The sequence below is a fragment of the Pongo pygmaeus genome, chromosome 11, assembly GCF_028885625.2.
Source record: "Pongo pygmaeus isolate AG05252 chromosome 11, NHGRI_mPonPyg2-v2.0_pri, whole genome shotgun sequence".
In the NCBI taxonomy this organism is placed as follows: domain Eukaryota; kingdom Metazoa; phylum Chordata; class Mammalia; order Primates; family Hominidae; genus Pongo; species Pongo pygmaeus.
Genome location: NC_072384.2, coordinates 82,974,375 through 83,046,463, shown reverse-complemented (window position 1 = coordinate 83,046,463; position 72,089 = coordinate 82,974,375). Strand labels below are relative to the sequence as shown.

Genomic DNA, 72,089 nt, shown 5'->3' with positions numbered 1-72,089 from the left:
CAAATGAATGAATGATCCCAAATTTCCTGAAGTTGGTTAATTAAAGACAATTCAAGGTAATACTGAAACCATGTATAGTTATTGATAAACATGACTTCTCCCGTAGTACCAGGAAAAAGTAAGCAAATGTTATGTATTCATGATGTCCCTAGTTCTCCATCTTGATGCCTTGTTGTACAGTCTGTGCTACTGTCAAGAATTTATCCTTCCTTCAACTCTCTCCAGCGTTCAAGAAACTTCTAACACTCACCAGAGGTGATACCATTCTGTCATCCATGCTTTTCCCTCAAGAAGTTCATTTTTGCCAGTGAGTTCAGTTTAAAAAAAAAAAAAAGCCCTGAGCCTCTAACAGGATACTTTGTGGTGATCTTTGACAACCCAAATCCCCCAGAACAATCCAGGATCAGTATGGGCTCTCCAGGTTTAGTTTTGTATGCAGTTCCCTCCCAGTGCATGTTACAAATACACATGCATGCATACACACACACATACACATACATACACACACATCACATAGAAACACACCTTTCAAAGGAAAATATTAATTTTTAAAGACAGTATGGCCTAATCCTATAACAAGGAGCAAAAGGAGTTTTCTTCATTTGAAAGCTCCTTCTCACCATTGGGTTACTGACTTGCATTATTATACAGAATTGTATTTATCCCTTTCGCTCTCCTCTACCCCTCTTTGGCATATGTCCCCTGGCCTGCCAAGGGCCTCACTGAAAGTGATAGTCTCTAAATATCTGTCTGTTCTTAACCAAGAGACTAAAATACTACCTTGATATTACTACTCGTAAAAGCTCTTATAAGAATCCCTTATATTCTCCAGGATGAGGCTATCTCTTGGGGAAAAACCTTGTGTCTTCAGTTTTACATATGCGTGTATGCCTGTTAATGAACACGGACACATACACACACACACACACACACACACACAGATGCACATATTAACATATCACTATGAAATTGATTTTGAAAAAATAAAATGGGTCAAAGATTTTGTCAGAGGTTTGAAGAGTATGTTGAATTATTTGGGGCACAGATTTTTCATGGGAGTCCATCAATCTTGGTTTGAAATTTGAAGATGGAGAATGTCACATTTTGTACAAGAAGAGGAAATATTTCACTATGATTGCTACAGTAAAAGTGTGAAAATTGTAAAAAGTTAACCTTGTCAGATATATAGAATGACAATATAGAAGTTTATTTCTATATTTTATTAATATGTTAGAAAATGGTAAAAAAAATAACTTTGAAGAAAGCAGTGTTACCTTTGATCTATAAAAACAGGAGAAAAAATAATAAATTACAAATGTATTGCTCTAGTTCAGAACCATCATTCTATAAACTTTTTAATCCATAAATGTCTATATTTCTATTGCAATTTTAATTACAAAAGTCTAAACTTTTTTAATTGTATTAAAGTTATAATTAAAAGTTGATTTTTTAAAATAATAAAATGGATAAACCTCTAGTTAGACTAATCAAGAAAAAAGAAAAGACACAAATTTTCAATATCAGAAATGAAAAAGGGAATATTACTGGAGATTCTACAAACATTAAAATAATAAAGCAATATTATAAACAACTTACACTAATTAATTCAACAACTTAGCTTCAATAACAACAAAATCACTGAAAGATACAAACTACCAGAGCCACTAGAGAAGAGATGTATAACCTGAATAACCTTATATCAGTTAAAGCAATTGAATTTGTAGTTAAAACCCTTTCCTCAAATAGGACTCCTTTCTACAAAACAGTTAAGGGATAAGTAATACTAATTCCACGCTAACTCATTTAAAAATAAAAAAGAGAATACTTCCTAATTCATTTTGAGAAGAAACCAATAGCTTGTTAGCAAAACTAGACCAAGAAGTCAGTTCTCCCCAAATTGACTGCAGATTCAGTGCAATAACAATCAGAATCTTAGCACATTGAACAAAAAAGAAACTATAGACCAATATCTCTCATGAAAATAGACACAAAATCCTTAATAAAATATTAAGAGAATGGATACAACAATATATAAAAAGAATAATAAGCTATGACCAAGTGATGTTTATCCCGGATATGGTTTAACTTTTTTAATCAATAAATATAATTCATCATAATTAGTGAGTAAAGAAGAAAAACCATAAAATCATCTTGATAGATGCAGAAAATGCAATCAACAAAATTCAATATCCACTGATAAAAAAAAAACTCTCAGCAAATTAGGAAAAGAAGGGAATTTTGTCAACCTGATAAAGAGTGTCCATTTAAAAAAAAACTGATTGACATTATTCTTAATGATAGAAAGCTGTATCCTTTCCTCTTGAGACTGGAAATAAGAATGTCCACTGTCACCATTTATATTCAGCACTGTACTAGAGGAACTAGCCCAGGCAATAAGAGAACTAAAAGAAATAAAAGACATACAGATTGAAAAGGAAGAACTACATCAGCTTTATTTGCAGATGGCATGATTATCTATGTAGGAAGAAATCTACAAAAAAACTCATAACTAATAAGATGTGTATTACAAGATCAATATACAAATATCAATTACACTCTAGCAGTAAACAACTGGAAATCTATCAATTGATGAATGAACAAATAATTTATTATATACATATAATAGAATATTTTCAACAATAAAAAGGAAAGGGGCTGGGTATGGTGGCTCACGCCTGTAATCTCAACATTTTGGGAGACCAAGGTGAGTCAATAGCTTGAGTCCGGGAGTTCAAGACCAGCCTGTGCAATATGGCGAAACCCTGTCTCTAGAAAAAATACAAAAATGACTGGGGTGTGACACCTGTAGTCCCAGCTTCTTGGGAGGCTGACATAGGAGGATGGCTTGAGCCCAGGAGGCAGAGGCTATAGTGAGCCAAGATTGTGCCACTGCACTCCAGCTTAGGCAACAGAGTAAGACTCTGTCTCAAAAAAAAAGAAAGAAAGAACTGCTAATGCAGCACGACAACGTGGATGAAACTCAAAGGATTATACTAAGTGAATAAAGCCAGTCAAAAAAGCCTACACACTGTATGACTTCATTTCTATGAAATCCTAGAAAAAAACAAAGCTTTAATAATAGAAAGCATATCAGTGGTTGTCAGGAACAAGGAAGTAAATAAAAACAGATTGACTGCAAAGAGGCACTAGAGAAATTTTGGGGATGCTGAAATAGTCTACATCATGATTGTAGTGATTGAAACTTAAGTATATAAATTTATCAAAATTCATCAAACTACACTTAAAATGCTTACTTTTACTTTTTGTAATTATACCTTAATAAAGCAGATAAAATTATATTTAATGTCACAGTCATATTTTTATTAATATTTTCCTTATATTGGTATTTATCTTTCGTTTCTAAAATAGAAAGCTATTTTTTTATTTTCTGACACCATCCCATTCTTCTGAAAATATCATTCCAAAACTTTCTTCTAGAAACTGTCCTTTACCTTCAACAGGGACTCACATTCTATCTTGTGGTTTCTAGAAGAACTACTATGCCAGCATTAATTGACCCAGGAGTTGGCAGCTGACCCAACTGGGTCAGTGAGTTCCTTTCCAAGAGATCACCTTGACTCTTTGTAGTACCTGAAGCTTTTATATGTTAAGTTTGGAAGCCATCAGTAGCCCTACCAGACAGAACAGTGAAAGGAATCCAGTTTGCTGACAGAAAAATACTGATGCAGATAAACTGAGTGGTACAGAGAAAAGTGATGAAAAGTTCTAACATTTTAAAACATATTTTCTCAAAAATTTGTTGTATAATAGTCCTTCTCTGATCACTCATTCCTCTGACTGTACCTTAGAATCTCCTCCTCACAAGAAGTATCTATTTACTTTATACCGATTGGGGTTTTTGCAACATGCAACCAAGAGAGTCCTAACTCATACATCATTCAAGTTAGTATGTTTGTATTATGATCCTGCTTAAATACCATGCACATGAAATAAAACCTTCATTAACTGCCAATGAAGGTTTTATTTCACTGGCTATTCCACGTGTATATGAGTATAGATACATAAAAATAAAATGATAGGCTTTTGATATGTATTTTTAAATGTCAATTTCTACCAACTAATCTTTGAAATGTGTCACAGTTGACATGAACAGAATAGGACATATTATTTATTAAAATATCTTTACAAAATGGAATTGCTGCTCCTGGTCCACTTCTGCTCATGGCTTTTTCTCAATACTCAAATCAAAAGCAAGTTTTAACAAGAACAAATTAAAGGGCACTTTCCTGTCAGGAATCAAGACAAAGAAAATTATGAAAAGCACAGGTTCAGGATTGGTATGAAATATAGACATAGATATAGATATTTATTTAACGTCTGTTAGCTTCACATCATCTTTAACAAATACTGAAATATTTAACTTTTTAAAAAACAAAGAGAATCTGAAGTTAGGTTGCCTGGATGTAATTTCTAGTTATCCCACTTCCTACCTGGGTGTCCTTGAGCAATTGCATAATCTCTTTTTTCCTCAGATTCCTCATCTATAAAGTGGGAATAATAGTAGTACCTGGTATGTCAAAGACTTATTTGTACTCCCATGTTCATTGCAGCTTTGTTCATAATAGCCAAGACATGGGAATTACATTAGTCTGCTTTCATATTGCTATAAAGAGCTACCTGAGACTGAATAATTTATAAAGGAAAGGAGTTTAATTGACTCACAGTTCAGCATGGCTGGAGAGACCTCAGGAAACTTAAAATCATGGCAGAAGGCAAAGAGGAAGCAAGGCACCTTCTTCACAAGGCAGCAGGAAGGATGAGTGCTGAGCAAAGGGGAGAAAAGCCCTTTATGAAACCAACAGATCTCATGAGAACCCACTATCACAAGAACAGCATGGGGGAAACCACCCCTATGATTCAATTACCTCCAGCTGGTTTCTCTCTTGACACATGGGGATTATAGGGATTATAATTCAAGAGGAGACTTGGGTGGAGACACAAAGCCTGACCATATCAGGAATCAAACCTAAGTGTCCATCAACGAATGAATGGATAAAGAAAATGTCATATATATGCATACACAATGGAACACTATTCAGCCTTAAAAAAGAAGGAAATCCTGCCTGTAATCCCAGCACTTTGGGAGGCTAAGGCAGGTGGATAATGAGGTCAAGAGACGGAGACCATCCTGGCCAATATGGTGAAACCCTATCTCTACTAAAAATACAAAAATTAGCCAGGCGTGGTGGCATGCACCTGTAGTGCCAGCTACTCAGGAGGCTGAGGAAGGAAAATCGCTTGAACCCTGGAGGCAGAGGTTGCAGTGAGCCAAGATCACGCCACTGTACTCCTCCCTGGAGACAGAGCAAGACTCCATCTCAAAAAAAAAAAAAAAAGAAGGAAATCCTCTCATTTGTAATAACATGGATGAACCAGAGGACATTATGTTAAGTGAAATGAGCCAAGCACAGAAAGACAAGTACCATATGATGTCAATTATATGTGGAATCTAAAAAGTCAAACTCATAGAAGCAGAGAGTAGAATGATGGTTACCAGAGGCTAGGGAGTGGGAACATGTTGATCAAAGGATAGAAAGTTTCAATTAAACAAAAGAAGTTAGTTCAAGAGATCTATTGTACAACATGGTGACTACATTTAATAACAATGTATTGTACTCTTGAAAATTGCTAAAAGGGTAGATTTTAAGTGTTCTTACCACAAAGAAAAGTATGTGAAGTAATGTATATGTTAATTACCTCAATTTAGCCATTCCACAATGTATAAATATTTTAAAACAACATATTATACAAAATAAATATATAAAATGTTTGTTAGTCAAAACTATGTATTTATATTTGAAAAACTATATATGACAGTGCTTAGAAAAAATTTGAGAACATTGCCTGGCATGCCATAGTGTTATATAAGAACGCTTTTATTTTCATTATTTTACTATATTATTTTCATTATTTTAATATATTATATAATATGTAGCAAGACCCTATGTAACAGAGTAATCAATTCATTTATTGCTATAATTTTTTTGTTTTGTAACGAAGTTTTTAATGATTTAAACGCTTCTTAGAGTCATACCCTTAAACATAGCTTATGTGATTAGTTCCTTTTTTTTTTTTTTTTTTGAGTCAATATAGTTTTTTGCACAGGCAAAAGCTGGAAGGATTCCCAGAATTGGAACAAGACAAGGATGCCTATTCTTACCATTCCTATTCAACATAGTACAGGAAGTCCTAGCAAGAGCAATCCATCAAGAGAAAGAAATAAAAGGCATAGAACTAGGAGAGGAAGTCAAATCCTCTCTGTTCACTGAGGATATGATCCTGTACCTAGAAATCCCTAAAGACTCTGCCAAAAGTCTCCTAGAACTGATAAAATGGCTTCAGTAAAGTTTTAGGACATAAGATCAGCATGCAAATCACTAGCATTTCTGTACACCGATAATATTCAAGCTGAGGGCCAAATCAAGAATACGACCCCATTTACAATAGCCATAAAAAAATAAAATATCTAGGAATACACCTAACCAAGAAGGTGACATATCTTTATGAGGAGAACTAAAAAACAGTGCTGAAAGAAATCATAGATGACATAAATGGGAAAACATTCCATGCTGATGGATTGGAAGAATTAATATCATTAAAATGTCCATACTACCCAAAGCAATCTAGAGATTAAACATTACTCCTATCAAGCTACCAACATTATTTTCCACAGAATTAGAAAAACCATTCTAAAATTCATATTGAACCAAAAAGAGGCTTGAATCTGAAGCAAATAAAAAAACAACAAAGCCAGGCCAGGCGTGGTGGCTCTCTCCTGTAATCCCAACACTATGTGAGGCCAAGGTGGTTGGATCACTTGAGGCCAGGAGTTCTAGACAAGCATGGCCAACATGGGAAAACCCTGTCTCTACTAAAAAATACAAACACTTAGCTGGGCGTGGTGGTGCACACCTGTAGTACCAGCTACTGGGAGGCTGAGGCACAAGAATTGATTCAACCAGGGAGGCAAATGTTGCATTGAGCCAAGATGGCACCGCTGTACTCCAGCCTGGGTAACAGAGTGAGACTCTGTATCCAAAAAAAAAAAAAAAAAAAAGAACAAATCCAGAGGAATCACATTACCCAACTTCAAACTACATACTACAAAGCTACAGTAACCAAAAAAGCATGATACTAGTACAAAAACAGACACATAGAACAATGGAACAGAAGAGAAAACCCAGGAATAAAGCTGCACACCTACAACCAACTAATCTTTGACGAAGTCAACAAAACAAGCAGCAGGGAAAGGACTCCCTATTCAAAATGGTGCTAGGATAACTGGCTAACCATATACAGAGATTGAAACTAGACCTCTACCTAAAATCATATATAAAAATTAACTCAAGATGGATTAAAGACTTAAATGTAAAACTTCAAATTATAAAAATCCTAGAAGAAATTGTAGAAAATACCCTTCTGGACATTGGCATTGGTAAAGAATTTATGACTAAGTGCTCAAAAGTAATTGCAAGAAAACAAAAATTGAAAGATGGGACTTAATTAAAGAGCTGCTACACAGCAAAAGAAACTATCAACAGAGTAAAGAGAGCCTACAGAATAGGAGAAAATATTCTCAAACTATGCATCCAACAAAGGTCTAATATCTAGAATCTCTAAGGAACTTAAATCAACAAGCAAAAAACAACCCTATTAAAAAGAGGGCAAAGAACATGAACAGACACTTCTCAAAAGAAGACATATGAGAAGCCAATAAACATATGCAAAAGTGTTCAACATCACTAATCAGAGAGACGCAAATCAAAACCACAATGAGATACCATTTCACACCAGTCAAAATGGCTACTATTAAAAAGTCAAAAAATAACAAATGTTGGTGAGGTTGCAAAGAAATGAGAATGCTTATACACTGTTGGTAGGAATGTAAATTAGTCCAGCCACTGTGGAAAGCAGTTTGGAGGTTTCTCAAATAGGTAAAAATAGAACTACCATTTGATGAAGCAATCCCATTACGGGGGATATGGTTTAGCTCTGTGTCCCTACCTAAATCTCACCTTGAATTGTAATCCCTATATTCCCCACATGTCAAGAGCCAGACCAGGTGCAGGTAATTAGATCATGAGGGCGGTTTCCCCCGTACTGTTCTTGCGATAGTGAGTGAGTCTCACGAGATATGATGGTTTTATAAGTGTCTGGCATTTCCCCCGCTTGCACTCATTCTCTCTCCTGACACCCTGTGAAGAGGTGCCTTCTGCCATGATTGTAAGTTTCCTGAGGTCTCCCTAGCCATACAGAACTGTGAGTCGATTAACTCTTTTCTTTATAAATTACCCAGTCTTGGGTATTTCTTCATAGCAGCATGAGAATGGACTAACACACTAGGTATCTACCCAAAGGAAAATAAATCATTCTACCAAAAAGATACATGCATTTATATGTTCATCGCAGCATTATTCACAATAGCAAAGACATGGAATCAGCCTAGTGCCCATCAATGGTAGACTGGATAAAGAAAATGCAGCACATGCACACTATGGAATAGTGCCATGGGGCAGGCTGGTCTAGACAGCAGGGGGATGTTTTCAGGATTAAAGGTTCCCCCAACCTAGTCCTGAACACAGCAGGTGCTGGAGCACCTGTGTTCCCATGAGGGCAGCGTGGGCCACGCATGACTTCGAAAGACCCTCAAGGCTTGACTAAGTACAACAGTTTCATTCTGAACATGCTGCTCTAAAACACACCCCTGCTGAACCACAGCAGGATCCGATACGTGAGCTTCTGGCCTATTGATGCTCAAGAGCCAGGGCATGCAGGGAAGACTCCAGAACTCCTAACTCTTGCTAACCTTACATCTGGGGTTCTTACGCCCTCAGCTAAAGAACTCGATGAATTTCAACTTTGAAGAGGTTCTTCTAACACTTGGCCATTTCAACCAGGTTTTGCTAAAGTCCTCTGAAATTGGGGAACTGAAAGCCAACTACCTGGATCACAAGTTGCCTGAGAAATCTGCAAGGATCTGCTGTCAGGGCTCATTAAACCCCAAAGTATGGCACCTTGGCATGCGGACTATTCTGACCCAGAGGAGACTGGAAGGCCTCAGAAGCCAGGTCTTTGTCCTTCCCTCCTGGTTCCTGCCCCCTTTTCTCCCCCAAAGTGAGTCACAGAAACCAGAATTCTTTTTCTCCAAGGCAGGTCATAGAAACTAGAACTCCTCTCTCCCAAAGCCAGCCATAAAACCTAGCAAGGTCACTCTCTCCCTTCTCCCTGGAAGACCCTCATTCCCGAGGGGTCCTGCCCCATACCCAGGGGAAGGGGAATTGTTCAGAGTGGCCTTGCTGGGTTTCCCCACTCCATCCATCACTGTTAGGCCAGATCCTTTGTGTCCAATCACATTTCTGCATGGCTGTTCATTCATCGAACCTAAATATAAAAATAAAGGTTTTCCCTGGGTTTAAAAAAAAAGAAAAGAAAGAAAGAAAAGAAAACATAGTGTGTACATACTATGGAATACTACACAATAATAAAAAAGAATTAAATCAATCATGTCCTTTGTGGTAGTGGATGCAGCTGGAGGCCATTATCCTAAGCAAATTAATGCAGAAACAGAAAACCAAATACCGCATGTTCTCACTTATAAGAGGGAGCTAAGTATTGGGTACATATGGACATAAAGATGGAAACAATAGATACTGGAGACTACTAGAGCAAGGAGGGAAGAAGTGGGGTAAGGGATGAAAAACTACCTACTGGATACTATGCTCACTATCTGGATAACGGGTTCAGTTGTTCCCCAAGTCTCAGAACCATGCAATATACCCTTATAACAATCCTGTACATGTATACCCTAAATCAAAAACAAAAGTTGAAAGTTTTTTTTTAAATGAATACAGTTTTTACTGTATTGTTAGCTGAAAACTTTAATAATTTTCATGTGTCTGTTTTAAATGTATCTAGTTTTTGGTGTTTTGGGAATTTTTTTTTTTTTTTAGAGAGTACAGGTGCAGGTTTCACATACATTGTGTCGTGGTGAAGTCTGGGCTTTTAGCATACCCATCTTCTGAATAGCAAACGTTGTACCCAACAGGTAATTTTTTTGAGCCTGACCCTCCTTTTACCCTCCCACCTTCTGTAATCTCCAGTGTCTATTATTTCACTCTGTAGGTCCACATGTACCCATTGTTTAGCTCCCACTTATAAGTGGAAACATGAAGTATTTGACTTCCTGTTTCTGAGATATTTCAGTTGGGATAATGGCCTCTAGTTCCATTAACTAAAATATTTGTATATATGTTCATGTGTTTGACCTTGCTAACTCCTTGGGGGGAAATTTGAGTGTTTTATAATATATTAGAAATTTTTTAACGTCTGAATTTTTTTTGATAGTTTGAGTACCAATAAGCCTTTATTTACTCATTGTATTTTCCCAGGGAAAGGAAAAGGAAAGGGAAGAGTAAGCATGTGTTAAAAAAAATGATTAGAAAATGGGAAAGGAAGTACCCAGTACAGCAAAATCAACCATCAAATAAACACACCCCAGTGATGGGGTCACCAAAGCCCAAAGGGGCTCAGTCTCCTGCAGTTCAGGAATGAGGGAAAGGGATCAGGAAAAGAACAGACAGGTACAGGCTTTCCTACCTTTCCTCCCCATAAATTCAAGATTTTACACAAAGCTTTGGTTTCTAGCAGTAAACATGGAGTTACATTTGTTCATCTCCTATTAAACAATCTTGTGACCACTTTGACATAAGTTTCTAGCACCTGTATAAAAGTTCCTGAGTGACTTGGATATACATTCATATTCTCTTTCTAGGCCTTCCGACCTCAATTTCTACATGGAAGGCCCCCAGCTGCATCCCTCTACTTTAGGATTAAAACTTAAGTAGGTTTGATCCATCCAAAATACAGCAGTGTCTTTTTTTTTTTTTGAGACGGAGTCCCGCTCTGTTGCCAGGCTGGAGTGCAGTGGCACAAACTCAGCCCACTGCAACCTCCGTGCACCTCCCCCCACCGCCTGGCCCAAGGGATTCCCCTGCCCCAGCCCCCAACCTCCCTCCGGAGCAGCTGAGACCACAGGCATGCACCACCACACCTGGCTAATCTTCTGTATTTTAGCAGAGATGGGGTTTCACCATGCTGGCCAGGATGGTCCCGAACTCCCGAACACATGATCCACCCACCTCAGCCTGCGAAAGTGCTGGGACCACAGGTGCGAGCCACCGCGCCCGGGCTACAGCAGTGTCTTAAGTGTTTGGCATGAATACATCAAGAAATGGTCGGCCCAGCATGGTGGCTCACACCTGCAATCCCAGCACCCTGGGAGGCTGAGGTGGGCGGATCACTTGAGGTCAGGAGCTCAAGACCAGCCTGGACAACACAATGAAACCCCATCTCCACTAAAAATACAAAAATTAGCTGGGTGTGGCGGGCGCCTGTAATCCCAGCCACTCAGGAGGCTGAGGCAGGAGAACCACCTGAACCCAAGAGGCGGAGGCTGCAGTGAGCCAAGAACACGCCACTGCACTCCAGCCTGGGCGACAGAGCAAGACAAAGGGAAGGCAAGGGGAAGGGGAAGGAAGGGTAATGGTCTTGACTGAGGAAGTTGGGAACAAGTGATGGAGGGTTTTCTTAGCTTCTTCAGGATTTTTGCATGCATCGTTTAAGAGTTGTGGAGACACTCCAAGCATTAAATGTGTATGTGTGTGGGTGTGTACGTTTTCTTTTGGGGGTGAACAGAAAAGAAGGCAGGATAGAAGACAAGTTTTTAGGACAGAAGATCTGGTCTAATAGGTAATAGGGGAAGGGGAATACGAAACAAAGGATAGTTCAAGATCCCCACTTTAAGAAGAGGGCCCCCCAAACTAATGTTTCAGATCTTTTTGCCTGGTATAGAACCTTCTGTCAAAGATGCTTTGGCTATTTTTCTTTCAATACAAAAAGAAGTTTGTAAACAAAACCCCCAAAGAACACGAAGAAAGACGAATACATTATATTTACACAAACTAGGCCACCTAGCAATCACCAATTTAGTGAAATCCTATAAAGCCCAGACAAATACAATAAATGAGGCAGGGGGGGAGCAGCATTTAGGGGAGACAAGAACCCAGGATCAGACACACACCGCCCAATGCATTCTATTGCATTTGTCCCGTTTCAACACAGTGAGGTAGGTTTGCGGTGATCTCACAGCATATAAACAAAACCCCCTTTTTCTCCTTTAGCTACCGTGACAATATTAACCACTACTGCAACAGGCCAGGACACAGGCCCCAGGCACCACAAAGCCCTTGCTTATGTGTCTCCCTGGAACCCAAGAATTTTGAAAGGTTAAGGATACCTTACTTCATATATCCATCCCTTGACAGCACAGGATTAAGTACAGGGGTATTGGTCTTAAAACTTATCCTTACCAACTCCAGTTTTACGAACACACATACCCTGTCGTGCATGGTAGGCCTAGCCTAATCTGGTGAAGAATGGATCTGGGGTATAAAGCACGTCCTGTGCCCTAGGATTAGTCAACCCTCACCTAATCGTGGCTTCCTCTCTGGGCCTTTCACCTGGCCCAGCCTCTCCTACCCTCTCTGTACCACCATTTCCTGTTTAGACTAATTCCCAATCTTCCAGTAGGAGGCAATCAAGTCATGGGGCAATCCAGTTAAAACCTAGTCTCCCATAAAACATTTTCAAGGCAGAGGGGGTTTCAAGAGGACACTATGGCAGAAAAGCCAGCTGTCATTGGCAGAAATGAGGTAGTTCAATAGGCTGTGCACTCCAAATAATCGCTCTCCACAGTGGCAAAAACAACAAAAGCATAGTTGTAGTCCCTGGTGTGTGATGTTCCCCTTCCCATGTCTGAGTGTTCTCATTGTTCAATTCCCACCTATGAGTGAGAACATACGGTGTTTGGTTTTCTGTCCTTGTGATAGTTTGCTGAGAATGATGGTTTCCAGCTTCATCCATGTCCCTACAAAGGACACGAACTCATCATTTTTTATAGCTGCATAGTATTCCATGGAGTATATATGCCACATTTTCTTAATCCAGTCTATCATTGGTGGACATTTGGGTTGATTCCAAGTCTTTGCTATTGTAAATGCTGCCACAATAAACATACGTGTACATGTGTCTTTATAGCAGCATGATTTATAATCTTTGGGTGTATACCCAGTAATGGGATGGCTGGATCAAATGGTATCTCTAGTTCTAGATCCTTGAGGAATCGCCACACTATCTTCCACAATGGTTGAACTAGTCTACAGTCCCACCAACAGTTTAAAGGTGTTCCTATTTCTCCACATCCTCTCCAGCACCTGTTGTTTCCTGACTTTTTAATGATCACCATTCTAACTGGTATGAGATGGTATCTCATTGTGGTTTTGATTTGCATTTCTCTGATGGCCAGTGATGATGAGCATTTTTTCATGTGTCTGTTGGCTGCATAAATGTCTTATTTTGAGAAGTGTCTGTTCATATCCTTCACCCACTTGTTGATGGGGTTGTTTGATTTTTTCTTCGAAATGTGTTTAAGTTCTTTGTAGATTCTGGATATTAGCCATTTGTCAGATGGGTAGACTGCAAAAATTTTCTCCCATTCTGTAGGTTGCCTGTTCACTCTGATGGTAGTTTCTTTTGCTGCGCAGAAACTCTTCAGTTTAATTAGATCCCATTTGTCAATTTTGGCTTTTGCTGCCATTGCTTTTGGTGTTTTAAACATGAAGTCCTTGGCCCATGCCTATGTCCTGAATGGTATTGCCTGGGTTTTCTTCTAGGGTATTTATGGTTGTAGGTCTAATATTTAAGTCTTTAATCCTGAATTAATTTTTGTATAAGGTGTAAGGAAGGGATCCAGTTTCAGCTTTCTACATATGGCTAGCCAGTTTTCCCAGCACCATTTATTAAATAGGGAATCCTTTCCCCATTTCTTGTTTTTGTCAGGTTTGTTCAAGATCAGATGGTTGTAGATGTGTGGTATTATTTCTGAGGGCTCTGTTCTGCTCCATTGGTCTATATCTCTGTTTTGGTACCAGTACCATGCTGTTTTGGTTACTGTAGCCTGGTAGTATTGTTGGGTGGGGAGAGGGGCGAGGGATAGCATTAGGAGATATACCTAATGTAAATGACAAGTTAACAGGTGCAGCACACCAACATGGCACATGTATACATATGTAACAAACCTGCACGTTGTGCACATGTACCCTAGAACTTAAAGTATAATAATAAGTATTCCTGCTGTGCAGACCTCAAGCTGCTGCCGAATTATCCCCGAGATTGCTCATGCACCTGGGAATACAGTGCAGGAAATGATGGCCTTACACTAAAATATACAAAAATACAAAACCAGAATATTTATATTAAGGAAAAAAAAGTTAAACTGCACAAGATATATCATTTGCACACAGCTAGTGCAGCTGGCATCCTGGAGAAAGTGGGACTCAAGGTGCAGTATCCAAGGGAGCAAATAAATAAAATCACATTGGCCTAGAATGGGGCAGGGGTAAGCATAGGAGCAGCAGGTCTGCAGCTGTTCCCCCAAACATCCTTTTTGCCATCATCACTACCCATTGCTTGGGACAGTTGCCAGCACCCTATCCCAAAAGTGGGTATGAGGATACAAGATGTGAAAAAAAACACTGCCTTACTCCTGATAGATTTCCTTCCACAGAATGCAGCGGCTTGGCTCCATGAATCTGGTCTTAATCATTTCACTCTGGCATGGGAATTATTACATATCCTTCTTTAAAGGAAAACAACTTCCCTATCCAGGCCACTTTCAAAAGCTGGAAATTCTGGGGATGGAGCCTTAGATAAAGCATGCAGATTGTAGGGTGATTCCCACCTCCTGGTTGCCCCCAGAACCCTCACTTGTATTTGGACAGAGCACGGTTGGAGTTCCTTTGACTCACCCTTTCCCCCAACAGAGGGAAGAAATGGTGATGGTGTGAACCCCAGCCTGAGAAACATGTTAGTGCCAACTAGCCCCAATATACCCTATTCCCACTTTCTCCACTCTGCCTGCTCCTCAAAACTTCCTGATAGCAAAAGAATAGCCCCCACCCATTGTGGCTCAATTCTGCGCCTCCGGGAGCAGGGCAGGGCTGTGGATTTCTTCTTCTTCCTCCCGAAAGTAGGTTGGCTTTCCCTGTGCGCTAGGGCCCTGCTGGGCCTTCAGTGGACATGAAGCTACCATATGACTGATGCTCTGGCAGAAGTGGCACAGCTTGCATTCCTTGGCATGATGGTCTAGACCTCCACAGTTGTAGCACCTGTCTTTTGATCTGCGCTTCTGCATGTTCTTCCCCTTTGGCCACCTCTCACTCCCAATACGGAATGCCCCGCCAGGTCCGGTGACACGGATGGATTCCAGACCCTTGGCTGACTTCTTAAAGGTGAACTCCACTGCCTCACCCTCCTTCAAGCTCCGGAAGTCTTCCATGTGCAGCTTACTCTGGTGCACAAAGACGTCCACTGGGGTGTCAAGCGCGACCACGGTGCAGGCGGTCACGTACAGTAAGCCAAACCCCATGAACAAGTTGAACCACTTACAGATGCCCTCACCGTGCAGCAGCTGAGCCTTGTCCGCCGCCCAGGCCGCATCCTCCGGCGCCTCCTCGGCGCAGCCACCTGCAAACTGCTGGGTGGACACGGAGCCTATGGTCGTCGGCTGAGCCCGTGGCCCCGGGCGCCTGGTCAGGCAGCTACTGGTCCCAGAGAACTCCGAAGGCCAACATCTGAATTTACTAGAATCCTGATTGTTAAGTATATACTGTCAGGAACAATTTTTTTATTACAGAGTTCATAGAACAATGCTGAATTTACCAAACTTAGTATTTTGCTGCAACTAGGAGTTCCAAGGGTTAAGAGGAGGCATGGTTGATCTACCTAATCTCAGATTTAAAAGGTAAGAATGTCCTATTTAGGAGACCCTTCCTTATACACCTATCACTCATTAATTTTCCCAAATAATTTTTGATTTATTAAACAGACATTTTCTTACTTTTATACACAATTCCCATAAAATATACACAAAAGTCAAAAAATAAATTTTCTTTTCACAAACGGTTAGGTATAGTATTAATCATAATTCATGTTACACAAAATCTGTGAATTTTGCTTGTTCCCTTTACAACTGAACATACAGACAACTGATTAAGTCCTGTGGACACCAAGTTGTGGTTAGTTTCTATTCTTCATTCCTAATCTTTTTACACCTTTGAGTCAATTGTGTGATATTTATAAGACATGGGCTTTCATCACTTCTATCAGTACCTTTAATTTTCCTCACTTTCACTCTCCTACTCGTACTTTTCCATTCTTGTCCAGAAGTTTCAAAGGGGTTGTTTATAGCCATGGCTTCTTTGGGGACACCAGCTTTAAAGATCACATAAGCTTGGATCTGTCAGGGCCCACCATCCCAACAGATAGAGAATGACTAAAAGTGCAGATAATGTGGGGAGGGTCCATGGAGAGAGTCAAACAATTATGAGAAAAAGACTTCATCCTAGTGTGATCATTTGAACCCCAGAATCAGAAAATTCTATGACCTACTCCTGGAATATTTGGATATATAGTACATAAAAAATCCTTTTTGCTTAAATCTTAACCTTTTTATTTTAAAATAAAACAGATACAGAGAGCCACACAAAATACCACTCTTGAAATCACCAGCCAAGTCAAGAAATAAAAATTTGCCAATTATCTCAGAAGCCCCTTGTATTAGTCTGTTTTCACTCTGCTGATAAAGACACACCCGAGACTGGGCAATTTATAAAGAAAAATAGGTTTAATGGACTCACTGTTCCATGTGGCTGGGGAGGCCTCACAATCATGGCGGAAGGAGAAAAGTTTGTCTTACATGGTGGCAGACGAGAGAGAATGAGAGCCAAGTGAGAGCAGAAAACTCTTATAAAACCATCAGATCTCATGAGACTTATTCACTACCACGAGAACAGTATGGGGGAGACTGCCCCCATGATTCAGTTATCTCCCACTGGGTCCTTCCCACAACATGTGGGAATTATGGGAGCTACAATTCAAGATGAGATTTGGGTGGGGACACAGCCAAACCGCATCACCCCTCTATGTGCCCTGCCTCTAGCTCAAAAAAGTAATCACTATCTTGACTTTTATAGCAATAATTTCCTCATTTCTTTATAGTTTTGCCACCCAAATGTGCATCCCAAGCCACTATAGTTTATTGTTGTCCATTAAATTTTATTATCATTTAAATCCCTTTCATCTATGTGTTCTCCCCACCCTCTTTCTTTACATTTGATCTGTATTCGACCTGTCTGCTTTCCCAGTGAAGTTGGCCAATTACATATTCATGACACAGTTCAGCATGTTCCTCTGTACTCTGTTTTTTCTCTTCTGTTTCCAATTTCCAGCAAATTGGCAGCTAGAGTGAAAGGCTTGATCAGACTCGGGTTCAATGCCTTTAGCAAGAACACAGGTGGTATGGGTCTTTAGTGAAATATAATGTCTAGCGGCCTCTTTCAATTGTGATACAAGCAGCTATTGTGGTTCAGTCTCATGTTGTAAGCAGACAATTTCTCCAAAGAAACCCTGGTTTCAAGACGACATATTTGGCATTAGGAATACACATTACTACTGAGCTGGTCATTGTTTCTAGAACTCATCTCAGTCTTTCTCTCCATATTCAAGAGTTCATGCTGACACTTCAAATTCAAATTCAAAGCTACAGTTTTTATTGTTGTTGTTTTAACTCAATCTTTTCTCAGACTTCTCTTTTCTTGTCTCAGTTGTCTCTATTTTGCTTGACTTGCTCTGACTCTATTCCAAGCTGTTTCATCTTACAGTGGGGCACTGTCCTGGAAGAGAATCCTTGCAAGTCTGTTTCAGTGGTGAATCTAGAAGCTAAACGATTCCAGATCCTTCAGCACACACCATCATTCCCTTGCACTCACCCAATACCAGATTGAACAAAACCCTCTCAGTATTCATTGCTGTTCTCAAATTGGTCTGCTCACTTTATGGTGAACTTCTGTGACTATTTGGTTCTCCTGTTCTCCACTGATTCCTCTGCTCTCTCTCACTGTACAGGTCTTGGGTCAAGTGGTTTGTCTTCATATACTGACTATCTTTGGTTTGTGGGGATAGCCTGTCTCCCGGTTTTGTGGTAAATATTGTCAATAGGTTTTTAGTGTTGCTATCTAGCTGTCTACTTTTATGTAGGCATTTAGAGACACAACGCCTTCACTGCTGCCATATTCCCGGGACCGGGATCACCCAAACTATTTTAAGTAGATTTTTGCATTGTAAGTCAAGAGCGTATTGACTAACACAGCCCCCAATTCTTTTTTTTTTTTTTTTTTTTTTGAGAAGGAGTCTCGCTCTGTCACCCAGGCTGGAGTGCAGTGGCTCAATCTCGGCTCACTGCAAGCTCCGCCTCCCGGGCTCACGCCATTCTCCTGCCTCAGCCTCCCGAGTAGCTGGGACTACAGGCGCCCGCCACCACGCCCGGCTAATTTTTTTAGTAGAGACGGGGTTTCACCGTGTTAGCCAGGATGGTCTCGATCTCCTGACCTCGTGATCCGCCCGCCTCGGCCTCCCAAAGTGCTGGGATTATAGGCGTGAGCCACCGCACCCGGCCTCACAGCGCCCAATCATTTATCTCATTAAAAGCTACCTTACATACACTAACATCAAACCATTAAATTAAAAGAAAATAGCATAATGATAATTTTAAATTCTTATAGTAAATATAGACTCTAAATGAATGGCTAAAAGTGAACAATATACTTTGAAATAAACCTTTTTGTTAGCTATTTTTTTATGGTCTTTAGTCCTTTAGTGGGTGCTCCTAACATTTTAAAGAAAAATGTCCAGCAGCAGATTTGCAAGTTTTCTTTAGCATAAGACCCATGCCCTAGTTCTGTTAATCAATAGATTTAAGAACACAGACTCAAATCATGTTAAATTATTTCCCTAATACAACTGTTTACAGCAGTTATTTCATCTATTGATTAAAGAAATAAACTGAAAACTTACTCTACTGTGATCCCTAGAGTCAATGCTGCAGGTAAAACAACTTTATAAGGAAGTATTCAGGAAGAGAACCTCCTCAGACATGGTTCAAAATCGCTGGCTTTATATTAAGTGATGGTAAGTTTTTAGTACAAAATATGAACTAATTTTGAAAATTATCAGTGTTATTAATGAGGAAATGAGTAACCCACTGGTTCTATTTTATTAAATAGTAATTTAAAGTAACTTCAAATAAATCCAATTATCCTAAAGTCAAGTGCTACTGCCTAGGCTTATCTTTTTTCATCAGGCCAAAAATGGCCACCATTGCTGTTTACAAACAAAAACAGCTTATATTGTGAAAGCTTATAAGCCTCTATCATCTTAAAATCAATAACATTTAAATAATATTGTTGGGTGAAATTGAGAGAAAAGCCCTGCAGTTAACTCATCATCTCTGCTTTAATTTGTGAAGGAAGTTTCATGCTCGTAGGAATTCAATTGCAACAATCATGAGATTATTACTCTCCATTAATATATTCTTCAGAGCTTCTCATAGGCTTTAGTTAAAAGGAGCTACACAGATGTAGGAAATGACAAGATACTGCTTGGTCTCCATCACAACAGAATACTCCAAAGACCTCTCAAACGACACATGTCCCATTACATTATCCCTCGCACCCTTCCACGTTTATTTGTGGTGTTGAGACACTATATAGCTTCTTGTTAACTTTGCCCTTTTTGCTCAGGGCAAAGTCTTACCTTTTTTAAGATCTCTGCAGCAACTGCTGCAATAAACTGCTGCCTGCTGGGCCATCAAATCCAGATGCCTTGTGAAAAAGAAATGTTTTTTTCTTTTTCAGCTCTTCATTCACATTCCATTCTGTGCCATACACAAGACAATTTTTATTTTTAGGCTCGCCCATTATATTAAAAGTAAAGGGCTAATGGTGGAGAGAAAGAACTCAAACAATAGGAACTTTGTAAGAGTGGCTTTTTCTAATTGTTGGTTATAAGAAAATGAAATATAAAAATCCTAACTCTTTTAAGAAAAGTGCAGAAGGAAATGGGGCTTAATAGCAAGAAAATGATGTTTTAAACACTTGACTTATTTTCTCCCATTTTAATGTAGTGAATTATGTCAAAGACCTTGTAGAAAACTTTAAAAAATCATTTTCTGATGTTATTAAATGAAAATTAATTTCTGCCTATGCATTTGGAACTGTGCCTCGCACACAGTAAGGAGTCAGTAAATATTAGCTATTATTATTTAAATTATTATGACTGACAAACTTGGTTGTATTTTTTTGTTTTTGTGCCTCCAATCTCAGAAGCAGCAGCAGTCCAATCAATTTTGTATTCCGTGTCATCTCACCAACTCAGGCCCTTGCATTCTCCCCCTCTTTTCTCTGCTGGCTATCTCCTCTCTGCTGTAATCCTAATTAGTTCTAATTTCAAGCCCTACTCTTTATCTCCATTCTTTCTACCACCCAACTTCTCATCTTCTTTTCAAGACCAAGCTGGATCTAATTTCTCACCACCTATACACTCCATGGACCACCAAAATAAACAGTTGGTCATAGAAAGAGGAGCTAGCAGTGCCTGAGATGCAATTGTGAAGTTGGATCACTTTCCAGCCAGTTGGCAACTAGGACACCCTCTCTAGTGTGAAGTGAGTATTGAAGGCCTCTGGCACACTGCAGCATGGCAATTACCAAGAATTTCACCTGTGGTGACTTGGAATGGATGACAGGTTGAAGGGATGCAATGGTTTCTGTGATATCTTTGGCATTGTGAAGTATGATAGAAATAGTAATGATAAGGACTGGGGGATCTGTTTGGTTGTTGCTAAGTGTTATTGATGCACCGAAGAGAGAAAATAACAAGCTCCATTCAGCCAATTAGCCACGTAAGGCAAAATGTGAAAGTTAGAAGGCTCCCAGGGCAGTGTTTACAGACACCTTCCTCTCTTACGACCACAAAACAGACCATGCTAGAGACAAGGCCTTCATCCTAATTGTAAGAGTAGAGAAGTAAGAGTTGAGATAATCCTGAATTCAGAGCACCAACAAGTCTCCTACATTATCAGGGAAGGAGTGGGACCCCAAGGCTAGGGGTAGAGATATCCAGGTGGATACACTCAAGAACATTGAACTCTCAGACTCTCCAGAACACTCTGGGCTTGCAGAGGCAGCCCCCTCCCCCTTGTTAGACGACGGTAGACCTTACTGCATTGCCTAAAGACTAGGCAGAGGCCTCAACTTAGGCAGATGCTACATAAGACAATATCAGCTCTCCTCAAAAACCATCCATGTTTTTCCTTCTGACCAAGATGAATAGCTAGAGTCACAGATCAGTATGGCTCTGGCTAAAGGAATAAAAGGGATTATTCACTGAAAGTGCTGAAGGATGTGGTTAATATGTAGCAGGAGAATCCAGAAAAGCCATTTGTAAGTGCAGCTTCTGGAGGACCCAACGTGAGGCAAATATAGACATTTTGCGGATCCCCCAAATCAAATGTGGGCATAATAACTAAGCATATGAGAAGAATCATTGAACTTGGAAATGGAATGATTCAAATCTAACCTCGACTTCCACTGTCGGTTTTGTTTCGTTTTTTTCTTTTGAGACAGACTCCGTGTCACCCAGGCTGGAGTGCAGTGACACGATCTCAGCTCACTGCAACCTCCGCCTCCTGGGTTCAAGCTATTCAGGTACCTCAGCCACTGGAGTCGCTGGGGATTACAGGCACGTGCCATCACACCTGGCTAATTTTTTGTATTTTTAGTAGAGACGAGGTTTTGCCATGTTGGCGAGGTTAGTCTCAAACTCCTGGCCTCATGTGATCTGCCCACCTTGACTTCCCAAAGTTCTGGGATTACAGGCATGAGCCACCACGCCTGGCCCCTACTGCCTTTTTTGTTTTGTTAACAAGAAACAATTTGGCAAGTAGTACATAATTAATAAATGTTTGTTGAAAGAAATAAAAAACATACAACATTTTAAATCATAAATATTCCCCAAATCAGTCATTAAGGCAATACCTGCTTTTTATAAATTCATATTTTCATGTTTAATTATATGCAGACTAAATATCCTAATTAATGAAAACTAAGGACAGATGCGTCAGGCTTTTCTGACTGCAAGCTTAGTAGGCAGAAAATCACTCGGGCTACCTCAAGAAAGATGGATTTGTTCTCAGGAAATACATGGAAGCAGAGGAAATCGGAATCACACGGAAACCCTGCTCAGCGTTCAACGGAGCCTCACAGAGGGCGAAATGCAGCGGTAAAATGAAATGCTCTGATACATTTCCAGGCCTGAATTATCTTGCTGCCCCCTCAGCAGCAAGAGGCGGGAGAACATATGCCATGATGACTAAGTCCTCTTTGCCCCTGCTTCTGCTACTCTCCCAACTGACCAACTTCCTCTACATGTATAGCATCTGCTTATTCATAACTTTGTCTCCTACCTCAGGTCCCTCTCGCCGTATCTCTTTTTACTTCTGCTCCCGCAGCCAAATGTCAGCTTTCTATATATAGCTCTCACATCCAAATCTTCAATAAAGTAGAATGTTGTTGGTCAGAAAAACTCTCTCTTTGAGCAGCCTTTTGTACTCGGCACCTTAATGCTGATTGGATAGTTCTGTGACAGATGACCCTTGTCTGATTAGCCACGGGAAAGAAGACAGCTGCTTGATTGGTGGTTGATAACTGATGAGTGCATGGACGCCCCTGGATGCAAAAGGGCCTAAGAAAAGCAGCACCTGGCTGGGAAGCTGACCCCCAGCAATAACCCCAGGCCAGGAAATGAGAAAATGAGTTTTCAGTGTATAGTTGATCATCTCTTCGCGTTTGTTTTAGCTTGTTTGTGTTGCTGTCTGTTCATTAATTTGTTCATTTGTTTTTAAGTGTAGAAGATGAGAGCAGGGGAGCTCCCAGAACAGAGTTTAAGTAAATTGAAGGAAGTTTCTATCTGGAACTAATAAGGATTATGGAGATGAAGATGAATTGTCAGAGCAAAGCAAAATAATTAGGAAAAGACTAGACTAAAACTGGCAGGAGTTTTTGCATCAAACCCTGGTTTTGTCTTCAACTAGTTATATGTTTTGGGGGCACGCTTGGGGGTAGGTACCTATCAGAATAATTGCTAAAGTAGTTTAACAAACAACCCAGGTGCTCACTCACCTCCCATCCCCCCTCACTCCCATTGCCACTGTAACATGGTTGCCATACCAGAATTCTTCCAGAAGATAGGGAGGCTGTTTTTGGAAAAATGCTTCAGAAGTGATTTAGATAAACCCACTACCACTCCACCATCCTGGTTTACAGTCACTGGACTAGTTGATATCTCAGATAATGCTTTGATTCTTTTATAACTTACGAGTTTCAGAAGTAATAAAAAATTAAAAACTCTTTGGAAGATAATCATGAGACTGTACAGGCCGGGGACGGTGACTCATGCCTGTAATCCTAGCACTCTGGGAGGCTGAGGCAGGTGGATCACCTGAAGTCAGGGGTTCGAGACCAGCCTGGCCAACATGGCAAAACCCGTCTCTACTAAAAAGACAAAAATTAGCCAGGCATGGTGGTGGGTGCCTATAATCCCAGCTACTTGAGAGACTGAGGCAAGAGAACCACTTGAACCCAGGGGACAGAGGTTGCAGTGAGCTGAGATTGCACCACTACACTCCAGCCTGGGCGAAAGAGCAAAACTCTTTTTTTAAAAATCTGTAATATAAATTATAAACGTAATTTTATAATAGTAAGAAGTTTAGAAACCATCTGAATGTCTATCATAACAATATAGCTGGATCTCTATGATATATTAAATGAGGGAAAAAATAAATACTATAATACTTATGCAAATATTTATTAAATATGCAAAACAACAATTTAGAGTTCCAACATTTTCTATATATATATGTATCTAAATATATTAACAAAGCCTGGAAGGATCTCTGGGGAGTGGAAAGGAGGAAACAAAGATGGGGAAGTGGCCCGAAGGAACTCTATTCTCTGTAGATCAGAGCTTTATGTTTTTAAAAGGAGAATGTACTCATGCAGTATATGTATAATTTAGTTAATTTGTAAAGGAAACAGATTCAAATACGTTATTTGGAGGCTCCTGCCTGACTGGCACACCTGAGCTTCTTAGAGGATATGTCACACCCACAGCCCCTGCTGAAAATTTTCGTTCTCTATTCCACCCATATTTAGTGAGCACCTGCCATGTACTAGGCTTTGTTCAATCTAGGCAGTGGGGGTGCTGCTGTGAGCAACTGCTCAGTGTTCTTCCCCATATACTTGCTTCTTCTGCTAACTCATCATTCTGCCTCTCCTACTCCATATCTTTGAGTTGCATGTGGCTTTGGTTTGCTATAGAACCAGCTCCCCACTCTAACACTTTGAAGACAGTGTCATATAGTGGCTAGGAGCACAGGCTCTGGAGTCAGACTGACTGGGTTCCAGTACCAGCTCTACTACATCTTTTGTCAACTTGTATAAGCTATTTGACTTTTCAGTCATGCCTCCGTTTCTTTATTTGTAAAATGGAATCACACTGATCCATATCATACAGTTGTGACGATTAATGCATTAAAACATGAAAAAAGCCTAGGACAAGAGCTGACACACAGTAAGCTCTTGACAAATATTAAATGTTATTATCAGTATTTTAAGAGCCAGTCACAAATAACCAATGTCTCAGGTCAGTTTTTTTAGAGAAAATCCATCAGCTCAGTTCATTTGAGGGCTTTACTTCTCCTTCTCATGTTGTTCACATATGGCCACAAGATTATCCCCGACCATAACCTCAAGACCTTATATGATCCAGCTTTGGCTGGTGTGATGGTTAATACTGAGTGCCAACTTGATTGGACTGAAGGATGCAAAGTATTGATCCTGGGTGTGTCTGTGAGAGTGTGGCCAAAGGAGATTCACATTTGAGTCAGTGGGCTGGGAAAGGCAGACCCACCCTCAATCTGGGTGGACACCGTCTAATCAGCTGCCAGCACAGCCAGAATATAAAGCAGAAAAACGTGAAAAGGCTAGACTGGTTTAGCCTCCCAGCCTACATCTTTCTCCCATAGTGGATGCTTCCTGCCCTCGAACATTGGACTCCAAGTTCTTCAGCTTTGGGATTCAGCCTGGCTTCCTTGCTCCTCAGCCTGCATATGGCCTATTGTGGGACCTTGTGATCATGTGAATTAATACTACTTAATAAACTCATAAATGTAATATATATCTCCATCCTATTAGTTCTGTACCTCTAGAGAATCTTGACTAATACAGCTGGCCCCACCTGACCTCCTCAAGTTCACCTGGGGCCATCTGTTAAAAGTAACTTACAAAATAAAAAGAGAAAGAATATGGCATTCTGACATTCATTGTAAAACCTGACTATTGTTCCTGTATTTTGTATTCATGAATTTCTCTCTTTTTTAAATAATCCCTTTTTTCTTGAACCATTTGAGTGGGTTCCTGTTCCTTGCAACCAAAGAGCCTAGAATAGAACAATTCCTTCAAGTAAATGGGTCATACACAAAATATCCTCATACTCATTGCTTATGCACTAGTGTTGTACAAGTGACTTATTATACAGGAATGATGTTCAAGAAAAGTAAAAGCAGAAAGCCAAGTCTTTTTTGTGGTTCAAGAAGAGAAAAGATGCTCTGGGTGGTAACAGCAGAGTGTCATTCAGATGCAAAATCCAAGCACCCTGAGAATCTGTTTTATTACCTTAAGTTCTATTCTGTATTCATTAAATTGAACCCTGAAGGGACTTTGATTTTGCAATATTTCATTAGTTACAATGCTAACCTGAAAGTCAAAACTATATTTTGTTTTAAAGTATTCTATAATTCTAATTTCTCAGAAATTTAAACTGCGTTTCTTTGCAGTCTGATAAAGTGAAATTTTTATCTGTTTTCTAGGATGATAGGAATGATGTGGGCATCCCCTACCTGTTCAAACCCGCACATAACCTGCTCCATGGCAACTCTGCCCATACTGAAGAAATAAAAACACTTATCTCTGGAGTCAGCAATTGGCAGCTGCTTTGCCTCAAGGACAAGGTCTATGTCTTTTTTAACTCAATCAGCTCAGCACCACGCCAGTGCCCTGCACAGACAGATGCTCCATAAATGCTTTTGAATCGACTGAGATGGCCAGAAAATGCAGTGTCTTCTCTCCTCTCTTCACCTGCTGCCTAAAGTGAGCTGAGAATTGGTAGAACATGTTGGGAGAGAGAATGATAAAGGCAGAACTTAGATGCTGAGCCTAGCATTTAGAATAATAATGAAATTTTCTGAGAAGATTCTTCCTAAAATCCACATGTATTCAGATAATCCCACCAGGGAATATTACAGGTGATAAATTCAGCACAATCACATTTTCCCCAGGTTCCCAGGAACATTTTATCCATCTCAGTGTGGTAGCCAGAAATCAAAAGAAGAGAGTGCGGAATTAATACCTGCACATTTTTAAGGATTTAATGAAATATTTATAGACTATTTCAGGCTTCTAATAAAAGTTATTACCCTTTGGTTGGTAAGTGTGACCTCCAGGGGACAATAACATTCTATTACATCTTAAAATTCTATAAAGTTATTAGTTATCTCCTATGGGAAACAATCCTTTATTGACAAGAGATAGGATGGATAGTCTAATAACTGAAATGATTCCATAAATAAATTTCAACTTGAAAGCTCTGTTGGATACAGTTACCAAATCAGAACTGTAACATTTGTTATTACAGGACTCTCAAAATTATAGCTAAGTATTGCTGAATTACATGAGCACATCAGAACCAGCTTTACTCTTGTCTTGCAGGACATGTGATTATGAATTGTGTAACAAAACTGATGAAAAAGAAATGATATGTTTCCTGTCATGACTAATAGTCTCCTCTCATGTCTTCCTTTTAGGTCTATAAAGCTAATAAAATATAAGTCTGAATCATTAACAAAACTCTAAAAAATGAACACTGCTTTTCTAAAAGGAGATAAATTATGTTAAATAGGTTGTTTCCAAATTGATAAAAAGTTTTGAAACATACACTTAAATTTGTAAATATGAATGAGATTGAGACATATTATGTGCGTGTATGTATATAGAATAGTCTAATGCTTTTTCATTTGAGATAGAGTATAAATAAAGTAAATTGCACCATCTGCTGGCTATATTTGGAAACAGACTCTAATTCTAAGCTCCAAGGAAAGGAGGTAAGAATTGAGAATTACCACCAAATATCAGGAAAAAGGCTACATCCAGCAAACAATGAAAAACATCAGTGCACTTCCATTCAAAGCCTTGAGGGTTCACTAGAAAGCCACTCGATATTGTAGAATCAGTTGCCATCTCAGTCCTACCAAGCGTTTCTGCCCTGGTGCTGGCATATCAAAACAGTGAAATTCATGTCAGTATCTACTCCAGACCCAACAACAAATACTAAACTTTAATGTTGGGAAATCCAAAGCCCATTCACACAAACAGAATTTCCAGGTTCACAGCATTTGGAGCTCATATTTTGGTAAAAGAAGTTCACAACTCAGCAAATTTATAAATCTTTTAGCCAGCCAAATTCTGAGTAATGTAGTACATTTGTATACACTTTAATAAAAAGAAGAGAGTCTCCAAATTTGGAACTGGAGGCCTGTTGAGTCCTACCTATGAGCTGAGATTTATAGTTATTTTTTCTTAGTTTTAATCCAGCACTCAAAAAAAATAGATCCATACCACAGCTTTCAGCGACTTCACTTAGTTTATCATTCAAAAGGTAAAATATTGTCCTATATTCTCCTTGCTCACTAGTCCTCTTACTGAACCTGGTATTATTTTCTCTTTCACTGTTAAATTAGGCGAGTGAGGAGCTTTCCTATCTCAAGATGTCTGAAAACCACCCCGTATTAATATTCACTCCCTACTAATTTTTCTAACCTGTTCAATCACTGTTGCATTTGAAACATTTTATCCTTATTCCATCTACTACACTAAATCACATCTTGAAAAATTCAATTACAAGTTCATGTGAATGATTTGAACTTGGGTTTTGTTGTTTATGATGCCACTGGAACGCATCAACTGTGCTGCATTCAATGCAGGGAGAACATTACTCTACACAGTAATAGCTTCTTGTGAGGCTCTGGCTTACTGTAGACCTGGAGCTTATCTGTAAAATCTTTTTCCTTCCTAGTGTATTTTTCATGTTGTGAACCTGAATCATTTTTCTATTCTATTATGAAGTACCAAAGTAACTTGTATCTTGTTGTAAAGAGGAAAATCAACTTATCTTTTGAAGGAGTCCAAGTTTTATATTGAATGTAAACTACTAAATGCAGTTTTCCAACTGGATGTGACAATGTAGGACAAATGTTCTTGTCAATGATTATTTTCAAGGTGATTTAATCTTTCTCAAAAAGCAAGTTATATTTAGCCATTACTTTGGGGGAAAGGTAATTTTTTCAGTTAACATTTCCTCAACCCTGACATTTTCTTGCTTTTATGTATTTGTTATTTGAAATCTCTCCATTATTTCAACAATTCTTTGAATACACAATTCAACCCAACAATTTAATAAATGTTACTAAAGTCTTCTTGGCAGGAGCTTATAATCTAATAGGGAAAAAATACAAAAACAGCTATTACAGCACAATGTGGTAAGAACAATAGTGGAGATATACTGTGTGCAAAGGCCCTTGTCGCATCCTTTAGAGACTGAGAAAGACATCAGGGAAGAAGTGACTTGGGCTGAGCTGGCCCCTGAAGGATGGACAGGAATTTATCACCTGGCAAGGGACAGATGGGGAAGAGATTTCAGGCAAAGAAAAAGCATGTGAAAAACTCAAGATGTGAAATAATGTGTAAAGTTTCCTTTTTTCAATTCCCAGTTCCTGTGACATTTTAGATGAAAAGTTCCACATGGAGAACTGATTTTCTAATAATGTCAAATATAAACTAAGGAAAGTTTAAATTTTTATAAATGAAATACCTTTTAGTAAACATGTCTTCAAATATAAAATCTTTATTACCAAAACATATATATTCAACTGTATTTTATAAATGTTTTCAGAGTTCTATACATGGTCAGTGGCAGGGAAGGAGGGGTTCCTGAAGGAATCATTAGGTGCCATGGGGTCAAGTTTAGTGTGATTACAAAATAACCTGAAAAAGATCAGTATAGGTATATCCTTGTAGAGTTCGCTGGCAAGAAAAAAAAAAACTAGCTTTGCTTTGTACTCAGAATAATCCATAGTCAGGTTGGATAGCAGGGCTATGACCTTGTCAATGACTTTATTTTTTAAAATAAGATAGGTAATTAGTTGTTCCTTTTGCATTTATTAGGATAGACACAATTGGGAATTTCTGCATTTATTTTCATAAGAAGTTTCACCTGATTCTCAGCTTGTGGCACCCTGTGCTATTGAAATTGAGATTTAATGATGAGGAAATGAATAGAAACATGGGCTAAATACTCCTGGAAATAAATGCATGCACTTTAGTGCCACTGAGCGATTGGAAGTTTTGACAAGTTAGGGCTTGAGGGTCACACGTTTACACTGCAGTAGATCTGCATTTCATTTCCACCAATTTTCCCTATGAGTGTGGGGGCAGAGGACAGAAGTATATGTGTTTCAAACATATGGGTATTTTTTAATTAGGAAAATTTCAAATGTACACAGAAAAATTAAGATTATTATCAACATAATCAAGTTTGTTTCATCTATAACTTTCCTCCTCTTGCCCAGATCATTTTTGAACCAGTCCCAAACATGAGATTATTTTCTCTGTAAACATATTAGTATGTATCTCTAAAATATAACTCTTTGAAAACAAGACCACAATACTCTCAAGGGATATTTTTACAGTATTAGAGATTAAACTTTATATAACTTCTATATCTAATTTATGTTATGTAATTACTAAATAACTTCTACAAACATATATTTTGTCTTTTTCATGAATGAAAAGAAACTTACTAGCTAAACGGATCTTCAATAACAAAGCATTTGTAGACTACATATAGAGTATATATTTATAGGAAGAGAAAGCGTAGTATAACATATATATGTGTGTATACATATTCATTATACATATATATACACATATGTGTGTACATACATGTATACTCATTTACTCTTTACTTAAAATAAATCCTAAATGACAAATAGTAACTCTTTAAGAATTTTTCTCAGTGGGACTTAGAATAAATTGGCAGAGTTTATGGGTTACTCATGGAGCAGAAACCAGAACCGCACTCCCAGAGTGCCAGGAGAATTAGCAGAACCTTAGACGAAAGTGAACCTTCTGGGAAGGTTCTGAGAAGATGGAACACAAGAGGCCAAGAGTTTCAGCCCTAGCAAAAATTCCCACTCTGAGCTTAGTACAAAATTTATAGAGCTACTCTCTTTAAGGAATCAAATGGGATTGGACTGAAGAGCAAAGGATTGCCCCCCAAAAGCTATGAATGCATTAACTCAAGTACTGTGGACAAAATTTATACCTGCTGCAGGTATTTCCATATTTATTTGACTAAAGCTGGAATGGCCGTCTACGACAGAAGGAAGCTCCCTACTGTCTGAAGTCTGTCTACTGCAGAAGTAGAAGTGGAAATCTGTCTACTGTACCCTGCAAGCTTACACAGTCTATTAAAAAGGGTTGAGAAACACTAGCCTGACATATAAATTCTCCCCTCCCAAAAGAGTTATGAATATGTGTGGATGATAAATTTATATAACATACCCAATTATAATAAATTGAATTGTACTTTGACCATTTAATTCAATATTAAGTTGATTAATTTTGAGGAGTATTCTCACCTTATAAATTAATATTTAGAACAGATGAAACTGATTGAGTGTTAAAGTAATAGTCCTCTCAGCCCTGCTTTGAGGACACCAGGAAGCTGTATAGAAAGTTTATCAATCTGTGAATTGCTTTTTATATAAATTCAGCTTTGTAACTATAGATTATTCAGTAAGTCTATAGATGAAACCATAATAATGATTAAATTGTCCTATAGATTCAAAATCTGTGCATATGGGAAAAGAAAGTAGGTGACACCATTTAAAATATCCACTTATGAAAAGTAGTTTTTGAAATAACTGTTACAGACAAGTAGGAGTCATATATTGCAGAAGTTAGTTAAATGAATCTTGATAGGATGGGAGTCAGTGACTAAACAGGATAAGTATAGCAAGAGGAGAGGGGAGAGAGCTCTGTGTGCCATTAATCTCCCTAACCAGATGTCTTCATCTCATTGGAAAACAGGTACCGTGGTGTTTTATGTCAAAAAAAAAAAAAAAAGTGCGTGGTTCTTTCTCTATCTTTCTTTATTACGAGCTAAAAAGGGAAAAATTAAAATACCAAAAATGAAATTTTGGAAATCTAACCAAAAAGTCATTGTAGTGTGGTGGAATACATTTTAGATAAAGAATCAAGAGACCTGAGCTCAGCCCTGACACAGATCCTTCCCTTAAAACAGTCAATTTTCCCTGGTGAAAGAATTTCACTCAGCTATCAGTGACTGTATGGAAACCTAGCTCTCTGGCCTGGCCTGCTTGCTCCACTGAGCCTCCTGCTGGGCCTTTCCATCTGCTTTCTCTATCAGCAGGGCTATACCAAATTAGCGAATTTTATATGTATCTGAATCTCCTCCTTGCAAAGAACCAGGTGAGCCATTAAGGGTGCCATCTGTTTGGGTCTTCATTTACTCATTCATCAATATTTACTCAATTGAGCATCTACTATGTGCCAGGAACTCTGTTAGGTGCTGGGAATACAGAAGTAAACAAGACAGACACAGTCTCTGCTTTAATGTGGTTTACAGTTGAACAAGGGAGGCAATTATAATTGTGATATCTGCTACAAAGAAAACTACAAAAATATAACAGGAGTGCCAATTGTAATTATAAGAGCTACAAAGGAAAACAATATAAAGAAAAGACCAGTGCTTTTGAAACTAAAGTTGCAAATCATTAGTGAATCATGAAATCAATTATATTAGTCAAGACCACCATGCTTTTATTTAATGGAATGAATTGAGATAGAAATAAATGAAAAAAGGAAATATGAGAGTGTATCACATGTAATAAGGGAAAGTACTGTTTCAAGAATTTATATATAGATGAATGCTGGAATGGGATTTAAAAACGTATTTATTCCTCTGGGTTGTGGTGGAAAAAGTTTTAAGCCCATGGATTTAGACACAGCATAGGGACTGTAATAGACACAAGTATGAATGTCTACTCAAACCACAGCTACTTCAACAGAGACTACCTCATTCAAGTCTGCATGACCATACTCCATAGTCCTTGAACATGTCGGAGTAGTCAGGGAGGGGCTCCTGAGCTGAGCTCAGCCGCATATTGCTAACAATTAATAAGATTTATCTGTAAGGATTTTAGAATTGAGGCACTGGAAGTCTGAGTCCATCTGACACAAGGATTTAAGCTAAAAGATCATGTATTATCAATGTTGAGATGGCCGTATAGGCTTCTGTGCAAGATGAATATACTCAGGAAACTGTGAGAAAGAAGAATGGAGAAAACACTGAAAAAGAAGGAGCAAGGAAACTCAGTTCTTGACTTCAGTTATAAAAGCACAAATCTTCTTTACTTGCTCTTCTCAGATTCATAAGATCTTAGCATTTTTCCATAAATACCGTCCCCCCTTCAGTTGAGCTTTTTGAATAGGTTAATTTTCATACAACTAAGAATCTCCTCTAGGAAAAAACAATTGGCAAAAAGTTTACGTTACCTTCTTTTTAATGTCGGTAACAATGTGTCCAGAAAGAACAAAGCAAGACAAATAACATTTGTTTAAAGACATCAAGGAAAGAATATTAGTCCTTTAGCCAAGAATGCTCTGCAAATAAGTCCTAAACCATTTACAGTCTAATGTCTAGATTGAGAATTTTTCAGCCTGAAGACTGTACCTTTCCAAAAGAAATGATTTTCTACATTGGCTTCACAGTATTCTCAGCGGTACAGTAATCCATTTTTAGATGGAGCAGAGAATCTGGCTCTCTTCCAGGTCACTCTCTTGTTAATGACACATCAACAATATCTGAACGAACTAAACTGAGAGATTCAGTGTTCACTTACAACAGAGTCTGTCTGTTGCCTTTATTTTGAATGGCATAATAACTCAAATATGGAGATGCCACTGATAGATGACACCCTTGTGTTCATTCACATTGAGCTTTGTTTGCTACTTGAACTTGATTACAACAGACATCCATTGAGGAATATAAAAACATCCACGCTCCCTTTAGTCATTCAGGCACATAATGAGTTTCAATGAACACACAGAGGAATCCAAGAATCTGCATCGCCCAGACAGTGCCCTTGAAATGAAGCCTTACCTTTCATTAGAACAAAATGTTATCCACATTAAGAGGAAAGCTGGAAATGTGTACACAGCAGTTGAGGTTTTAATTAGACTTGTCCTATTTTTCCTGTGCCTATAAAATGTAAATCAAAGACATCAAAATTATTGAGTAAAATACAGAGAATGTTGTTTCTTAAGGGTAAAGGATGAGATGGAGTGGGGTATGAATTAGTCTCAAATTTAAAAAGACAAATTTTTCAAGCTGACTTCAGAAAATAATTTCTTTTCAACCTAAAAGAAGCAAAGGAATGTAAGGACACAAAATAAAGAATAGAAAGCCTGAAATCCCAGCACTTTGGGAAGCCAAAGTGGGCCAATCGCTTGAGCCCAGGAGTTCAAGACCAGCCTGGGCAACAGGGTGAAAACTTGTCTCTGCCAAAAAAAAAAAAAAATATATATATATACATATATATATATATATATATATATACACACACACATATATATATACATATATATATGTATATATACACAAAAATTACATGGTGGCATGCACCTGCAGTCCTAGTTACTGGGGAAGCTGAGGTGGGAGGAGTGCTTGAACCCAGGAGGGATTGGCTGCAGTAAGCTGAGATCATGCCACTGCACTCCAGCATGGGCGGCAGAGCAAGACACTTTCTCAAAAAATAAATAAATAAATAATAGAAAAGTGTAGGAAAGAAAAAGAAATATCAATCTAGAAAAACATATATGTCCAGATGGACTAGCAACTAGTTGCATTAGAGAGACAGCCACAGGCTGTGTAGGCCCTTATGCTAATATGCTAGTATGACCAAGACCAGATGTCTCCTTCAGGTTAGTCCACATTCTCAGACAAAATCTCAACCCATACTAGCCATCCTCCAACCATATGTAAGGATGTAAAAATAAACTAAAACCTCAATGCTGTTATCAAAAAATAATTAAACTTACCCCATCATCAGGGCCCCAAAGCAATATCTTAGTGTATAATAAAAGCCAATTATGGTTAGAGCAAAATAAAGCTTTATAATCTTATTTGTCACTTATTAAGCATCAAGAAGAACCTGAGAAATATCCATAATTGCCTATTATTTTGACGCCCTTTGTTTTTTTCTAATTGATGTATTCTGAAGAAGCAACGGGGAAACCAGGTGCCTAATTACCCTGGTGCAGGACTAACAGTTCAACTAGGCAATGTGGTTCTGCAGAGCCTCAGTTTAAATGGAGGAAAGATCTTATTAGCCCGGAGTCTTTCTCAACCAATTTCCTTTTTCTCTTATTCTCAGGATTTATTCTAAGCCTGGTCTGAATGTTATACTATACTCAGAAAAGAATTAAAGGTCTTTGGATTCCTAGTTGATTATAATGAACTCAGTATCCAGTATCAATCATGTTTGACCAATGCCATTACTCAGACCTACTAAAGGCCATTTAACTAAGTCAGGGAAGGGTCTGTGAAACTCAGGCCTGGGCTTTCTTTTCTAGTAGTAGACCTCTTAAGTTGGGTCCGGAAGTGAAACGAAAGCTGAGAAATATCCAATGTCAATCAGATATCATTTTAATATTTATAAGGAGATTAAAAAGAAAATGGAGATTCTAAGCTTTCATCAGGTTCAAATGCCTTAAAATTTACTTGGAAAAACATTTTATACCTTAGAATTTCATTAAGTTCAGAAGTCTTTAGAGTTGAAATGATATATACAAGTAATCATCCTGATTAGAGTTTGTAGATTTCTCTAACACACCAAAGAATTAAGCAATGTATAAAACTCAAACAACTCAAATCCAGGGTGGTGGACTACGTGATCACCTGTTGGAATTATTGATATGGCAACTACAAATGTAGTTCACTGTGCCCCTCAGAGTCTCCAACAAGAATCTGGACACTGAGCAGACACAAATATCTAGTCATAGATAACCTCAATGCTATGAACTAAATGTTTGTGTCTCCCAAGATTATATGTTGAAATCCTAACCTCCAATGTGATGATATTATAAGGTGAGGCTTCAGGGAGGTGATTAGGTCATGAGACCAGAGCCTTCAAAATACAGTTAGTGCCCTTATAAAAGAGATCCCAGAGAGCACCCTCATCCTTTTCTTCATGTGAAAACACGAACCAGAAAGTGGCCCCTGACCAAACACCTAAATCTGACAGCAACTTGATTTTGACCTTTGCAGACTTCCAGAACTTTGAGAAATAAAATTCTGTCGTTTAAGCCACCTAGTCTATGATAGTTTGTTACTGCAGCCCCAAATTGACTGAGACACTCAGTTAACTGGGGTGATAACCACCTGACTTAAGGAGTTCGCATTTTTCAACTCCAAGAAGATTTAAAAGTATAGAAATGTATTTAAGAAAATCAAAACCATAATATTAATATTTTTATGTTAGAAAGTAGTCTAAATATATTTGCCATTTTCTGTGCTTGTTTAAAAATTTTTGGCCTATTAGCCTCATGATTCTAATTTAAAATGTATAACTGAATGATGACTTAGATTAATAATTTTCAGTCAATGCTTTATATAAAGCATTGAACATATATGTTTACGATATTTTTAAGTTTAATTAGAGAGTTTTTAAAAAACAGTGCTTTGGAAGATTTTATTAAGTCAAAGAATTATTTTTAAAGGAAATAAAGTATATTAAATATATAAAAACACTTGAAAATATTTAAATATGTTTAAATTGAACTAAATATTAATCAAAGTGTCTTTAAATATATGTAACCTTTTCTAGACTTATAAACAAAATAATAAGATATGGAAGCTAAATTTAAGAGGCTAAGAACTAGGTATTACTAATTTTTTAAACTAAAAGTAAACTCTGAACCGTCTTCTCTGAACACAAAAAGTCACACTGAATAACACCAAAAAGCACATATCAACATTTTATTCAGGAGCTGTAAGTATAGACATTGCGAGATGCTTATAACCCCAACAGCTATTTATATCAGAGTTTAAGAGTGAGCCTCTCATACCAAAGAATGGGCAGGATGATTATGCATGCTTGTTTAATATCTCACGTGTAAAACCAATGCTTTCTCTTTATGGGAGTTCAGTCTAATATTCACAAACTGAGGGAAATGAAGCAAACTGAAATTGCATAGAACATACTGACTTCTGGGAACGCTAAGTAACTTAGTAAGGCTGACCATAAAGTACAATGGAGCACAACTTTAAATCTCATAACATATTTGAACACAGAGATCAGAAATCGAGGAACACAGTTTGTTTTTTGTCTTGGGAGAGGTTTTCTTAGAGCTAGAAGCAACTCTAGAGAGACTACCTGTTTCATTTTACCAATAGCAGAACTGCGTATGTCCAGTCTAACAGCCAATTAAATGCAAAGCCCAAATAAGAAGCTATAGCTCTGTTTTATGCTGTTAAAAATTTTTCAGTGACTGGAATAACTTTCCCATGTGACTGGAATAACAGTCCCATAGGACACTTGACAATTCTTGATTGGAAGGCAAATGTAATTACAGTGTCATAATTAACAAATAAAAACAAAGGAACAGCAAAAGGTGCTTGAAAAGATGTTGAGAATAACTAGTTCAGTCCTCAAAGTAGAATGAAAAAGAGCCATCAGATCTGCCGAACATTAGTGAAAGCAACTGGAAATTTAAAGAATTTTTTTTTTTTTTTGAGACGGAGTCTCGCTCTGTCGCCCAGGCTGGAGTGCAGCGGCGCGATCTAGGCTCACTGCAGGCTCCGCCTCCCGGGTTCACACCATTCTCCTGCCTCAGCCTCCCGAGTAGCCGGGACTACAGGCGGCCGCCACCGCACCCGGGTAAGAATATTTTCAAACTGGAATAATATGCATAAAGAAACTAAGTACTTGCCACTTGGTAGAAATGTAAATTAATAGAGCCATTATGGAAAACAGTATACAGGTTCCTCAAAAAATTAAAAATAGAACTACCATATGATCCAGCATGCTCACTATTGGGTATACGTCCTAAGGAGATAAAAATCAGTATGTCAAAGAGATGTTTGCACTCCCATGTTCATTGCAGCATTATTCACAATAGCCAAGATATGTAATCAAACTAACTGTCCATCAGTGAATCAACGGATAAAAGAAACACAATGGAATACTATTCAGCCTTTAAAAGGAAGGAAACCCTGCCATTTGAGACAATATAGATGGACCTAAAGGACATTATATTGAGTGAAATAAACTAGTCAAAAGACAAACAATGCATTATCTTATTTAAATGTGGAATCTGAAAAAGCCTAAGTCATAGAAGCAGAGAATAGTCTAACAGCTAATTAAATGCAAAGCCTAAATAAGAAGCTGTAACGCTGTTATATGTTGCTAAAAATTTTTTTAACAAAAAACCAAGGAATGGGAATGGGGAGTGTGGATTGAAGAGATTTTGGTCAAAGGTTTAAAAATTTCAGTTAGACAGGAGGAATAAGTTCAGGAGATATACTGTACAACATGGTAACAATAGTTAATAATAACGTATGGTATACTTGAAAATGTCAAGAGAATAGATTTTAAATGTTCCCACCACAAAACAAGGATACGTATGTGAAGTAATTAGCTGTTAATTAGCTTCCTTTATCCATTCCACAATGTACACATATATTAAAACATTATGAGCTGGGTGTGGTGGCTCATGCCTATAAACCCAGCACTTTGGGAGGCCAACGCAGGTGGATCACTTGCGCTCAGAGTTCAAGACCAGTCTGTGCAACATGGAGAAACCCTGTCTCTACATAAAAAATTAAAAATTAGCCAGGCATGGTGGTTCATGCCTGTAGCCCTAGCTACTTGGGAGGCTGAGATGGAAGGATCACTTGAGCCCAGAAGGTCGAGGCTGCATTGAACAGTGTTTGCCTCACTGTATTCCAGCCTGGGTGACAAAGTAAGATCTTGTCTCAAAAAAAACCACAAAACATTATGTTGTACACCATAAACATATATATATAATTTCATCAACTAACAATTTAAAAATAAAAATTAATTTTTAAAAAGAAATTAAGTACTTGCTCCTACATGAAAGGAAGTAAGAAAAAAGGTAGAAAAAGTACTGACACCCCTTGCCCATTCCAGGAAATCTGACAAAGTTGTGTTTTCAAACCTTTGTCATTCAAGTTCAACTTCTACAGTGTTTGATGTATCCTAATAACATTTGTCTCATTATTTACTTAATCTTTTTCTTAACATTGAATTTGGCCTTTTTCTATTCAGTAATATTCTTGGGATCACAACTCTGATGTGTTAGTTATATTTTTATTTTTACTAATACACATTAAAATAAATACATTTCTATTAATTTGTCCTATTTTATCCATGCCTCAGCTGAAATCACCATACATGCCTCTAGTGATAATTATACATTACCACACACAGGAAAACACTAGCAAGTAGAAAAATGGTGCCTTTGATCGGGAATTTCCAAATACACAGAAGTTTTCTCTAGCTCCCAGCAAGAAAAATTTTCTGCATTTGGCCTTCCTCTAAAAGAATTATTCATCCTAAAAGTGTAGTTCAACAAGCATGAGCATTTGCTCCATGTCAAGTCCAATACTGTACCCTGGTGGTACCAAAGACTCATCCTTGCCCTCCAGGAACCTAGAATTTAATGCCAAGGGAACAAATGCCACCCCCACCACTGAAAAAATTACTTATCATATCCTAACAAATATTCCTATTATGACCTAACCTTAGCATCTACTTCCTCTTGTGACCATTTAAAGTACCATTTGAACAAAACTAATTCCTGACAAAACAGATTGGGGAGCATAGAATCAAATGTTCCCCAAAAGGAGCCAGGTCAGATCAATCCTGTTTTTTTATTTTTTAGGTTTTTTATTTTTATTAAATAAAATAGAGACAAGGTCTCACTATATTGCCCAGGCTGGTCTCAAACTCCTGGGCTTAAGCAATCCTCCTGCCTCAGCCTCCCAAAGTGCTGGAATTACAGGTGTGAGTCACTGCACCCAGCCTGGATCAATCCTGTTTGACACATTAAATTCTAAAACAGACCATAAAATAATATGTACAATAGGAGCATCATTGTATGAATGTGTGTATATTTATGTGTAAAATAAAAGTTAGAAGGAAGTACACCAAAATCAAAATATTAACAGTAATTATCTCTGCATGTTGGAATTCCAATGGTTTTATTTTCTTATAATTGTCGTATTGTACAAATTTTCTTCGATGGGCTTATAATTTTTTGGATATCAGAAATAAAATCTCTCCATAATTTAATATTTGATTCCCATTTACTTAAGACTTTTTAATCACAGAGATGTGTTTTTTATAAAGGCTACTTTGGAAAAGAAAAATTAGAAAAGCTTTTAAAAAGTTTAACCACTTGTTCTTTGTAAAGGCTTCATCATATGTCTTCATATCTTTGCAGTTCCCTCTGATCCAAATGCATTTCCCCTCACTTCCACATGTGAAATTCATACCTATGAATTTCCATGAAATTCAAAGTTAGAAGCAATTTCTTCTTCTGAAATGCTGTAGCACCTTATGTGTAACATACATATGACAATCACTTCCTAACATTTTGAACATGAAATGCAGAATCACAGAATTTTAGAACTCAAAGAGATCACCAAGATTAACTCATTCAACCTACTTTACAAGTGGGGAAATTGAGGCTCAATTAAATTATATGATATACTCCAATTTTCACAGTGAGTTAAATGTAGCATCAAGACCAGACTCTTGGTTCCATCCAGGAACCTAGGACCCTATTCTTTCTGTTTACACTGAGTTGTACCTTTTTGGAGCCACTGGTTAACTTTTTTTTTCCTAAGTTGAATGGAAACTTTGTCAACTAAGAGTCTTACATTTCTTGTCCCCCGGTGAGTTTACCAAATATTTGATGATTATGTCTGGCACAAAATGAGGCAGCTGTGAATTCACTGGGGTTTCCCTTTGTCTTTCTTCTTGCTCTTGTGTGCCCACTGTTGTGTCTCATGAAAAGGAGAAAAATAGTCCATAAAGTTGATGACATAAATTTGAGTATCAAACATAGATGAGCACTCCATTTTGAGCAATAAGAAAGGTAGTTTTTAAATCTCATATTGTCAGCATTGACTTTTTCTGTAGTTTCCTAGTAAGATACGTAAATCTCTTCTCCACCCATCCATTCCCAATTATTTCATTTAAATGTTAATATACTGGAAATACTTCACTTTATTGATTGCCAAACAATGCTGATTTTCAAATCTAGCAGGCATTTCACTCAAGCATTTTGTAGGAAGTGATCTTACAAATCATTAGGGATCCTCTTAAAGGGATTCCTTCACTTTCATTCAACCCATAATTCCTTACATCATATTTTTACCTCTCTAAGACACCTTGCACACATAAAATCCAGATTTTTTAGCAATATTTAGATGAACATTTCAAGTTAGCTAATGGTGGTGCAAATTTTCAAACAACAGTTCTGTTTCTTTATCATTGTGCAATCATTTAAAGATTGTATTACATTTCCTTTCGTACAGTATGGGAAATGAGAAAATAAAAATACACACACAACTCTAGTATTATTAATGCAATTGAGAGGGAAAATGGCAATCTCTAGGTATACTGAAAATAACATATTTTAGCCTCAGTCAGACACTCTTTAGACTTACAGGAGACCTCCTGTGTTTATAATTGTGAAGGAAAAGAAGGAAATCAAAGAATATGTTCAAAAGATTGCAGATATGTTATCAAATATTTTCTGAAAGGCAATATTTTATAACATTGTTTCAACTATCTGGAAAAAGAAACCTCTTTAGAATACGTAAGTCTTTCTCAGATACCATTCAGGTTCCAGTAAATCGTTTATTATTTCTCTTTGCCTTTTTGTTCTTGGATAAAGGAACTTCCTTCTGCACCAGCTCTGTAGGCTTTCTTCTCTTTCTAAAATATTGGTTCCTTCCCCGTTTTGTTCAGAAGCCAAATGATTAGCTTCAGGCTCATGACTGATTTCCTATTGTTCCATTCACTTTAACCTCTCTCATTGAGCCAACAATCTGGACCCCAGAGGGATTTGTCACGGTTCTCCAATTCTCTTTCTCCCTTGGCAGCAATTTTTTATTTGATTTTCCTTTTTCTTTACTTTCATAAAAAGAAAAATTCTCACTTTAACACTTTCTTTTAAATTATCCTTTGGTTATGAGAGGCAGAAAGGGCCTTAATTTCTTGAAACTCATGCAATGTTGACAGTGAACACTGGTGCTCATTTCTTTTTGTTATGACCCAGAGAAGTGAAAATGATATTCTCAAAAATGGTGTTGCCCTTCAATCTATATTTGAATCTATTCATCATAATGACACACTTTAGTCTGATTCCATCATAGAATAATCTATCTTTTAAATCACCTACAAAGTAAGAACAATCAACAATTAAAGGAAGGCAAAACTGATACCTTCATCTCAAAGAAATATTAGTAGTATGGCTTTCAACTAACAAAGTACATTCAATGATAAGACAAACATAGCCATTGAAATCATGCTGAATAGAGAAATGTATTGTTATTGTTAGTGGTCGCAACAATAAAAATAACAACAGCTACTACTTGTTGAGACCTTTCCATCATCCATACAGTATACACTGGAGATATTTAATCTTCAAGACACTCTAGAGGCATATAGTTTTTATCCTCCTTTTATATATATACACCTCAGGAAACAGCCTCAGAGAGGTTGCTTAATGCTCGGTATCACATAGCAGAGCCCAAATTCAAACTCATGTATAACTGAAAGGCCAGGATACAAGACACAAGTCAGACAAATGAATTTTGTATGGGATTCCATATGATTTGGAATCTGTAAGTTTTCACCAAAGATAAGAAACAAAATCAAATATCTTACTTCACTGAAATCACATCAGTACTTCTGGTGCAGTTTCTGAGCCTGTATTTTATAAGACAAGACAAGTGGAAATATTTACCAATAACTCATTTTTGTGAATTGTGAATACAATTATACACAAAAACTGGTTCAGTTAAGGACAAAACTCTAAGGTATTGTAAGAAACATCTGATCAATAGTTATCAACACTATTAAGAACTTTATTAGGTTTAAAGTTTACTTATAAACTTTATTTATTTATAACTTTATTTATTACTTTTGCCATTAGAAGTAATGGCAAAACCCACAATTACCTTTGCACCAACCTAATATTTTTATATTTGAAAATGTTGATATATATTTGTTTATTCCATAATTCAATCCATATAAACAACTTTTGTTTTATTTAACTCATTCACGTGTATTATCACACTATTTGAAAAATTTTTTTAATATTTATATATAAGAAAGGTATCAAGGGTGGACTAAAAGTAGAAATTTGAAAGCTATTAGTTGTCTGAAGTTCTAATTCTGATTTTCTTTACTTAAATTGGCAGTAAGATGAAACGGATATGAGATTATTGTTTTGGAAGCAATCCCAATGACTACAGGATAGTTTTTATCCATAATTCATTCTTTATTTTACATCACAGAACACAAAGGGTGGGTGGGCATTCACATTATTGCAAAACAACTCTGAAATATAAAATATTCTTCTTAATTTTAATCATGATTTTTAAGTTCCTTCTGCACTGTTTACAATTATTAAATAAGAGACTCCATCTCTGGAGTAAGAGACACATCCCTACAAATTGAGAATATATACCATGGAATACTATGCAGCCATAAAAAAAGAATGAGTTCATGTCGTTTGCAGGGACATGGATGAAGCTGGAAAACTAACACAGGGACAGAAAACCAAACACTGCATGTCCTCACTCATAAGTGGGAGTTGAACGATGAGAACGTATGGGCACAGGGAGGGGAAGAAACATCACACACTGGGGTCTGTTGAGGGTTGGGGGGCAATGGAAGGGATCGCATTGAGAGAAATACCTAATGTAGATGATGGGTTGATGGGTGCAGCAAACCACCATGGCACATGTATACCTATGTAACAAACCTGTACGTTCTGCACATGTATGCCAGAACATAAGTAAAAATAAATTAATTAATTAATTAACCTCTTCATTTAAAAAAAGCATAATTTAAAAACTTTTTTCTTCTTTCCCCTGAGGATCTCCAAGTCAACATAATAGTGCCACTACTACTTTCCTTCTATCTCTTTTCTTACTTATATGCCTATAACATCAGTCCTTTTTTAATAATATGAAAACAAATTTGTGTCTTAAATCTCTTGATTTGGAGAATGATTAAAAACAGCTAAATGTTGAGAAACAGAAGGCTTAGAAGGCAGACAGAGCCTCTTTTACTTGCCAAAACATGATTTCCTGTTGCACAAGCAAATGAGGAGGCTTTAAAAGGTTTAACTGATGTCCTGGGCGCCTCTGAGCTTAACATGACATTTTGATAAGAAAAGTTCATAAATACATAAGGACTATGTTTCCCTGGAAATTCTCAGGGTTTTAAAATCTAACAGATAATGTGTTTTGAGCTTTCATCTAATTCTCCATTCTTGTGAAATGCAGTGACCCTGAACATTGAAGATCTCTCCCTCACCTAGGATTACGAATCTGTCTGGAAACACTAGCCACATATTGCAGCAGATCAGTAACGGGGACACATAAACAGATCTGATGCACCAAACCCACACTGTACATTCAGACTTGTAATCCAAGCCCATGAGACACATGAGAAAGCAAAAGGAGTAAAGTATCAGAAGAGGCCAATGAAACAAAGATGGCACAAGAGCATTGTAAGAAATTTATTGCACTAACAATGAGTTGACAATTCTCCATCTTGAAAAATCCCTGCACATTAATACTATAAGAATCAATCTCATTAGCCTACGAAACAACATTAAAAGAGAGAATTTTTTCCTATATTCATTGGCCACAAATAACACATTTAATCAGCTGAAAGGGATGTATCTCTATAGAGAAAAAAAAATCCTTCAAGCATATCATTCTATTAAACAGTGTCATGCAGAAACAAATCTCAAGATTTTAATAATTTTTTAATGTAAGAGAATCCTTAGGAGAGGAATTTTACAAACCAGTGACCTAAAAATAAGCTGGTGGCATAGGGAGCTATATACAAAAGCACTTCAGGAAGGGGGGGCTGGGTAAGTGGGCATTGCAGTCACTGTAATAGTAAACTATGCTAAGTGCATAGTTGCCAGAGACCTAAAAATGCTATAGGACTTAGCACTGCACAAAAAAAAAATGAATATTTTCAGAGCATCTACTATGTTCTAGGTGCTATAGTTGCATTACATATTTGATCTCTTTTTATCTTAAAAAGCTGTGATATAAGGAGTAGCAGTGTCATCTCTAATGTATAAATGAAAGGCCCAGGATTCAGAAAAGACAAGGCAAGTCACATCTAAGTGTCAAGATTGTTCAAAAGATTTAGAAACAACATATACAATATTTCTTTATAAATATAAACCACATATAGAAATGCAGATATATAGTACTTTAAGATTTTATAGTTAACTTCTGGTTCAATAATGCCATACAAAGCATACATATTCCTCTTCTCCCTTCCAAAATCCCTTTGAAATAACAGTGAAGGGAGACAAAAAAGAATAAATTCATGGCACTGTGAAATCAAGAGAGGATGCCTTCTACAGATATGACATTCAGATATTTTCACAAACTTCTGGTAGATAAAGAATTATATTTATACAGTCAGCCTTACAAAACTAAAACAGTTCAGCTTACATATATGAGAAGGCTGTAATAGAGAATGCCATTCACTCTGTTGGAACAGATGCACATTCAGGAGGGCTGTAGCATTCATCTTCAGCTGGAGCCCCAAGAACTTTTAATGAAAAAACAGTGAAATATTTATTTGGTAAGGACTATTAGTGTAAGTGTTTGGCTGAAGACTTAGAGAAAGCCTGCAAGAACTCCAAAATACTTCAATGAACCTGAAAAGTAAAACAAGAATGGCTTCCTCCAAGAAGTAAAATTCCCTAGAGGTCACTGTTACAGGTGGCTTTTGTCCTCCCTCAAATTCGTATGTTAAGTTTCTAACTCCCCAAACCTCATAATGTTCCTATAGTGTTTGCAGATGAGGTCTCTAAAGTGGTAAGTTAAAATGAAGCCATTTGTGTGGGACCTAATCCAATATAGTTGGCCTCTTTACAAGAAGAGATTAGGAGGCAGATAGGCACACAGGGAAAAACATGTGAAGACAAAGGAAAAAGATGGCCATCTATAAGCCAAGGACAGGGGCCTCGGAAGAAAGCAACCCTGAAAAAACCTTGGTCGTGGACTTCCTGCCCCCAGAGCTATGAGGAAATTATTTTTTGTTGTTTAAGCCACCCAGTCTGTGATATTTTGCAATGACAGCCCTGGCAAACTAATCTCATATCACCCACAGTAAAACCTTACTTGAAAAATTGTGGGAGTTCCAGGATAGTCTACCAATCTCCACTGATGGATCCTAAAGGGAAGTCTATAGTCAATCATGCCATTCAAGACAGACCTTCTGCAAAGATCCTATACCAGCTATTTCCCTGAATCAATATACTTCTCATTTTAAAGATACGATAGTTCAACAAAAACTTAACAGACATCTAAGGAAAACAGGATGAAATAGAAAAATGTGACCCTGGATGGATTAAAAATAATACATCGCAGAGATGCAATCTCAAAAATAAAAATTCTAATTAGTATTTTTGGAGTGCTTCAAGCTATTATGAAACGAAGAGCCAGTCTCAGAACAGAGAGCTATTTCATTTGGAATTTAGAAAATCCTTTCTGAGGCTGAGCGTGGTGGCTCACTCCCACAACCCCAGCACTTTGGGAGTCCAAGGCGGGCAGATTGCTTGAGGTCTGGAGTTCGAGACCAGCTTGGGCAACATGATGAAACCCCACCTCTACAAAAAATACAAAAATTAGCCTGAAATGGTGCTGCATACCTGTAGTCCCAGCTACTCAGGAGGCTGAGGTGAAAGAATCACTTGAGGCAGGGAGACAGAGGTTACAGTGAGCCAAGATTGTGCCACTGCACTCCAGTCTAGGTGACAGAGCAAGACTCTGTCTTATTAAAAAAAAAAAAAAAAATCCTTTCTCAAGACAACAGCCCGCTTTTAAAACTGCAAAATCTTAATTTTGAACCTGGGCAGTTAAATATTGTCTTTGTTCTTTTTGCATTTTTTCTTATTCTTCCCAAACCAAACCCAGACCAATGGATGCTCAGGGACAACTGAGGTCATCATGTATTAAAAAAAAAAAAAAAAGAAAACCACTCTTCCTAAATAACTGATTTACTTATAAATGTTTTTTAAACGCTTTAGTCATATTTCACAGTAGTGATTCATTCATTGTGGTCTTTGCATGCCAGCTAGGGCTTCCCTGCATCTAAAGATGCACATAAATACCACTGAAACTTTTGTGAATGATTTGTGGAATTTCCAGTGCCTTCCCTACGAGTGTAATAAAGTCTCAAGACTTTTTTGGGTTGTCTCTGATTAACTTCCTACTTCTTCTGAACTTTTTTTCTCTTCTCTGCTTTCTGTGATTCCTGTAAGTCTTGTTCACTGGTGTCAACCCAAACATGGAACATAGCCCCATCTCCTGGATTTCTTCCTCCTTCTCTCAACAAACTTACATGTCAGCTCTCAGTGACTGACTTCAATAGAGATTCGGAGGTAAGAGCAAGGGAGACAGCATATCAACACTATAGAAAGTATACAATTAAGTATTAGACATTTGTTTTCTTTAAAAAAATCATTGACTTTTTACAACTCAGATTCAATTTTCCACTCTTTTGCTCAATCATTTTACTCTCTCTCTCTCTGTTCAAGCTGCAGCACAACTTTAAAAATTTTGCTTCCATTTTATTACAAAGTCCAGCACTTACCTCCAATTTCATCAACTGATAGGCTTTTAAAATGTGATATATTCATACAACAGACTATTATTAGGCAATAAAAAGGAATGAAGGGTCGGGCGCAGTGGCTCACACCTGTAATCCCAACACTTTAGAAGGCCGAGGTGGGCCAGATCACCTGAGATCAGGAGTTCAAGACCAGCATGGCTAATGTGGCAAAACACCATCTCTATTAAAAAAGGAAAAAAAATTAGCCGGGCGTAGTGCCGGGGGCCTGTAATCCCAGCTACTCTACTCAGGAGGCTGAGGCAGGAGAATCACTTGAACCTGGGAGACCAAGGTCGCAGTGAGCCAAGATCGTGCCACTGCACTCCAGCCTGGACAAAAACTGAGACTCCGTCAAAAAAAAAAAAAAAAAAAAGGAATGAAGTACTGACATATACTACAACATGCATGAACCTTGAAAACATGTCAAGTAAAAGAAGCCAGTCCCAGAAGACCACATATTCTATGATTCCATTTATGTGGAAAGTCAAAAATAGGGAAATCTATAGAGACAGAAAATAGATTAACGGTTGCCTAGGAGTGGGAAAATTGAAGGGAAATGGGAAGTAACTGCTCTATGGACATTGAATTTTGCTTATAAATGATAAAACATTCTAAAATGGATTGTGCTAATGGCTGCAGGACTCTATAAAATTATTAAAAGTGATGGAATTGTACACTTTAAGTGGGTAAAATTTATGGCTTGTAAACTAATCTGAATAAAGCTGTTATAAAACAAACAAACAAAATGTACTCGCACCTAGCAGTCCCTGCTGACAATTGCAATCAATATTTTGTGGCCAGAGGGGGTACAGCAGGTGAGCAACAACCTCTAAAAAAGGGTGTCTTAAAAGGGTTTTTTCCTCTCCAGGAGTATGATACGCAGTGATGGCTTCCACATTGATTGATATCTGTGATTTAGTAACATCACCAACCTTCTTTTGGCATACTGATTGTAGTTCATTGCCACCTGTTCTCCGCTTATCTCTTGCTGTGATTCCTATTGTTCTGTTCATTCTATTACTAAATAAATCTGTTTCATTTTGTAAGGCTGTGTTTTGGCTTATACTACACAACAATAAACCCTTGGAAACTTGGCTCTTCACACTTACTTCTGATATCATTTTAATGGATTTTGGCACACACAGGCAAACTACAGGTAGTCCATTTTCTTTTTATTTATTTATTTATTTATTTATTTATTATACTTTAGGTATATCTCCCAATGCTATCCCTCCCCCCTCCCCCCACCCCACAACAGTCCCCAGAGTGTGATGTTCCCCTTCCTGTGTCCATGTGTTCTCATTGTTCACTTCCCACCTATGAGTGAGAATATGCGGTGTTTGGTTTTTTGTTCTTGCGATAGTTTACTGAGAATGATGATTTCCAATTTATGTCCATCAATGTAGGCTTATTTTTTGGCTTATATGGGTCCAGGAGGACAAGGAGTAGACCTCCTAGGTCTTTGTCCTAGATGAGGGTTGCCGGAAAAATTAAAATCTGAGTCCATGTGAAGGTGCTCTCAGGAAGAGGACAATACTAGGTTGCAGAAAGGAAAAGAACTGCATCTGAAGCAAGGAATCTGCGAAGGACACACAAAGCAGCTGATTGGGTCCCTGCGGCAGAGCCTTGAGAGATTCCCTAAGGTAATTAGATACATGAAGTGAGATGTAGTGAGACAGAGCTTTCCAGGAGCTGCTGCAGCCAGCCTATGAATAGAAAAGTCTTGTGAAGGATACTGACATTCTGATTCTTTAAGCTTCATTTTTTCTTGAGTACTTAAAATGTAGTAGATTCTATGCCCATGCATATTTCCCAAAATTGTAAGTGAGAATTGGAAATGCAACTCCCAAATCTTCAAATCTGAAAAATTATTCAATCTCAAAACTCATATTCATACTATATATAATAACTTATACCTCTTCCCTCCTGTGACTTTCACATGTCAGCTGGAGTTGGGGGAGAGGAGACTAAATCACCCTCCAGGCACAATTTACCACAAGTTCCCAAATAAACCTTTCACCAACTCACTATGAGAAAGCATAGATGAGAGAAATAACAGCATGCCAGGTTCAACCGAGTCCATAGGTGAGTGTAGCTGCTCAGTAAGTGTTTGTTGATTAAAATTAAGGATGACTAAATCCACGCCCGGACTGAGTCCTTACAAAATGCCACCATAAAATATAAATTTTAGAAGAGTTAGTGAAAGACTTCTGAATACTAACTGCAATGGAGATACTACACAAAACCAGTCATATTAACTCCTATGACCCTTCAGAAGAAAGAGCCCAACTGAAAGTAAGACACGCTGTAATTATGTTGATCCTGGCTTTTGCAAATTCCCAAAGCACAGATTACTATCCACTAGGGCCACTTAAACCATTTACTCATTCAGTTACTCTGAGGCTTCCAGAATGAATAGGCGACCAGTCATGGTCATTCCATGAACACTTTATGATAGTCCAAAAAAATAAAAATAAAAATAAAAATGTGGGACTCTTTTTGAAGATGTCAAAGAACATCTGTCTCTTCCCCATTTTCTAAATAGAAATCTCATTATGTTAGTAATTATGCATGACATCTCTGGAAGAATTTACTTAGAAAAGAGAGTTTCAGTGTTCTCTCAGTAAATTAAGAAAAAAAGATTTATCAAATTAATATGAAACGCAAATTTCCTGAATAAAGTCTTAATTCTATTGACAGTATTAACCATTTATGCACAATTAATTATTCTCACACAAAGTTCATTTGTGACATTGTTCCATATTTGTAAAATATAAGGAATTTTGGCTGATAAGTTTTCATGGGGCTGTCTTCAATAAACCTGCTACTTTTCTAATAGGTAGTGATATGGTTTGGCTCTGTGTTCCCACCCAAGTCTCATCCTGAATTGTAATCATGTGTCAAGGGAAGGACCTGTAATCCCCACATGTCAAGGGAAGGAGGTGTTTGGATCACGGAGGCAGTTTCTTCCATACTGTTCTCTTGATAGTAAGTGAGTTCTCACAAGACCTGATGGTTTTAGAAGTGTTTGGTAGTTCCTCTCTTGTCCATTCTCTCTTCTGCTGCTCTGTGAAGAGGTGCCTGCTTCTTCTTCACCTTGCACCATGATTGTAAGTTTCCTGAGGCCTCTTCAGCCATGCAGAACTGTGAGTCAATTAAACCTCTTTTGTTTACAAATTACCCAGTCTTGGGTAGTATCTTTATAATGGTTTGAGAATGAACTAATAAAGGTACTTATTGATTATAGGCATTGAACTATCACATATTCCAATAAATAATCATGCATTCTACAAGCTTAATGAGTATAGGGCAAGATAATGAGAAACAAGGTGGGAAAGCTTTTAAGCAGAGAAGGAAATAAAAATATGTAACTGTGAGGTGAGTATTTCAAAATCAGGCCAATATTTAAGAGTAATTCCAACACAAATACAGTAAAATAATTTTTTTAATCACAAAAAAGATGAAGTTCAATGTTTGTAATTAATAAGGACAACTAAAACTATTGGAGGTGCCAATTTTTTAACTACAGACAACATAATTGACCTACAAGAGTTATTTGAACAGTTTCTGACACTTTTTTAAAAATCTAATTTTATCAGCTGCTGCTGCCAAGGAAGGCACCAAGTTAAAATGAAAATGTCATACAAAGTGCCCTTCAGCATAAAATCACCAAAATGTTCCATGCTATTAACAACAAGCACCTTGATTATTCACAGAGATTTTCATTTCAGTGCCTTTGACTGAAAAGGGGTTAACTTAGTGAACAGTATCCTCCATTTATTGCATACTTTCTCTAAAGCCCTGGACATTTCCAGCTGACAAATACAGACACAGTTTTCATTTTCAGAAACAACATTAGTTTGCTGCACCATTGGGTGAAATCCAAGCATTTAGTCAGGCTTGTTTCCCTTGCTGCCTGGCTTAGCACATGTAATGAGAATTATGTCTTTCACTTCCATGCCAACTTGAATACATTAGAAGCAACAATAACAGAGTCAGCACTATATCAAGATAGACATGCCCACAGAAAATAATCTAATGTGTCCTTCCTTACCCAGGTGGCATTCAACTTCTAAACACTGTAACTAATGGACCACAAAAAGCTAATGACAAACTACAGTTTTACATTAGTCTCAGAAAATTTCATAATTTAAACTATTAAACCCATTCGTCCTCTTTTTTTTAACCCATTTGTTCTTTTAAGCAGCATAACCTTAAGATTGCCCAATAATATACTCAACTATTTTTTACCATTTTGAAAATAAATTATAAAAGTAACATAGAAAGAAGATTAGACTTTATTTGAAAGGCTAAAAGGGTAAAATATCACAACAAACAGAATATAATTTTCTAAAGAACAGTTAGGATCATGAAAAGTAAATCTGGATACCCATAATTTTTCACTTAGTTTTATATATAAATTTTGGACTTCTTTTCAGTAAAGTGCTAGGATGTAGACTATATTATTTTGCATATATTTTCTAATTTTAGTTTTATAGTCCTAAATGAAGTAGATACTTCATTATCTTAAAATAAGGATTTTAAAAACTGAGCCTTAGAGAAATTAAGTAACTTACATGGATGGTCTAGAATCCAAATTTTCTGCTGAGTTATTTAATCACTAGGCTATATGACCTCCCTAGGAAGTTTTGTCCTTTACAAACAATGACCACATGCTTCTATCATTTTCATTGTATTATATTAATTTTATTTTATATTATTCTATTTCATTTGTTATAATTTTTCATTGTATTTGATTCCTAGTGCTTATACTCTCCAAAGATAAGATTTTTCTTATAGGAGTTAATATTCATAAACCCAAATTTGCACCGTTTCTTGCATTTTGTTTTTTTGAGACAGAGTCTTGCTCTGTTGCCCAGTCTGGAGTGCAGTGGCACGATCTTGGCGCACTGCAACCTTCCCCTCCTGAGTTCAAGCGATTCTCCCACCTCAGCCTCCCAAGTAGCTGGGATTATAGGCACGTGCCACCAAGCCTGGCTAATTTTTGCATTTTTTTTTAGTACAGACGGGGCTTCGCCATGTTGGCCAGGCTGGTCTGGAACTCCTGACCTCACATTTGCCTCAGCCTCCCAAAGTGCTGGGATTACAGGTGTGAGCCACCACACCTGGCCTCTTGCATTCTTGAGCTAACACAACTCTTGCTGTTACATTAATATTCATTTATTAATTCAGCAATTTTTTTTTTTTTTTGGCTACTGTGATAAATACTAGCTATCCCAATGGCCACTCACAAGCCCCTTCCCCTTGGCTCACCTCTGCTTTAGAATTTAGATATTTTCAATATTCACTTTCCAGACTTCCTTTCCACTAGGGGTGGCTATATGACAACGGTTCTATTCAATGAGAGCTAAGTACAAGTCAGCTGAGGAGTTTAGCTGCTCATAAAAGTGATAAATATTGCTAGTACCACCCCTTACCTCCTCTTTCTGCTTCGCTTGTAAACATAATGCCTGAAACTGAGGCAGCCATCTTATGTCCATGAGTCAAAAACATAAGGACAAAGAACAACACACCAAAGCTGGCAGTGCGGATATAGAGAAAAAGTCTTGAGACTTTTCCTTAACCATGTGACAACTGACAACTGAGATTCTTGTCAAGTATCAGTGAAGATCATCTAGTTAAAGGCGCTCTTGGTTGTATTTTCTGTATCCCAGAACCGAAAAGCAATTCTAACTCACCCCGGTGTTGACCATATTCCAGAGGGCACAGCAGATGTTCTCAGGAAGCTCACATTCTGGAAAAGACATTCGACAATAAACAAGTAAAGAATGTTAAGCACTATGGAGAACAATAAGCATTCAGGATAAGGAAGTAGAGAGTGACAAGAAGAGCCTAAGGGAAGTTTCTCTAAGGAGGTGGCATTGAGCTGAATAAATATGGGACCAAAAAAACATGCTTTGGAGAAAATTATTGCAAGCTGAGGCAACAGCATCTACAAAGGCTATGAGACAAAGAAATGCCTTACACATTTGAGGACACACAAATGGTCAGTATGTCTAAAGCCCAGTGAATTAGAAAGAGCAAAACATTGCCACAAAAGTAAGCAATTCAGTTAATATCCATGTAAATTTATTTGAAAGCCTTTTGTTTATCTGGAAGCATTAAACTTCTTAAATCGCCATTCACTTGACTTTTGGCAATTTGCTTCCCTGCACTAAAAGTTTTTTGTAGAACATTATTTTATCTCAAATATCATTTATCCATGACAACCTTGGAACGATTTCAAACACACAAACATTCACCTGTTTTTAAGGACAATAATGGTACCAAAAACTTTCTTCAAAATTCGACTTCAGAGATGCAGGAGATGAATAATGGTGCTGGCTGGTACCATAAAATCAGCTCTCTGAACAGAGGTCTGGCATATTTTTCACACTTATTTCTCTAAGATACTGTCGATACTAACCTACAGCACTTCTTGGTTTTTCTTTTTAACTGAGTTAGCACCAAAGAAGAGAAAAAATTAAACAATTTCCTCACAGCATGTTCAGAAATTTTGACATCCACATTTAACGATGAACTATGGGATTCCTTCAAGCCACCATCTGTGAGCAGAGCTGCTTTAGGAGCAGCAGTGCAAAGATGTTGGATATTTCCCTCCATGAAGAGACAGCTGGCAGGATTAAAAAAAAGAGAGAGAGATGAACTAATCTAATCAATTAATCTGGTTTCCATATTCCTTTGTATTTGCGTTATGGAAATAAGCTAAGGATGATTTCTTTCACCTTGCATCTAAGAGGGAAAAAATGATAGATTTGCAAAAGAATATAACAGTTCTACAAATGGAATCGGAGGGAAACAATGTATCAAGTGGCGAGACGGGATTCTCTTTTAAGTATTCTCTTTTCATGCGGTTTGAAATTTTAATATTAATGTGCAGGTGATCAAATAAGTCTTCAGTAAAAGCATCATAAGGCTAAATGTTAAATCAGAGGATAAACAAAGACACATCCATAGAAATAAAAAATATCATATTGTGTTTTCCCTTACATTGGATTGAAATATTTATGAAAGTTTCATTCCATCATAGGAGAAAGTTTTTCTTTACAGAGGAATTTCAACCAATAAATGTTGAAGGAATTGTAATATTAGAATATGACCATTTTGCAACACAAATGAAAGCATTGATTCAAGCAATAACTATCAATATATAAAACCATTAGGTAACAGGTTGATGGCAAACTTTTCAATGGGAGGCATCAGGCTGTCACCACCAGAAATCACTGATCAATTTGTGTTACAACTAGTGGGGCCACCTGGCATAGTACCTCCCAATGCGATGAATAGAAAGCACGTAGACCCACCTAAGCAATATTCTGACCAAGAAGTTGAATCTGAATCTAATCAAACTCCCAGAACTTTCATTTACAGGAAATAGGTGGAAAGGAGGAACAATTATAACATCAAAAGAAAGCAGGCAGGGCGCAGTGGCTCAACCCTGAAATTCCAGCACTTTCGGAGGCCGAGGAAGATGGATTACCTGAGGTCAGGAGTTCGAGACCAGCCTGACCAACATGGTGTAAACCCCATCTCTACTAAAAATACAAAAAATTAGCCGGGCATGGTGGCACGCACCTGTAAACCCAGTTACTTGGGAGGCTGAGGCAAGAGAATCGCTTGAACCTGGAAGGCGGAGGTTACGGTGAGCGGAGATCTTGCCATTGCACTCCAGCCTGGGTGACAGAGCAAGACTCCGTCAAGAAAAAAAAAAAAAAAAGCGCCAAATCCAGAGCATGAGCATTTTATAGAACATCTATAGCAAGTCAATAGCCTGGAGAAAAAGCTAACGAGAAGAGTGCTTTACGTGAAAAGAGACTTCCGAGGTATGACCCCTCCAAACATATCGACTTCTTTGAATCCTTATTCTGAAAAATCATTTCTAAAGAGACTTTTTAAAATTAGGGAAGGGTAATTCCGAGCTGTGTATTAGATGATAAAAAATAATTATTTGTAATGTTCACTGTGCTAGTAGCACTATGGGAAAATAGTTTTGGTTTTTTTTTCCCCTTTAGAAAGGCATACTGAAGTTTACAGGGAAGAATTGATATTAGGTTTGGAATTTGCGTTAAACTAAATCAGCAAAGAAGTAGGGGGTAGATGCAGCAAATGCAGCAAAATCCTCATAATCTGAGTGATGGGTATAGCTTATTGAATTATTTGTCCTATTTTTTCCTATTTGAAAGTTTTCATAATGATTTTTAATGGTCATTAATCAGAGCTTCATTAGGTACTTTGTATGAAAATGTCTTTCTAGGACAAATGATATTAGCAAAAGGCAATTAAAAAGAAAATATATGGCTGTTGAAAATGCAGTAATAAATACAAGCTGTCCTGTATCCATGGCGCACCACAGGTAAAAAGCCATTTGCATTTATATATGACATCTTTTCATTAACTATTTATGAAATGTATCTATTATCAATCCTGCTTAATGAAAGAAATAAACATTAAAAAAAATTAAAGAAGGGCTCATAACTGATCCTCAGTTCATATCATTTTTAAGAAAAAAAAGTCATATCATAGCGTAAACATGCAAATAAGTTTTACCCATTTAGAATTTCTTACAGAGCCATATAGCCAACTATCTACAGACTTCCACAAATTTAAACATCAGTCCTTTTTTTATGGCTCTGGAATTTTGTCTGTTTAAAAGGGATCATTGTAAATCATTGCAGTCTTTTTAGAGAGAAATCTGGCAGTGTATGGCAAAATATTAAAATATTCAAACGCTTACATTTTGAAATCCTATTCCTGGTTCTACATCCCAAGAGGAAATTGTTCAAAAGAATTTTTAAAATAGCTGCGTCATAGCCAAGTATTTATGATAGCAAAACTTGGAAATAATGTCTAACCATTAGAAACACTTAAGTGAACCAACTCAGTGAAATACTATGGAAAATATGAAGATTATATAAATATATACGGTAGTGTATATTCATACTATTAAGTTGATGGAAAGTATAACTGTAAATTCACTAGATTTAATATGATGTTGTTCTAACACCATTTTAGCTGTGACTTTGAATATGCAAAGGGTGTGCTATGCAACACCGTAGCTTAGTTTCCTTCAGAGGGTTATCAACAAATTTTATCAAAAGCAATAGATAAATATTAGCTCTTATTCTGATTACTATCATTATTTATCTTATTAGAAGGGGCCAAAAAGAAATGTAAAGAATAGTATGTTTGGGACAAACGAAAAATGGGTATCACTTTTGTAAAGATTTTTTTTCAAATCCTATATTGTTTAAAATTTAAACTCAAAGGTTAAAGCTGAGTCATATACTTCTCAAATTTAGGATGACTTCCTTCTCTAGATGTATTTGATTTACCCAGGCAGTGTCTGTGTCTGACACTTCCGTCAATCAAAATCTGGTAATTAAATTTAACAGTACAGTTAATGTGATAAATTATAGTCAAAGATTTTCTGTTAACCTATTCCTATATTTCTGGGGGAAATAATGGTCTATGATTTATTTATACGTTGCTTAATTTATTTTTGCCAATATTAAATTTATATATTTCTCTTCATGTTCATAAAGTGTGTTATCCTGCAATGTTTCTTTCTCATATATTTCTTTTCAAATTTTTTAATGTTTATTTTTTGTAGAGATGAAGTCTCACTTTTTTGCCGAAGCTGGCCTCAAGTCCTCTTGCCTTGGCCTCCCAAATTCCTAGGATTACAGGTCTGAGCCACTGTACCCAGGTCTTTTCATTGTTTTTAATCAAGGTATATTAGCATCATAAAGTGACCTAGAGAGCATTAAATTTTGAAAAGTTTAGGAAAGTTTCCATAAATTAAAGATCATTTGTACTTTTTTCTTTTTTTCCAGTTTTATGATTATTAGTTTTTTGAAGGATTGTTATAACACATCTGTAAAACCATCTGGGGCTGGATGAGTGTATGTGTGTGTGTATATCATAGTGTGTGTGTGTATATCATATGGTGTGTGTATTTCATAGTATGTATGTATGTGTTGTGTAGACTTTTAACTACTGATTCAGCTTCTTTTTACATATTTATACTTATATATTTATACTATAGGTATATTTAGAATTTCTATATCTTCATAAACCAATTTTCTAGAAAAATGTCCATGTTTCCATGTTTTCTAACTATTCTAGTTTATCAGCATATATCCGTTTATGCTATTCTCTTATGATGTTTAAATCTCTGTTGTATCTGTAGTTCTACCCACTTTTGTTCCTAATATTATACATGGCTTCTCTCTATCATTCTTGTCAAAGACTGTCTATTTAATTCATCTTTTAATATAGTCAGCTTTTGGCTTTTTGAAGTTCTCTATAATTTGTTTTCTAATTCACCAATTCAGCTCTTTTCTTTACTGTTTCTTTCTTTCACTCCTTTATGTTTGCACCATTGTTCTAACTTCTTAAGTTGAATACTTGGCTTATTAATTAATCTTTGTTTTTTTTCTATGATAAGCAGTTAAGATATAACATTGAAAATAGCTTCAAGGCAAAACTTGTTACTGATTAAATATGTGTTCAATTATAGAGAACAAAGATTTATGGTTAATAATTTAAAATGGAGAAATAATAGAAGAATATCAACCATCTAAATTATTTCATAAATATTAGTGAATTGGTGTGATAAATAATGTTAAGTTAGCAAAGTCAGGTGATGTTGCTAACTTGTTCCTCTTGTTAAATAAAGCACATGAGAAGTGGCAGATAGAAAAGGAGAGTCGAAAATTTGACAGCTATACTGCAAAAGAACTCAACTTGGATAAAAGTCAGGTAAGAAACAATAACCAATTGCCAAGACTTCTAATTTACAGTGATGGCTTCTCAGACTGCAGGATATTCCACACAGGTCTTCGTTAGTACTCATTAAGTGTCTCAAGCAAAGTTGTTTTTCAAGCACACCTCTCCCTTGCTTAATGACTTTCATTAGTATCTGAAAACCCTACCATTAAGTAAAGAGCTTTTAAATGAAAAAAAAAAGTTTTCATTAAATTTAATGGAAAAATTATGATATGTTTCATCTCAACACAAGATACCCAAACAATTTTCACAGCTAGAAAAATATATCAATTGAATAAAAACGTGTTTTTATTAGTAATAAACAGCAATTTGGGAGTAAACAAATACAGCTTATATATAAGTGGCAATGTTGTACTTGCTTTATTTTTCTTATTTCTGAAACATTTTTTCACTAATATTTCAAACTTCGGGGGCTCATGATTATTTTGCACTTAAAGTAAAATTATCCCAGAAAAACACCTTTGGGTAAAATATAGATTAAGTATATAGAGGCATAACAGACAGAAGATTCCCAGAAGATACTGCATCTTCATCTCTTGCTTAGAGATGAAGATAATAGCAGGCAGAAGTACTTTAGAGTATGTACAGAGAGCAAAATGCTTTGGCTTCATCCATACGTGGAAGGCAATTCAAATGTGATCCATACATTTGGATCTGACTAAAAATTGTTATGTCAAGTAAATTGTCAAATGTGTCATTGCCTGAAATCACAATGTTGAAATGCCCATTTTTATAGTATGTTTTTTGGTGAAAAGGTTGTTAGACAATTTTTCAAGTCATTGTCCAAAATATTAGCATTTTGCAAGAGTCATTCTAGCAAAAAGTTGTTCACTGAACAGTCATTATAGAGGGTAAGTCTGAAGAAAGTTACAAATGGGAAACAGATTATTTACTCAATAAGAATATATTCAATGCTTACTTAAAACAAGTTGGACTGCTTATGTAATCTAACCCTTAGGATTATTTAACTACCTAGTTTATCTTTTATTGAGATTTTGCTAAAGGAAATGCCATAGGCTTAACTGCTTTAACCTGAACTATGGCTTTCCTTTGGGAGATTTCTGCAAAACAAAAGGTATATCATTTTGCTACAATTTAGCCTCACTTTTTAGAACAGAGTAACAGCAACTAACACTATTAACCATACAATATCGAGATAAATCTCATATATTGAAAAATTATTGCTACAAACCAAGAGAGTCTCTCTAAAATAAAATTATATTCATTCAGGAATAGGACATTGCTAAGGGAATATGAATGTCATAGTAAACTATGTGCATATTGACAGAGATAAAAGAAGATAATTTTTTAAAGGAAAAAATGAGGAGGATTACACAATTGTTTTGAGATAATTTTCTTTGGCTACTAGGATCAATAACAAGGGTGACAGTAGCCCAGGCAGTTGAACCAGCAGTTGCTGGGCAGATGTCCTTACAGAAGTATTTTTTCTTGCAAGAACTTAGTCACTGTTATGGAGACAGCACCAAGCCATGAAGGGTCCACTCCCAGGACCTAAACACCTCCCACCAGGCCCCACCTCCCGCACTGGGGATTACAATTCAACATAAGATTTGGATGGGGACAAAGATCCAAACTATATCACATTCTAAAATAACGGTTCTGGCAGCTGTATAATAGAGAGCAAAATAGAGGGAACGAGCATGGATGCAGAAAGAGCCTTCAGAAGATTAGAAAGTGGCCCTGTGAGTGCTAATAAATGGCTGCGAAGAGTAGTTCCTACAGCAATCTATAAATAATAGCTGTTGTGTAGGAACCATTTTTTGAAACCCTGATGTAAACCACTAGGTTAAGAGAGCAGATGCTGAAATTTCTTCACAAATCAACTCAAGTCCTCAGACTGATGCCTGAAATTCACTAAACTAAGAGACTATGATACATGATCATTCAGGCATAAATGGAGATAACCCAGGCAAAAAGAAGAAAGAATAATCCAAGGAAATGATGAAATTATAGCACTTGGTGACAGGACTACAGGACATGAGAAGGAATTATGAACTATAACTCTGAAATGGTCACAGGACTCAGAACAGAGGCCACATAGCGACTAAGCAGCATGTGTCCATTTGGAGGTCTAGATTGTACTTGTTTGAGTTTCCTTATCTGTAAAATGGTCAAAAACAAAAGCTTCCACCTCATGATATTGTGAAGATTAAGTGAGCTAAGAAATATAAGCGCTTAGAATAGTGCCTCAAAAATTGTAGGTGGCTCAGAACATATACAAACTTTGTTTAAATAAATTTAAGTGAAATGTCAGGTACCTCCCACATTTTGTTTTGTCTTCCAATAATAGCAATTCCATATGGCAAGCTAGAAAAACTGAAGTTAATATTTACAATGTCTTTTCAGTATAAATATTGTTGACAGATGACTTAGCTGCCCCATTTTCTTAAATTTTATTTTTCATCAGTTATTTTATATACACTCAGTTACCTCCTTTAGAAATCTTATCTATTTTGTGGCTCCCTATTGAGTTTAATAAGATATTTACTCTTAATAATGTAATAACTCTAGGTAAAATAGTATGAATAGTTGAAATTTATTTTCTAAGTTAATACTACATTTAAATCTCTAAATAGAGCTCCTTTGCAAGACTAAGGTCAAGTTACAAAATACTCACCTTTGAGATGATGAGTAAAGATCTGCAGACCTGAGAGAAAAGGAAACGGCATTCTTACACTCAAAACATTTGGGAAAAATGATAAAAAGAAGTATTTTTATTTGAAGTATGATTCATACTACTCTTCCAGCGACTGCAAATACAATAGAAGTATTTCATTACATTTCAATACCAAAATTATAAATCAAATAGCTATTTGGAGCCATAAGTATTTACCATATATAATCAATTTTTCAGTCACAAGTGCTGGTAGACATCAGTGTTAATGTTTTTTATTCTCTTCCTTTTAAAAATGTCTAAATGATGAATATAGTTATCACAAAGAGATTAAGGGATTGAAAACCTTTGAATTGTTACTGAATCCTGAATCCTGTTCTGAACTTGAATTTGCTTTTATGGAAATTTTAAGCACTAGCAGTTTGAACCCAGTTTCCTTTTTATATAAATGCCATTTATTTCTTGAAACTTGCTTTTAATAATTGCTTAAGTCATTTAAATGCAAGCCGACTTCTTAGTAGGTGCTGAAACTGTGTACCAGGACCGAGGGTAAAATTAAATGACTCATTTCCATTATGATCAAAGCTGAAAACCTTTTCTTGTTATTATGTTGTGAATTCCACCAAATAACTACACAGTCATTTATTGAATTTTTCCTCTTTCAGACATTCACGTTCCAAGCTATTGTATAGTAAGTGAACTGGTAACTTTTTTCAATATACTTCAAAATTTTACTATAAAATGCCCTGCAGCGAAGACAATACTAGCTATTACCTAGCAGTGGGGTGAGCTAGTTTACCCTTTCTAGAGTTTGACATTTAAACGAAGTCCAGAAACATAAATTAAGAACATCTTAAATGATACTATAGATTAATATTCAGCAAAGAACACATTTGCCATTAACTAATTTTGAAAAAAACTCTGCTTGCAAGAAAAAAAATTAACCATCTTTCCTAAACAAGGTATTCTCTTGTGAGTAACCTTCAAATATAATTCCCAAGGTCACAAAGCATCTTTGCTCTTTTTTTGCAAATATAACAGTTTCTATTCCTCTACTTACATCATTCTAATGAAAGAAAAACAGAAACTCTACAACCACAAAAGTAAAACCAAGCAATTGCTAAATGGCAAGTGTCAAAGGTCAAGAACAAAATATCTGTAATAAACTCTAAGAATTCTGGTAGTTGTTTGCAAAAATATCTACGAAAGATTGATGTGATTATCTGATGGTGGTTTGTTAAAGTGAATTTTCTAATCTCCTTTAAAATCTTTCTCAAGATCAGCCTGGTTTTAGATGAAAAAGTATTTAAGTTATCAAAAACTAGTAAAACCATGTTCTTCATATGCTTGGCAAATTGCATTTCTGGTTTCTGGTCCTGAAAAAGAAGACAGCAAGACATCAATCAATTGATATGACATCCCACAGACTCTGATAAGAGATGAATTAGGGCAGTGTTACGTGCAATACTGACCATTAAAAACAATACAAGCATCCTGGCTAACACGGTGAAAACCCGTCTCTACTAAAAATACAAAAAATTAGCCGGCCTTGGTGGCGGGCGCCGGTAGTCCCAGCTACTCGGGAGGCTGAGGCAGGAGAATGGCGTGAACCTGGGAGGCGGAGCTTGAAGTGAGCCCAGATTGCGCCACTGCACTCCAGCCTGGGCGACAGAGCGAGACTCCATCTCAAAAAAACAAAACAAAACAAAACAACCAAACAGAAAACGATACGAGATCACAGTATAATTTTTGCAGGTAGCTTTCACTTTCTTCTTTTGCTTTCCATATTCAATCTGTTGCCATAGGCTATCATTCTTCGATCACCTCCCTTCCTTCTCTTATTCTTTCTTCTTCTCTCCCAGGTTTTCATTATGTTATGCCTGAGTAATTATGGTATTCTTTTAGCTCAGTGGATCTCAGATATCATTCTGAGTATCTGTGCAGCTATATCACAGAGTTACAGGTAGAGGAGAAAGTGAGAAAACAGAGGCAATGTAGTAGGTCTCTAAGAACATCAAGTTTATTCATCTTAGTGTTGTGTTCTTTACTCTGGGAGTATGTCCTTCCTGCTGATTTGATGTTAAAATTTCATTCCTGTATGAAACAGTGAAGATAGTATGTGGTAATTTACTCTTTATATTTTGTTGTTGGGGTTTTTAAAATATTCTTTCCTTCAAGATAAATAATTGACAACTACATGTTAGTCCTTAAGAATTTTCTAGGAGCTTTATTGGCTTATGAAATTCAAAATTCTACAAAACAGTATAGCTGATCTCCCTGAGTCTAGTTGCTTCCAAATTCACCATTTGTTAAGATTGTAGGATGCTCTGCCTAAAACCCAGGATTAGGCCAATCTATTAATGTTCAAGAAATTTTAATACCTCTTTGTTGCATTCAACATGTATTTCAACACCCACTGCAGCCACTACAATCTAGCCTTATTGTACATAGGTGTTCACCTGCTCTGGTCAAGCAAGTGTCCTCACTGTCTCCCATACATATTATCCTTCTTTCAGCTCCAGGCTTTTGATCATATTCTTAACCCTTCGGAGAAAAAAAAAAAAATCACTCTTTCTCAAATTTAAATACACTATTCCAATAAGTAGTTGCTCACTCTGTTTGCTTGTTCTAGTTCTCTACTAGAATCAAATTTCCTGAATTCATTTTCTTGGTAAGTAAGCCAGTTAATCTTCTTCTTATTACTGTCTTCACTATTTCCAGTAGCCTGTGCACCTTCTCAAGGAGACCACCTTTGAGAAGAATTGAACTATGAAAGGTAAAGCCTGGTTTTTTTAAATCTGAGTAGTCATGTTTCCATTACTTTCATTTCAAAAGCTATCTAGAAAACTCAGATTTTTGCTTATTGCATACATTATCACATACATATCAGTCTTACAAATAGAGCAGTGTTTTGCAGGTTCATAGGTATTAATAAATGAGCCAGAGATGCCCAAAAAATTTTGTTATGAATATGTTGATTATGTTAGGACTAACTGAAGCTTAAATCAACAGACTGTGGCTATATTTAAGGTAACGATAATATCCAATTATTTCTCTCACTATTTTAACTCAAACTCCTTTAACTTCTTCCCATTGCAAAAGAGTATTAAACACCCATCTCTGTATTAAAGACAACACAACTGTGGTATGAAATAGTATCTATTAAAGTATATGGTGGTTCCTTATTGCCAACCTAAACTCATTTAATGCAAAAACTTTTTCAATATACAACATTTTGATAAGCATCAAAATTGCTTAAAATTGTTAGAAATGTATAATCCTGTAACGTTTGAAGAAAAATGTCAATTAGAAAAATAAACCTACTTTGAAGAATCACTATATCGTGTTGTCACTTTTGTACACATACTACATCCAAGTGGCTGGGGCATTGTAGAAACTGCTCTATGTTTAGAGTCAGAAAACACACACACACACACACACACCCTGTGGCAGGATGAATGTGGCAATTTGTCTCTTTTGAGTTTTAGTTTCTTAATCTGTAAATAGGTGGAAATCAAATATCCTGCAAAAGTTGTTTGATCCTGTCTACAGATATTGTGATGAAAAAAAAAAGACAAAACTTGTTTGAGAATTAAGTGAAGAAATGCCTATGAAAAAAATTTGCAATATTGTTGTGTCACTACAGGGAAGTCTCAATTAAACAATGCTTCATTAAATTTGTGCTCAAGTACTGTGACTATAAGCCAAAAAAAAAAAGAGGCAAGCTGCCTGCAGTCAGTATCTCTACTGAAAAAAAAGTGAATGTGAAAGAAGACACCTTTTACATCTTTAAAACTTGCAACCAATGGTAATATTTCAAGTGACACAAAAATATTTTTATTGTGCAAGTTTCTATTTACTGCTAATTTTAAAATATTATTTCTTATTCCATCCAGTTTAACTGACAGTTTCAACTTTCTCTTTGGCTAATACAAAATTAATGGCTCAACAAATAATCATGCACTGTATTATCACATAAAATTAAAGAGATGCAGAAAATAAAAAATCTAAATTATATGCGATTTTTATAAAAAGTCTCTTTGCATGAGCCATTTCAGTAGATTAAAGAGGTCAAAAGTCAATTTGCAGTAGGCTGAAGTGTGGATAAAGAGGTGAGGAAGTGCAAATGGCAATTATATGCTTTTCTTTTAAGATGTTCCCCAATGAGATACCATCTCACACCAGTTAGAATGGCGATCATTAAAAAGTCAGGAAACAACAGGTGCTGGAGAGGGTGTGAAGAAATAGGAACACTTTTACACTGTTGGTGGGACTGTAAACTAGTTCAACCATTGTGGAAGACAGTGTGGCAATTCCTCAAGGATCTAGAACTAGAAATACCATTTGATCCAGCCATCCCATTACTGGGTATATACCCAAAGGAGTATAAATCATGCTGCTATAAAGACACATGTGTATGTCTATTGCTGCACTATTCACAATAGCAAAGACTTGGAACCAACCCAAATGTCCATCAATGATAGACTGGATTAAGAAAATATGGCACATATACACCATGGAATACTATGCAGACATAAAAAATGATGAGTTCATATCCTTTGTAGGGACATGGATGAAGCTGGAAACCATCATTCGCAGCAAACTATCGCAAGGACAAAAAACCAAACACCACATGTTCTCACTCATAGGTGGGAATTGAACAATGAGAGCACCTGGACACAGGAAGGGGAACATCAAACACTGGGGCCTGTTGTGTGATGGGGGGAGTGATAGCATTAGGAGATATACCTAATGTTAAATGACGAGTTAATGGGTGCAGCACACCAACATGGCACATGTATACATATGTAACAAACCTGCACGTTGTGCACATGTACCCTAGAACTTAAAGTATAATAATTAAAAAAAAAGGATGGAGGAAGCTGTGATGGAATCTACAGGGATGCAAGGAGATAAGAGGGAGGGAAAGGAAGGAAGGAGTAAAGAGGTTCTTCAGTTCAAAGTGAGCAGGGAAAAGGGAGGAGAGAAATTTGTGGGATCAGAATTCAGATTTCTGTCAGACAATGACAACAATAAGAGCCTCACTTTTGCTACAGCCCGCACTTATGACTTCTTTTTTCTCTTTAATTGCTCACCATTTGAAAGAAACTGTATATTTTTTCACATTGCATAATTTACCAAAATCACAAATGACCCACAAAATGCCAAATTAAAGGAACACTTTCCAATCTATATTTTGCAATGAGGCATTTGACATCTTCATCTTCTTGAATCTTCTTTCTCCATTCTTTTTAAATCTTCTTGAAAGTCTCCTTTTCCTCAGAGAGCAGCAGCCTCAGCTCCCAGTTCCTGGTTCCTAATTCCTGATGCAGGCCTGCTCTCAGATTTCAGGCCCTGCCTTTTATACCCTGCTCCTTTGACCAAAAAAAAAAAAAAAATAGTACCTTTCCAGTGCAGAAACCTGGCAGACAGCACCTTAACCAAGCGATCAGAGTTAACGTCACCTGTATGAGGACACATCCACATGATGAAATACTCAGGACACAGCGTCACTCCATGGGGGTCTTGCCAAGAATGCAGAACCTCCGTCTAATCCTGAGAAAACATCAGGGAAACCGAAAAGGAGAGATGTGCCACAAAGCCACTGGCCTGGGTTCTTCCAAAGCATCACAGTCATGAAAGACAGAAAAAGACTGGGGACCATCCCAGACTGGGGAAGACAAACAAGACATGACACCTAAATGTGAGAAAGATCTAGACCAGGAAAAAACACGAGTGGAGCAACTGGTGAGATTTTAGTGCAGTCTATTAATAGGACAGTATCATTGTTAATTTCCAGGTTTTCATCATCAGCCCATGGTTTTGTGGAAGCTGGGTGCGGGGTATATATTGAAAACTACTGTGCTGTTTTTGCAACTTTTCAAAAATCTAAAATTACTTCTGAATAAAACAAGAGTGCCTTTCTTGTTTCAAAAAAAATAAAATAAAATAAAAAATAAAGTCTTCTTTTCCTTAGACTCTCCTTGAATCCTTAGGATAGACTTGGTTATGGTGTGGTAACAAATAGTTCAGTGGCCTAACCCAGCAAAAGTGTATTTCTCACCCACACTACAAGACCATGACAGGTCTTGAGGAGTTTCACTATTGATAATCACTAAGGAAAACAGGTTGACAGAGGCTCCATGTCAACATGTTACAGAATGGGGTCCCGATCCAGACCTCAAGAGCGGGTTCTTAAATCTCGTGCAAGAAAGAATTCAGAGCAAGTCCACAAAGTGAAAGCAAGCTTATTAAGAAAGTAAAGGAATAAAGAATAACTACTCCATAAAGCAACCCTGAGGGTTGCTGATTACCCGTTTTTATAGTTATTTCTTGATGATATGCCAAATAAGGGGTGGATTATTCATGCCTCTTCTTTTTAGACCATATGGGGTAACTTCCTGACATTGCCATGGCACTTGAACTGTCATGGCGCTGGCGGGAAGTAGCAGTGAGGATGACCAGAGGTCACTCTCATCACCGTCTTGGTTTTGGTGGGTTTTGGCTGGCTTCTTTACTGCAAACTGTTTTATCAGCAAGGTCTTTATGATCAGTATCTTGTGCCGACCTCCTATCTCATCCTGTGACTTAGAATGCCCTAACCGTCTGGGAATGCAGCCCAGTAGGTCTCAGCCTCATTTTATCCAGTCCCCATTCAAGATGGAGTTGCTCTGGTTCCAATGCCTCTGACAAACGCATTTCAAATCATCAAGCCAAGGAGAAGGGAACCAGCTGACTGGTGTATTGCCTGTGCCGAGAAGTGACAAACATCATTTCTGGTAACATTCCATTGGCCGAAGCTAGCAATGTGGTTATAACTTCATAGTGACCAGAGAAATGCAATCCTACCCCATGCCCAAAAGGAAAAGAACAGAAATACTTTTAATTGCCTCTGTAACTACATCCTCTCCTTCTCACTGCAAATATTTCTCAAAATTTGATTCTTGACCTCCTATTTCCATTGTGTATATTCTTCCTGAGTGACTTCATTCACTTCCTATATGACAATGACAACCAAATATACGTCTTGCCCAAACCTCTCCCATAAACTCTATAGACAAATATATCTCCACTTAGGTATCCCCAAAGCATCTTTAACTTACCACCCTTTCCCATTTCCTGTAATGAACTGTTTGCTTTTTCTTCCTATTAAACTATAACTTTCTTTAGATCATAACTGTGTTTTATTTATGTTTGTATCCCCAGTGCCAAGCAAAGTGCCTGTAATCTTAAAAAGCATTCAAGGAAAAATATTTGTTGAGTGAATGAATGAATGAAAGATGGCCATATTTATGGTGTTTGCATATATTCTTCAAAAGCCTCAGATGGATCATACAAGCCTTAGGATTCAATGCCTTAAACTGAATGAGTGCCTGCTATTGAGGGATGTGCTTTGAAAGTGACATGCTGGGAATGAGGAAATCAGTCAACAAACATATATTGAGCACCTACTATCTGCCATGCACGATTTTAGGCATGTTTTTGTTTATATCAATAAACAAAGTAACAAAAATTCCTGCGATTTGGGAGAAGAAAACAGTAAAAAATAAGCATTATATAATATAAACATTAGAAAGGAAATTATATAATATGTTAGTGTGAATTAAAGCATGACAAATGGCATGAGGGGTCCCAAAGCAAGAGATAGCAGTGTGATTTTAAATATAATAAATAGAGTGATCACAGTATATACATCATTGGAACAGTTACATTTAAGCTGATTTGAAGGAAATGAGGAAGTTAGCTGTGTGGCTATCTGGGATTTTGGTTGGCAGGAACCACAAGTACAACAGTTCTAAAGTGGGAGCATTCCTGGGATGTTTGAGGAACATCAAAGAGAAGAGGGTGGCTGAAGCTGAGTGAGAGAGAAAGGAGGAGCTGAGGTCAGTGAGGAAACAGTGAGAGAAGGGGCCAGATCTTGAAGACCATTAAAGACTTTGGATTTTGCTCTGAGGGAAATGGAGAGCCATAGGACAGTTGTGAGAAGTCCATGATCTGACTTTTTCTCTTTGATGAAAAAAACTGGACAAAATGATCTGACATATTTTTAAAACATGGTTTGGTTGCTGTTATGAGAATAGATTAAAACAGGTTGTATTAATTACCTATTCCCACATAACCAAAATTTTCAAAAATATAACAGCTTAAAACAATATATATTTATTGTTAATTCCTGTAGGTCTGGAATTTGGAAGCAGCTAAACTGGCTCATTGTGGCTCAGTCTCTCAGAAGGTTCACATGTCAGCTGAGGCTACAGTCTCCTCCAGGCTCAAATGAGGCCACAGGACTAATTTCTGAAATGGCTGACCCATGTAGCTGTGGGCAAGAGGCTTCAGTTCTTTTCCTATGTTCTCTCCATTGAATTGCTTGAGTGTCCTCAAAGCATGGCAGCTAGTTTCCCACAGAGCAAGAGATCCAAAAGAAAGAAGTCACAGGATCTTTGCAACCCGGTCCTCAGAAGACATACACTCTCATTTTGCCTTATTCTATTTGTTGGAAGCAAGTCTTTCTATTCCCCCAACCCCAGCTTTTTCCCCAATTTTCTTCTTTCCTGAGCTTCATTTTTGAGAGAAGTGCTTAAAAAGTGATACTCAATTTTTTTTTTTAAGAGTTAGTGTCTTGCTAGATTGTCTAGGCTGGAGTGCAGTGACTATTCACAGGCATGATCATAGTGCACTACAGCCTTGAACTCCTGGGCTGAAGGGATCCTTTTGCCTCAGCCTCCTGAGTAGCTGAAACTACAGGCATGCATAACCAAATGATTGCTATTTCTATTCAATCTATTTTTATCACAATTTTGACTTGTATTCATCCTCAATTATTTAAAGAATTAAAAAGTAAATGTAATTGTCTTCAAAGTGTTCAAATGTGGATATATTTGCACCAAAAATATAAATTAAATTAAGTGCTAAAAAACTGAAAAATTAAATTATTCCTCATTGTATTAGGCTTCTCTAGAGGGAAGGACTAATAGGATAGGTGTATATATGAAGGAGAGTTTACGAAGGAGTATTGACTCACACGATCACAAGGTAAAGTCCCACTACAGGCTGTCTGCAAGCTGAGGAGCAAGGAAGCCAGTCCCAAAATCCCAAAAGTAGGGAAACAGACAGTGCAACTTTCTGTCTGTGGCCGAAGGCCTCAGAGTCCCAGGCGGATCACTAGTGTAAGTCCAAGAGTCCAAAACCAGAAGAACTTGGAGCCTGACATTTGCGGGCAGGAAGCATCCAGCATGGGAGAAAGATGAAGGCCGAAAGACTCAGCAAGTCTAGTCCTTCCAACTTCTTCTGACTGCTTTATTATAGCCCGCTGGCAGCTGATTTGATGTGCCCACTCAGATTGAGGGTGGGTCTGCCTCTCCCAAGCAACTGATTCAAATGTTAATCTCCTTTGGCAACACCCTCACAGACACACCCAAGAACAATACTTTGCATCCTTCAATCCAACCAAGTTGGCACTCGATATTAACCATTTGGCTCATGTTTTCAAATAGTTTATTTCTCTCTTAAAATATTCAAAACTATTTCTTAAAATTAAAAGGCACACATATTAACAGAATCAATTTTTAAATCACAATTATTTAAAATCAATTTTCTGCCTAACTTTTTGAAAATTTAAATAATATTATTAAATACTTGGAAAAATAGCAGTGCCTGTAATCCCAGAACTACTTGGAAGACTGAGGCAAGAGAATTGCTTTAGCCCAAGAGTTCAAGTCCAGCCTGGGCAACATAAAGTGACCCCTATTTCTTTAAAAAAAAAAAATTTTTAATAAATACTTTAGAAAATAAAAGCATCTATAATTCTAATATTCAATGCTAATGTGCTAGCTGCCAATGTGTTATGCTTAAAACATATTACATTTAAGATTGTTTAATTTTTAATAAAAATTTAAGAATACATACATGCAGATAAATATAATACCTACATTCATACATACAAAAATACACATTTAAAAATAAAATAAATTGCTCACCATTGCAAAATATTTCTCATCAACCATGTGCAACCATTGAGAATACCTTACTAACACATGAGTACTTCCAAAATCTCATGCTGGACACAAAGTGAAACAAGAAAATGACACCAGGCACTGTGAGGATCAGCATTCATGCCTTCTGATTGGAAGAATTTGGAAAGTCAATCTGTCTTTTCTCTCACTTAAGTGTTTGCTCTGCTCACACTCTCCCCATGCTTTGAAGCAGTGTCCTTCTCCAATGTGAGCACACCACCACCACACACAAATTTCACAGCGTAAGGATGCAGCTGCATTTTGTTTCAAGGACTTAGGTCAAGAGATATAGGGAAGTCTTCCCTGGGGTTTGAAAAATGAGTTGTGAGAGTGAATATATTGCAACTGCATTTCACTGTAGGCACTTTCTCTCTCTCCTCCCCCATGAAAGAAGAATAATAAAAAGGATCAGAAAGGCCCTGCTTCATTGCAGCCATAACCCTGTACCCACAACAGGCTGCTGAATGAAAACTAGGCACGCTCATCTGTGCCCAATCAGCAGTAACAGGAACTTTGGGACCCAGGACCTTCTGGAACAGCTGAAGACTGTCACCTTCAGGTAGAGGGCTGAAAGCAGTATGATTAATAGTATTACACTATTATGGGGAGTATTGTATTTGAAAGAGAATAAAGGGCATGCAAAAGCCTTTGAATAATCTGTCTCCCTTAGTGTCCTAAAATTTCCATCTCATTGTAATTAAAAGAATCAAAGGAAGGTCTAGCATAAGAAAGAAAATCACCTCTAGTTTTGGCATACTATTTTCTATTTTAAGATCTTTTTTGTTTTATTTTTAAGCCCTCTGTCCTACTTCCTTCGATCTTAATTTCCTTTAGTCTCTAGAGATGGGTTAATTTATGTAATTACAGCATGTCTTCCATTACTCATCATTCATAGGGGAAAAATCCATAGTTTTGTGTATATCCTGATTCGTGGATATAATCATGCAGAATTTTTATGGCAGTTCAGATCTAAAATTTAGCACTTTTGGGGAAAAACAATCTCTTCCAAGAAGGTGGTATACTTCCTTTTTTTTTTTAATAGTTACAATATTCCATACTTAAGTCTATGAAAGTATATGGAGGACTTCATACTTAGTCCTCCATTGGGCACAGGATAAAACTGATCCCAGATGCAGTTTTTATTTCATTAAACACAAACTGAAAATGAACATGCTCTTTCATTTGGGAACAAAATTCAATTATAAAGAAACAGAAAATGCAATCTGAGATCAATAGCCTATTACAGTGCCAGCATGTGGGATAATTTCAACTGAGTTTAATCTACTGAAATATGTGGCTATATACTGTTTATTTGCTTGTGCGTTCCTACATAAGAAGTAACATACATTTAGTTTAGTTTTATTGGCGTACAAAGGTTATGTGTAAAATTGAGTAGTATTCAAAAGCATGATATAAAATTCAAAATCAACAAGCTAACAACCTGAGGCAAAAAAAGAAGTGTCTCAATGTGATATATAGATCCTCCTTA

General features: G+C 37.1%; 1 protein-coding gene across 1 annotated transcript; it reads right to left on the bottom strand.

The window, feature by feature from the left end:
- Nucleotides 1–15,046: 15,046 nt before the first annotated feature.
- On the bottom strand, nucleotides 15,047–60,642 carry LOC129031582 (protein lin-28 homolog A-like). The gene is made up of 3 exons (XM_054478128.1): nucleotides 60,591–60,642; nucleotides 52,843–52,898; nucleotides 15,047–15,745 (listed from the first exon to the last, which is right to left on the bottom strand). The coding sequence occupies exons 1-3, from the start codon at nucleotides 60,640–60,642 to the stop codon at nucleotides 15,047–15,049; spliced, it is 807 nt and encodes a 268-aa protein (XP_054334103.1).
- Between the last annotated feature and the right edge of the window lie 11,447 nt (nucleotides 60,643–72,089).

Excerpts from the sequence above, each read along its gene's own strand:
- LOC129031582 (XM_054478128.1), bottom strand. The coding sequence starts at position 60,642 with ATGCCGTTTCCTTTTCTCTCAGGTCTGCAGATCTTTACTCATCATCTC. Across the intron at positions 52,899-60,590 it reads CTTTACTCATCATCTCAAAG|AATGTGAGCTTCCTGAGAAC; the intron begins GTGAGTATTTTG and ends TGTCTTTTCCAG. Across the intron at positions 15,746-52,842 it reads GGAATATGGTCAACACCGGG|TATATACTTAACAATCAGGA; the intron begins GTGAGTTAGAAT and ends TGTTCCTGACAG.